We start from the raw sequence: 72,089 nt of genomic DNA, 5'->3' as shown, positions 1-72,089 counted from the left end.
ATAGAAAACAATGTGAAAAATGTTATTCTTTCAGCAATTTGCTTGGAGGTTTCAAAATTTCAAAAGCCCCAAACCACGCCAAAAAAAAAAAGGCAACAAAACTCACCTTAGGCTAAAATAACCAAACCCAGGCGCTAATATAACAGCTACCATAGTCTGGCCCCCCATCCCTAGTGCTTTGGATGTGGGGATCTGTTTCTCTAAATAGAGCTGAAAAACTTTTCTACCCAAAACTACTACAGAAATTCTGCACATAGACCACTTTCAAAACATTTTAAGATTAAAGGCACCATGCTCTGGGCAAGTCTCCTTGGATTTTCTCTGTATTATTATTTGGAAATGTTTTTCTCCTCAGCATAGATAGAAAGCTGTAGAAATGGAATGGTGTTTTTCAAGTACTCTGCAACACGCACATTCACCTCAGACATCACGCCTCAGTTGTGATTCTCCATGGGAAATCCCTTTTCATTGTACCATATTGCACAGTTAATGTCTACATTTTCTTTACTCCTGGATTCTTTTGAGCTTGATGTTTTTCCTGGTCCACCAAAATTTGAGCAAGTTATTAATATTATGCCTGCTTTAGGTATCCATTAATGAATATTGTTTAAAGAATTCCATGTTTAGGCATCAGCACATCTTCATTTGCCTTACACAATGCTTTGCAATGACCTATGTGGTTCAGAACCTAATGGTAAGTCTCAGGCACAGAAGGACACTGGGCTTAAGGAGAGACAAGAGTCTGTAATTTAAGCCCTGGCAGCTGACACCACCTTACATGCTAAAGTACTTTACAGTGATGCATCGAGCAGATCCAAGAATCTGGCCCTGTAAAAACAATCATTTTGAGAGCCAGAAGATGACATCTGCAATTGTTTCTTCATCTCAAAGACAGAGAGACGTTCTGCTTTCCCAGTACTTTGTGTTTTTATGAAAGCCATCGGCATTAGATACATCAAACTGTATTCACTACAAGCACTCCTGGATATTTGCTTATTTCCCCAGCTTCCAGTCTGATTTGCTGGAGAAGGTCTGCCGGCCCAGCCTGTTCAATAGCCATCCCCGTGAGTCATAACACAGCAGCTCCAGATGGAAGACAGGGCGAACATCTCCCTCCAGAGTTATCACCAACTCAGTTCCCATCAATCAACCAGCAGCTGGGACTGAAGAGACATTCACTGCTTTGCCTGGCTCACTCATGCCAAAGACTCAGCATGTTAGAGCTGTGCTTTCTCTTACATCCAGTCCTTGGGAGAGAAAAAGCCTGAAGACTCATAGATTTCCCATGTGGCTGCTCAGCCTACCACCTTCAACCATCATGTCAAACTGTGAGCAAAAGAGATTTTGTCTTAACACTTTGATTTGGTGGTTTTAATTCAGGGAATTAAGCTTCCTGGCTTACAGGTGAGATCTTGTCAGTCTCGCCTCCTTTCAAGAGACAGTGGGGCATTACATGTACTATTCCAAGGGCGCAGGAGCAAGTGATTGGCAAGCCAAAGGCACATCTGGGTTAACATGTGGGAAGCATGCACACTGGGTAAATGTGACTGCTCATGTCCATTCTGCAGTTAGTAGAAGTCGTAGGAGTTGGCTGGTAACTGTGGTAATGGTGGGAATCCAGTTTTTGCTCTGTAGTAGCAGACGTGGCAGGAGGTGGCTGTTGCTTGAGCCAAGACAGAAATGGAGAATGAACAGTTGGAGCACTCCCGCAGCAGAGTTTTGGCACGAGGCTTCACACAAAAGCTGCCTCTTGCCAGGGTGACCTGCTGCGCAGTGCTCTCAGCCATCACCTGCATGTGGGGAAGGCTGCAGAAGCTAATACCTTGGGGTATACAGAAGAAATAAAACTGTGTGGTAAACAAATACATGGGTAGTATCTTCTGATCTGTTACAAGTACAAGCTGCAAACACCAGAGAGTATTTCTCTGACAAGAATTACCTGGGCTGGCCTAGATTTCCCATGAGTTAATAGCCCCTCATTCCCAAACAAGGATGTTTGCTTTTACAGGAGATGATGAGCCTGCCTTAAGGGGGAACTGCACGTCTGCAGGTCTGACTGCTATTTTCAGAAAGGACATTCAGTGCCTCGAATTTGCCCCTCCATGCTGTAAGCAGGCCTAAAACTCTGAAGTCTCCTTTTGAGGCATTTAAAAAAAGAAAATTAACCTAGTATTTTCTGGTCCTGGATTCAATAACAAGAGGGAGCTAAAACAGATCTACATCACAAAATTTAGGGTTCATTTTAGGGGACATTTCTATTTCATAAAAATTTAATCAAAGACATGTTTCTGAATCTTACCTTTGGCTAATTATGCAAAGGTGTAATTTTCCTGGGCTGCCTAGACAAAGTGGGCAGGATAACTTTGCATTATTTTAAATGTATTCATCTGTTAAAAATTTGACTCAAATAGTGTTGGCATTTTGTGTCTGAGGCATAAAGGAATGGTGAGCAGATAAAAAGAAAATCATACACTGCAGGATAGAGAAGAGGAAAAAAGTCAGCCCAAGAGGGACAAAAACAGTAAAGAAAGAAATTCAGCTGGGAAATGAAATCGTACTATATACAAATTACATATGGAAAGAGAGAGAGAAGGAAATCTACTTCTGTAGGCTGGCCTTTTGTGAGTATCACTTTTATGCCTAGCTTCTGTATAGGTAGTACACTTTGCTTTTGCAGAAAACCTGCATTAGGAACAGAAAGCTTGAATCACCTATAGGGAAAAAGAGAAAGGCCATAGGGCTAAATCATAGGACTCAAAGATTTGAAATATTGAGCTAAAGGTACAAAGCCAAAAAATACAGTGACTAATTCATGAATTCTACATAGTTTTTCCATTCAACATAAGGTATTGTTCACTGTCTCTAGTCCTGGGAGATATTTTATTCACCTGGAAAATTGCCTTCAGTCTGTCCAAAATAGTATTTTAGTTCTAAGATATGTCATTAAATAGAGGGCATTTGACATTGCTGTAGGGCTTCCCAATTGAAAAAAAAAATGCTTTATCAGATAAGGGAATTTGGCACCATTGTATTGTTACTATCTACTGAAGCTAAATAAAAAATTACACCTTCTTTGCACCTCTTATACTTTGGAGTCTCCAGGGAAATCAGGCAGGTCACAACCAAGTTAAGGTTCCAAATTGTCAATCAGAAGAAAAAGGAGTTTTCAACATTTTAAGTCTGGCAAGTGGATCACTCCCCAGTTTTAGCCAAAGGAGTGAAATAATAAAGAAGCCCAGCTGGACTCTGACTCTTTTTTTGATTTCCCATAGTAGAACTGAACAGAGCTTTTTCAGCCTATTGAAAAGAATCTGTAAGATTTTAGTACGTCCTGTTACACCGCCATCTCCCTTTTTCCCAAACTCATAATCACTGGAAAATTGTGTGCAACTCAGTGATAAAGCAGGCTTATTTGTAGTTTAAAACAATGTGTCTGTTTCCTTACAGCAGTGTTCTGCTCATTCTTAAGCTTTTTTTTCTCTCAACTCACCTATCACAATTCAAAAATGTCATGTTAATGTTTTATAGGCAGACTCCTCCTGGATTCGACTTAGAAACAGCAGCATCCTTGAATAATTTATACCAGTCTGTTTCTGCTCTACTTTTTTCCTGCACTTCAGTAAACTTCCATGAAGGAGGGGGAGAAGGAATCAAGTAAGCAACTACTAGCAAGTGTCAGCTTCTACATCCAGCATTCGTCTTCTATTATTCCCAACCCCCACCACATCAGGAAAGACAGGAAAGGAAATTCTTCTCTCAGAAATGTTAAAGGTTGAATTCAGGTTCAAGACTAGCAAGGCTTTCCACAGTTACAAGGATTACAGCAGGCAAAGTCAAGTTGAGCAAATACCTGCATGTCAATAGCATCTGTGACATCATAACTGAAAGATGATTTAGTGAAATTTGGGGTTAGGAGGCAGTTTGACCATGTCAGGGTCTCAATACAGGGTTTTGCATTGCCTCCGAAACTGTTCTATTACTTAAATCGTTTGTGCCTTTGCTGGAGAAAATTTAAAAGCAAAGCAAAGCAAAATCAAACCAAACACATACAAAATTACATACTCACACACTCACCACTTCAAAAAAAAAAACAATTTAAATGTTACCTCCAAAGACTGTAGGACTGCTGGAGTGTTCATTTTTAATCTGAAACACTGAGCAAGAGAAAAAACAGAGGAGGCACCAGGGTGGGGGTCAGGCTGGAAAACCCCTGTTCTGAAGGAATGAACTTCTTGGTTGCATTTTCCACAAGTATGAAAACTAGAACTATGCTGTTATTTTGTAGCTTCCTATTCATTTCAGTAGAAATGTGGATAATGTAAGCTGCTAGATGCTGAGATGTGGGCCTGCCCCAGCTCTGTCCTGTGCCAAAGAGCCTGGAGACAGAAGTGACTGTTCTACAACTAGATACCTCATCGCTGCAATCACTACTCACAGACTGTGCTGAAGGCTTGCTGATGTCATGCACCACATAAACTTTGAAAAAGCCTTTTGTAAATTTTATTCCAGCACTACTACCTCCTATGCCAACATAAGGAAAGCCAGTCAAACTGCCAAAGGAATTTGTGCCTTTGAGAAAGCTTGATGGCTTTCTTTGAATTAATTTTTCCTAGCCAAAATAAACAAAGGACATCTAAATCCTACTGGACTCACATAATGTCACAAGGAGACCCAGCCATTTAGCCTCATTATCTTGGAAACATCCAAAGGAGGACCCCAGGTATTTAGCTGTCATGTTCTTGACTGCAGTGCTGGTCTTTAGAAAGGAACATTTTATCCCCATAGGCATTCTCACTCTTTGCTTGTCTTTTAATCCTACCTTCACCCAGCTAAGGCAGACAAATTATTTTCAATAGCTTTTACTGTAAATCAAAAGTAAATCTGTGTTTTGTACAGGTCATTCCTCACCCATTTACTGAATCCTGTAGCAGCATCTGCAGTAACACAGGGTAAAAACAGCATTCAGCTGAACACCTGCAGTGTACTGAGCTCCAAGTCACCCGTGATGGGTGTGAAACAATGGCATTTTGAGAGCTAGCTCAAAATGCCACTTAAATTTTCACCTTCCACTTTTGAAAACAAAACACTGAACATGGATGACCAGGTGAGACAGCCTTCACCTAATCAGTTTTTCAAAAGTACAGAGCATATATATCTTCATTGCAGTTATTAAAATTTATCCTAATCTACTTGATATAACTTCATCAGCTAGTGCAGGCTAACAGGGAGGCCAAACAATCACAATATTGCAGAGACTAACTTGGTGATACGTTTTTCCAGCTTTCTCAGTAAGGCTGGTAATAGTTTCTAATTTTCTACAACTATTTGGTAATGGTGCCAAGTTACCTTGTGATATAAAGCTTTCTCTATTATATCCACAGAGAATGAAGTTACACCTTTGCCTGCAGCACGGAAATACCATAGGGAAAACTGTTATTTCTTAATTTCAAAAAGCCTCTTTGAAGTGCCAGAAGGTTTCTAAGCTGCCTTCAGAGCCACAGAAATGTGTTCATGTAGAGAATATGCAACTGTAAATTCTAATTTTAGGACAGAAGTATAATTTTGCTAATTAAATATAAAAGATAATAAAGTAAGGGGTCAGATGTTTGTAGCCTTAAGAATCAGCATCATTATGATTTAGATATCAGTCATAAGTCAATGCTAGATCAATATTTGACACTTGTACTATATTTAAATTATATTGCTCTAAAGTACATTGAGAATTTGCTATTGAGAATACAATTATTCCACAGATCAGGCTAAAGAAGGGTGACCATAATGAACAATTTATAATTGTAAGTTTTTTTTCTGGCAATGATGTTCCAAAACCCATCCTAAAGAAATCTTTTGTAATATCTCATTATAACTCATAATTTAGTTATATGAAGAATTAAGGAAATATAATATGGTTCTTCTCAATACTCTGGAGGTTTTATCTCTGGCCTTAAGAATCATTTCACGTGATAACTGATGGCTGGAGTCACATTTCTTATATCAAGGGTGATTAAGAAAAACAAAAATTATATTAGAGTTTTGGGACCTATTAGAGGATGTGATATGCACTTATCAGACCTCCAGAAGCTGCAAGTATATGAAACCTCTTATCACTGTATGAGGCAGGGATTAGCAAATACCCTTCCTTTATTAGCATGAAAATTGATTAGAGAAAATCACAGCTACATTGTATGGTCCTGAAATGGAGAGGGTGTTTTTGCGAGACAGACATGCAGGTATACAACCATGTACCACTGCAGTGCTAGGATGGGGAGAACTGTTGGATCACCCTGAAGCTGTTTCATCTTACCAGTGACCTACCAAGGGATCTGTGGCATTACTGGGCTATACAGGACTAAAGCTACAAGTTGGATGGGAAATGAGCTTGGCATGGCAGTGCTTTCAACTTTTATCTAATTCAGTCAGTTTTACACTAAAAGTTTCACTTGCCAAATGAAACTAAAACTATCTAGACATTCTAGGCAAGAGTAATGTCTTTGGTTAGGACTTGCTTTTCCTAAGAGGGAAAAAAAAAACCAACAAACTTTAGAAACTTCCAAGTTTAAAGGGTAAAATAAAACATCCATACAAACCTGAAGATTTAAGTGGATGACTGATTCAAAATCAAATTCATTTATTGCTCTGAGCTCTCTGCTTCCTTTTTATCTTTTATTTATTTTCTCTTGAGAAACTATGCTAACTTACCTAGGTCATTATCTACTTCTGCTGATACAGAAAGTCAGTGGCAGTAGGATTGGGTCTTCTGCTACTGCAACCTGAGATCTTGTAAAATCTCTCAGAGATCATGGAAAAGCAGCTGAGCAGGGCACAAGGACTTACCAAAAAAAAGCCTTTCCCTGCACAATTTCTGAGACAAGAACATAGTCTTAGTTGTGTGTGAGCTCCAACACAAACCAATGTTATTTCAGAAATCAGATGTTTCATCCACATCAAAAGTCAGAATGATCCCAATCAGGAACAGCTGTTTTCACATGCCATAGCCAGATGACAGCAGCTACTGAAGGCAGATAGCTGAAGGTAGTTGGGATATCCCTACACATATCCATAGTGTGCAAACAAATGCTTAAAGTTTGTCACCAGTGTTTGCCTTACAGGATTGTAAGGCAGAAGTTTTCTTAAAGGTAATTGACAGTGGTGAAATTTCCTCTCAGTTTTTGTCTACAGTATGTGTGTTTACCTTTTGAGACAAACACCTTAGGAGCCAGACCCTCCTGTAGTCACAGTACAGATAGAAAAATATCTCACCAGCCTTCTCCCCCACCAGCCATGTTTGCAGATTTGTGCTTTACTAACACTTTAGATTAGGGTCACACCCTATACCACTACATTTTCCTACACCAAAAGTCTGTCCATTTTCTAATTCTAGTTGTACACGAAAATGCCAGATCAATATTAAGACCCTCACATAAGGAATTTAGGGAACCATCACATTCTCTTGTGCCCTACCATCCATGAATGTCTCTTTCCATCACCCCTTTCCTAAAGAAACAGGCCTGTGTTTCTCTTTTAGGGAAGGCTGTTGTGAAGTTTGTAAAGCAGCAACTCTCATACCTCATGTCTTCCAAATTTCAGTCCATTATTAATCTGACTATAGCAATGTTATTCATTCATATTTGAGAGTTTCCAAAGATTTGCCTTGAGCCATTTCTCATCATCTCCAAAGGCAGTTTGTCAGCTGCAACAGGAGTCTATGTTATTATTGTAATCCAATGTTCCTGTGCATGGCAGGATAATTAAATAAATCAGGGATGACTTCTGGATTTCTAACTTGTTACTGCATGTCTCTCTTTCCATAACTGATCTGGTATCTGGCAGAGATGATAGTATGGATGAGAGCCAGCTTGCTAAGGAGACAGCCAGTGCTGATGGTAGAAGAAGAGACAGTTATTATCAAAGTGGTGTGATAAAGAGTGTGGCTTCAGGTGACATTGCTGACTTTAGAGGACTGGTGCCTATATGCCTATATTGGGAAGATGAGGTAAAAGGAACAATGAAAAGTACATATTTCCAACTTTTTTTTCTTTTTTTTTTCTTTTTTTTTCTTTTTTTTTCTTTTCTTTTTTTTTCTTTTGTGTGTGTGTGTGTGTGTGTGTGTGTAAATTAATCCGGAGCTAGATTTCTAGAACACGCAAGTTCAGTTTTCATTCTTCTGGCTTCTGAGAGGGCTGTGCAACTAAGATGCTGGAGATGATACAGAGAAGACAGGTATTTCTTATAAGAAGCTGCCTCGGAGGAAAAAACGACCCACCAAATGCTTTGTGTTCTTTTTTGATAATTTTAAACATTTGGCAGAGTAATAGAGCACTTTGGAATATGAGTGGACTTTGCTCTTTGCAAGTGTAAATAAATAGATCATAGCATTAAAACATCCAAGTAAATGTTTTTTTAAATATCAAGAACTGAAAAAAATAGTGAGAGAAAAAAACAATGTTGAAAACCATGAAAATCTTCATGACCAAACCCAGAAATTTTAGTATGCTTAAGCAGAGAGATGTAACTGTTCAGCTAGAGAGAAACAGGAAATAAAAGTTTTTTGATATTGCTGCACACATATATTTGAATTTTCACATATGTAATAAACACATAGGTCCAATCAGTATGCTCAGATAGTTATATCAAAGTAATTAAAGAAAAATAATGCAATGCAATATGCTTTCCTTTAGTAGTGTAAATAGCATAATCAGCTCATTCAGAGCATTAGTTACATGTTTAGTAGCAGGTTTCTGAAATGCTCAATTTCTTTGCTCAGAAATGTTCCCCATTGTCTTTTCTAAAGAAGTGAACAAATGTGAAAGTATGAAAGGCTGCTCCTACCTTTCTCTATCTTTTAAGGTAGTTTTAGGAATAGTCTTTAAGGCACAACTTTTTCTTTTTTTTTTTTCTTTTTTTTTTTTTCTTTCTTTTTTTTTTTCTTTTTTACTTAGAAAAAGGACAGAAAAAACTCTTTATCTCTCAGCATAAAAAAGAGTCTTTTTACTCAGTGGCAATTCTAATCTTCCTGTAATGATATTGGCAAATAAATGGGAGAAGGAGGAAGAAATTAAGATGTTGTATCTGTCTTCTCCATATCTGCCTAATTTTGGAGAATCTATTTTGTTGAAAATAGTGGTGGGATCCAAGGTACAATTTCTATCATAGTTTTCAATTCTAGTGATGCTGAGATCCAGAAATCGGCTAAAATTCATTTCTTGGCTACTGAATGCTTCAAACATACATTTCAATTTTCTCTATATCAAACTAAGGCCAGAGTGAATTCTTCAGCCCAATACAGCTGTGAAGATTAAAATGCCAAAGTACTTTTCAGTGATTTCCCCAGCTTGCTCATACATGCAATTGATTTTTTTTGTTCTTTCACATTAGTCTTTCCTGAGAAGCCTGAGACTAAAAAAATAAATTTCATGGACCTGCTAATAGTAAATGTGGATAGAATTAAGTCTTTTTTCATGGACCCCCATTCAGTATCTTGTTCAAGCATAGACAGCTCTTCTGAGCAAACTTTTCCAGCAGTGGTTGAGGCACACACTGGCCCAGATCTTGTTGGAAAAGAATGAAAGCCACACAGATTTCCATAAAAATATACCACGCACATATACCCCTTTGAGCACAGTGGAGCAGCTCCCACATGCAGCATTTTTATTTGCTCCAAGATCCATACGCTACAACAGCTGACCAGTCACAATGGCTGCAAGGCACTGAGTGGATGTGTTGCTACAGCAATTTTTAAAGTCATGAAACAGAAGCATGTGGGAGATAGAGTGGAAGGAGCAATCACTTGAATAAGTCATGTGCTCCATTTCTATGTGCTGATAATTTGCTGAGTCTGAAGCACCACAAAAAAATGCACTCAACTGATTCAGTTCCTTGTTTGCTGTAAGTTACAAAAATACACAAAGAAAATTTCTGCTCATAGTCAAGTAATTTGGAGAGCAAGTATGGGATACAATGGACAGTAAAAGAAAGCATTATGTGAGACAGAAGGTTCCCCGTTACCCTGTCATATGTTCTTGAGTGCAGATTAAGCGAGAAAAGTTCTCCAATAGAAGTAAAAAAAACCCACCAGGGACTCTCTAATACTTACTTCTCAATTGCATTGTTCCATAACTTTCTGAGGAATGGAGAATTCAAGAAAAATAGAGGTTCTTTCTTTATGGCTGGACATTTTTAAGTTATCATTTGTAAAACCACATACAATGATTTAGTTGTCAAAGAATAACTGAATTACATAAATAAAACATTACATAAAAGACATCTCAGTACAATTTATGTGAAGTGAATTTCACAAGGACCAGTCTATTGTAGAAAATTCAACTTATCTCTTCCTGATCCTTTTATTCTATCTAAACATAGAAATTTATGTCAGTTCAAAAAAATCTATTACTGTTTCTCATAACTGAATCCATTATTTTCCCTCCATGATCCATCAGGTAAAAACAAGTGCAATAGACAGTTCTAGCAGAGCCTTGAACATAAAAGGCCTCAAGAAGAGAATGAGATCTGTTAAACCTATCTTGCTGTGCACTATAACTGGAAATGATAACCTTGAGGTTTAATTTAAAACAAGTCATAGAAAAGACTTCTGACTGTAATTGTTATCTGTCACATAAATAAAATTATTATAAAATTGAAATGGGCCTGAAAAGGTACAATTTTGCTTGTTGCATTGCCTGTAAGCAAATTGAACTCTGTGAAGGTTTATCACTCTGCTGCCTTCTTCCTCCAGTCTTTCTTAATAATGGATCCATTGACTGCAAAAATATGGAAAGAGAGAGCAGAAGACAAGTGAATAATTTTCCCTATTATTTTTATTTCCAGAGATTTACTGATTCTGTTGCATTTAGAGATTTTTGTCTGTTTTGTTCCCCTGCTAGCCCAAGGAAAAAACAAAAATCCAAAACTAGACCTCATATTAGAGTGGCAGTATTTCCCTTATATGGAAGCAGTTTCCAGACAGGCAAAATGAGGGAGTAAGTGCAAGTGCATGGATCAACCCAAAAAGAGAAACCAATGGATCTCAGATCAGCACCTGCTGTTTCCAAGCTTGGCCTCCACTGGATTGTTCATAGTAACAAATGGACTCTACCAGGCACCAAATTTAGTGTAATTAGAGCAAGAGAAAAATGAACAGCCTATTTTCCTGCTTTTTCTTGCTTTTCCATTTGCTATGAAAAGAGAGTACACTGGTCTCAGGACACACAGCAGCACGGTGGTAATGGAGCTCAGGTTTGGAAGACAAAGATTCACCGCACCTTTTCAAACCACGTACATTTTGGGGAGGCCAGACATACACAGGGCTGTCTCAAAGATGAACACAAAATTAATTTACTTGTTGTAGTGCCTATAATGAGACACACCAAAGTGAACCTACCTGCTGCTTTTCAGACAGCACTGCAGGTCTCCCACCCTGGGCCAGCCAGGCAGCTGGCAGACTCAGCCTCCATTAAGCAGCTGTGGTTGTGCATGCGTGCAAAGAGAAAGCCAAGATAGAGAGGCAGGATGCAACAGCAGGGAAAGGTGCCTGCCAGCAGCAGCCCAGTGTGCCAGGCTGCATCACCTTGAGGCCATCACATGCAGGTGCCTGCTCCTCACACGGCTCAGCAGGATGCGGTTCACTTGCAACTTCTGCTCCTTTCAGCCTAAGGTGGCTCCTGAGACCACACTGGGTAGAGGGAGCTTGAAACAGCTGGTTGCAGTTTGCAGCATGTGGATTATTACACACCCTCCTCAGCAACGGGTCTCATCTCTGCCAGATTCCTTCACAGCAGCAAACATAGAGAACCCTGCCAAGGGTGCTTCAGAGGAGAAATAAAGTTTTGGGGCACTGATTCATCATCTCGAGGAGCCTCTCCTTCCTTTGACTATAGAAAAAATTAAGGTGACAAAGACAATTTAGCTGGATAAATAGACTTTCTACTCCAAAAATGTTGGGTTAGGAATATATTCACTGTACAGGTGGGATTTCTTCAGAATTACTAGTGTCACCTCAGTGGAGTTCTGCAATATCCTGTTGACTTCTGACCCAAGGGCAGAGGCCAGCACAGAGCAGCTTGGACTAGTTGGTGTAATTTGAAATTCCAAAAACTTTCCTATTTCCCTGCTGTCAATTTTTTTTTTTTTTTCCTGGCAGCACTCCTGTGAAATGTATACATCTGTACTGATCTTTAATCAACAGTTTTGGTTTGGTTTTTTTTTTTCATTGGGCAAACTCAACTTTTATTTGCAACATTCTTAATGCCATAAGTCTGAAAAATCATGTTAGAAATACTGCTTGAACAGTGAGATCCCATGTTTGACACAGAGATCTTTCCACATAACAGCATTCCTATTATTATTACATAAACCCACTCTGTGGGATTTGTTAACCTCATACTGTAACAGTGTTCAACACCGCTCCTAGCTAGAGGAGAGATGCATGGATTGATGGAAGATTAATAATCAGAAATAATATCTTGTTGAGGCCATGAGCCAGAAGGTAGCACAAGTCTCAAAACAAGCATGGACGGAGAACAGCAGGAGACTTTGCCTGGGAATCTCCCAGATCCTTCCATGCCAATTCTTATCAGATGGGTTTGGCAAAACCATTTAACCTCTTCTTTCAGAGTGGATGATTACTTTCCAAAATCACGTGGATGCTATGACAGCTAATTAATTATAGCTGTATTATGCTTTACAAATTTAATTAGTATAAAAGAGGGTTAGTAGAGAGAAACACTGAACAGAAAATTAGGTTGAACATAGACACAGTGCTGGAAAGCCACTGCAGTGAGTTAGAGGAGAAAAATGATAAATAAGGAAAGGGCTTCTGAATAATGAGTACTTCAGATGTGTGTATGAAAGAAACGAGCAGTGTGCTGCCTTCCAAAGGCAGAGGAGGGGGAAAGGAAATTAAAAATTAGAAGCAAGGCAAACAAACAAGATTAAAAGATTTGAAATATAAAATGAAGATAATAATATGGAAAAGATGTAATAAAAGTCACCCAGATCCAGTAATGGATCTTTGTGATATCAGAGGAAAATTGTAGCACACTTGTATTGAACTCACACGATGTTAACACAATATAGCTCGTAATTCTTTAATTATGTTGTTAAATAATTAACTGATGAATCGTAAGTAAATAATTAAAACTTGGTTCTGTAAGCCTCACAACTGAGAATATAAAGCTGTCCCAATGATACCAGATTTTAGCAGTACCGATATTGTAGTTAGAGAAGGGGCAAAAAAAACTTAACTTCTATAGCTATATAGACTGCTAGAAGTGCATGGGCTCCATTTCTCCATGGAACAAAATAAAATGGATCATCTATTACTTAAATCTCTTGTATTAAAATTGAATCTGAAGAAGATAGAAGGACTGCTAGTTACTCTGCAAAATACCTAGACTTCCCCTGTTCAAGGGGGTTAGTAATTTGGGGAAGCAGGATTGAAAAGGCTGTCAGTCTAAAACACTGAGTTTTGAGTTAATATTAAAATATCTTTTCCTCCAGTATCCCTAAAATTAAGAACCATAAAAGAAATCCTCACAGTTCAATGGACAATAACTCAGTGGACATTAACTCATAGATATTTAACAATCTTAAGAAGAAACAATTTCAAGAACATAATAATAATAATTTTGTTTATTCTTGTAAAAGAAGTACAGTAGACAAAATATAAAAAGATCAGCCTGTGTATCCACAAAACAAAATAATCCTTTTCTCCCATGAATATCTGTTTATTTTCAGATATAGCAAAAGCACACGTACTTCAATTCTAAGCAAGGCAATTAATTTGGATTCTGCCAAATCAGAACCATCAGAGTCACAGGATTGTTTTTATTATTTTTCACAATTAAAGGACTCTGGAAGCACAGATCCCGCTGTGTAGAGCCATCATGTTCCTTCATGAGAACAAATTGATAGGAATGAAAAAATCTAACAGTAAATAATTATTCAATAAAGAAATTACAAAAACCTACAATAGTTACTTAGCTAGACTAATTTCATTTGTTTGTTCTTGCAACATGTCATTTTAAAATAAATAGAAGACTCTTTATCTTTTAGAAACACCCACCCTCCAGCTTCCTGATGCTTTGTCTTACAAAACATTTGCCAGCAGCAAAAATTTTAAGAGTCTTTGAAGATCAGGGAGGGGATTAAATGTACCAGGATCTTTCAGCACCCCCAAATAACCCCCACACCTGGGGTTAGGCTGACTCCACAGCCTCCATTAGCCATGTTGCCTAGGACTTGTCCTTCAGGAGCATCCTGAGGGTTCATGTCCCCTGGCCTGGGCCTAGGCAAAGGAATACCCTCGGAAGTAGTCCTCTAGCTGCTCATTGAGGGCCTCAAAAGTGGGCCGCTCATCAGCTTCCGTGTTCCAGCACTGCAGCATCATCTCGTAGAGTGGTGTTGGGCACTTCTCCGGCCGAGGAAGTCTGTACCCATCGTCCAGCAGCTGGATCACCTGGTGTCCCGGCATACCTGCAAGCCAAAATGAGCTCATCAAGCTACTCAGGATCTGTTGGATCTCATGGATGCCATGCGTTCCTCTCTTCAGCACAGAATCACCATAGAATGGTTTGGTTTGGAAAGAACATTGAAAATCACTGAGTTCAAAACCCCTGCCATGAACAGGGTTGCCTTCCACTAGACGAGGTTGCTCAAAGCCCCTTCCAGCCTGACCTAGAACAATTCCAGGGACAGGGCCTTATCTCTTACTGTTTACCAGCAAGTAAAAACCACCTCCAACATTTCCCAACCACCTCACCCTGACTGTGCCAGCTGCAAGGCATCACAAATAGGTTTGCCTGGGTGTGAGGCTTTTCCTCTACCATTAGGGTTTGTCAAAACTTTTCTGACATCTAATTAGCTTAAATAGTTCCTAAACACCTCTAGTCTCAGTGACTACAAAATCTCCAAAGAAAACCTGACCAGCTGCTGAACTTCCCTCACATTTAGAAATCTTTTCCTAAAGTCAGCCCTAGGTTTCCTCAAGGGCAGCTGGACAATGGTATCCTCCCTGCCCCATCACCACCAGTCATGGAAAAGAAACCATTGCCCTATCTTTGCTATACCTTTGTATACTAAGACTATTGTCCTGTTCCCTTCCAATTTTTTAGTCTTTAAACTAAATCTTGAATTGCGTAAACTTCTTTTCCCTAGATCTCTAAAAATTGTTTCCTCTGCATATTATCCACTGCCACCACAAATCAACATAAGCTCTTCTAACTGATTACTGAGGACAAACTCCTGAAAGTAATACCAAGTAAGGAAATAGCCATGGCAAAACAACATTTTCTGCTTTCAAGATACAGATAAATTATGCCTTTGCAAAGGGGTAATAGTGAATGGATTTTCAGACAATATCCAGAGCCACAGTGTTACATATCTTTTATATTAAAATGATTTATTTATGTGTGTGTATGTTTCTATATGCACACATCTATAGTTTATATAAGACTTCAGGATATTTTGCCTTGCTTTTATTTCTTCAGAACAATTTTGCAGGAGGTGAGGGTGGGAATCAAAAAGCAAAATCAATTTTTCCTTTTACAGAAAATATCAGTTTGGGACCCTGTGAAATGTAGTTTATAGCAAACACACCAGCCCTCAGGCCTGTACAGACACAACATAACGTTTTTTTCCTTTAGTCTTTCCCTCGTGTTCTACTCACCAGCACAAAATGAGTCACAGTCAATCATCTCACTGATATCTTGTGTTATTGGAGCCACAGTTCTTTGAGCATTTCTCACAATACTAGAAATAGTGCCTGCTCTCAGATTACTATATCTACTTTTGAGGTTCATGACATTTTCTTTTTTAATTATTTAATTCTTGTGATCCTTTCCTTTATGAAGACTTTTCACTGCAACAATCTGATTTATTTTTCAGACACCTTCTTCCTGAAGTGCTTGTGAAGCACTTCACACATAATCTATTCTTCCATAAGATATACTAAAAAAAAAAAAAAATTAAAAGGTTGGGGAATAAAAAACTCTTCCTTTATTTCTTCCCTTTTTTCACATTCCAAGAATTGGCATATTTGTTCTGATGATGCAGGAAAATAGCCAGCTGGCTTAGGTGCCTGTGCAGTACAGGTTGATTCCACCAAGAAAAAGCTTGGATGTGAGTTAACTGCCCCAAATCTGCCAGGGGGCCTGGGGAAGTCAGAAAGTCTGACCCACCAAATGGACCTCATCTGAACAACCTTCTTTCTCTCTTTGAAGTCTTAACCCTTTACCATGCCTGTAGTACAGGCATTCAAACTTCTTTTTTTTTGTGTCATTCTGAAATCAAGAAAAAATTAGACATTATTCTTTAGGTAAAAGTACTTACCTTGATAAGGCATTTCCCCATAGGTGATTATTTCAAACAGAAGTATCCCAAATGACCAGACATCTGATTTAATGCTGAATCTGTTGTAGCGGATTGCCTCTGGGGCTGTCCATTTCACTGGGAGTTTTGTTTCAGTCCTAGGTTCATAGACTTTATCATTTTCTACCTATCATGGGTAAAACAAAGCAAGCCTGGTTTCACATCTGCTTCAGCAAAGCACTTAAGCATCTGACTAAGATCATCACATGCTTAATCTTATTATCTTTTAACCAAACTCCTTTTTTTCATGTAAGTACCCATTTTCTGAAGTCTATCATTGGATTCAGCCTTGCAGTTGAAAAATGTGGAGGCTTCATCAAAGGCCTTTCTAAAGCATTTATAATTTCAAGCAAGCACACAGCATTGGAGTGGCTCCTGATTAATTATGACTTGCTACTGTGAATTCTGGACCTGGCATGCAAGATTTCAAAAGTCTGTCAGGAGTGGCAGTGTAGGCATCCTGCTGAGACTAGAGAACAAATGTCTCCATGTCTGGTCTACAGTGAAGAGAGAAGGCAAGAAGAACAAGAGTTAATGGATTTTGGAACCTTTCTTCCACGATTTATTGTGGTGCTGAAGGGCCATTTACTTTGACAACAGTCACTTAAGCAGGTTTTGGGGGAAGAAAGAATAAACTCTGACAGATTCAAATTAATATATTCATTTCCAGTGAGCTAATTAATGTAAAGTGTAGGTGAAAGACACAAAAAAAATGAGTTGCAAATTTGTAGAATCATGTCCTTAAAGGTTATCTCACAGACATCTAAATTTTGTGAACATTTCTTCTCTCTGTAATTCCTACATGTATTTTAGTGTACACAAGTTACACCTGACCCTTGGTCAAGTTTTTCACATGTTTCCCAGCTGCAGTGCTCAATAGTTTTGAAAATACTGGTTGTTATTGATTTGTATCTCTATACTTACACAGCTGGCATCTTGACCATAACACTCATCTTTAGAAACAAGAAATTATTTTATTACACTAAATAACACTTGTAAAAATAAAGATTTCATTTCTCACACTTAATCCTTACTATGTGACCATGTTAGTGTTTAGGCTTAGGAGACAAAATATTCCTAAGAAAGTCTGCCCAAATAACTCTATGACTGAGTATTTAAGTAAAGTTCAGTTTTAACAAGAAATGTCAACAGCTGTAAATTATTACCCTCTCTAGTGAGGACAGAAGAGAAATATCCATTATGAGCATTGTTCATTTTAAAAGATACATTTTTTATGTTAAAGAAATTTTAATATGAACTTATGCATATTTAGAAGAATCAAAATTAAATTACAAGAATTTTCAAAGTCCCTTGATGTCTTTGTTAAACCATTATTCTACACTTCAGTATGTAATAAATCTAACTCTGTTATGAACTTCAATTTCTGCCGCTTGAATGGAAAAACAGTATGAAAAGCAGAAGACTTTTTTCTCTGTTTTTCCATCTCAGTGCAAGAACATAAATAAATGATAAGACCCAAACAAACACAGACTCAGAAATTATGAATTTCATATTGAAATCCATAAAATATGGCAAAATAAATCTTTTCAACACTGATTAAATCATTTTCAGAGGTAGGAAATCACATTTCTAAACCACAACTCTTTCATAGGGAGACTGTGGTCAGTGATACTTGGCATTCTCTGCCTTCAAGGACTAGAGAAAAAAAAAAACCAAAATGGTGCAATGGCAAAGAATTTGCCACTGCATCAGATTCAAAGCTCTGAGAGTTCCCTTTATGAACTCAGCTGTTAGCTGTGGAGAGGAAAAAGGTCCTTTTGTGATTACTACCTGCAATCACAAGCATCATGGAAGCATCATGGGGAAGTGAACAAGGAGAGAATACATGTGAACACATTTTTATATGCCTTCCCTTACAGGACCAGGTGTATAATCTTTCCATCATTCCTCTCCATGTTGCAGACACTATAGATAAAGCTTGTCCAGCAAAGGGTATTGCTTGCCAGGATCCTTCCTGGGTGGCCGGATGGGAAGCAGACACCAAGATTCTTTAGACTGACACAAAGGCACATCACAACTTCTAACTTTGTATGGGATAATGCAGGTAGAAGATACAAGTGAACATATTACATACAAGTCCTTTTCTCCCTGGGCTTGCCTTTGTCTGAATCCATCAATTCAGGCCTACATTTCATTCTTGAGTTGGCTTCTTCCACCTTGTTCTCCAGAGTTAAAAACAGGGAAAACTAACACTCTCACAACCTACCTTAAAAACTCTTGCAAGTCCGAAGTCTGCCACTTTGTAAACATTGTGCTCACCAACAAGAACATTCCTGGCTGCCAGATCCCGATGGATATAGTTCTGAGATTCAAGGTATGCCATCCCAGAAGCCACCTGAGCAGCCATGTCTACTTGATGTGTCAGGGAGATTTGAGAGCCTCCATCTTCTGTTTAAAAAGGAGATGACAAGAACAACATAAGAGCAAGAACAAGGTGCTGATTTCAGACATGAATTACTGAAAAACTGACTGGTTCAAAAAGCCAACACAAATCAACCAAATCATGCAATACAATAAAGTGTATTTGGCCCAGCCAAATGATAGGAATTAGTGAATGACATTACTTATTTCCCAATAACTTATTTCTCAAAAACAATGCCTGTCCCATCTCCTCTAAAAGAGTAGATACTAAATGCAGGAGTTAATCTAGGCCAGGAAGGAGCTGCTGACACAATCCAAAGAGAAAATCTTTCATGTACTGATAGTATAACATAGTATGCACCTTTCTGACAGGTTCATAAAACTGTTCTAAACTGTGAGTAAGAGTTAATGTCAGTACCCAGTGGCTGTACCCAGAGCTGACTGAAGATGGAAAAGCACAGAATTATCCTTGTTCCCTGTTCTCTGGTGATTCTGACTAGGAAAAATACCATCTGCTGTCAAGTATAACTCATATTCACTTTCCAGTCCACTTGACTGCTTCACGCTGTTATCTCTGTTGTTGCTGCTCAGCAGTAGGACTCCATGAGTTGCTTTCAAGCTGCCTGCTTCTCCAGTAGAACTTTTTGAAGCAATGTGCATGTCATACCCATGACACTAAGATAAGCAAATTCCAGAAATTGAGGTTTGGCAAAGATCATTATTCAAACAATGCAGTAGAAGAACTTGGAGCTAAGCAACTTGCCTCCACAAATGAAAGAAGGTCTTAGGCCGTGAAAAACTGCAGACAAAAATTTTAAGACAGGTAACAAAAAAAAAAAAAAAAAAAAAAAAAAAAAAAAAAAAAAAAAAAAAATTCTTTGGGATATAACACATTAGAGTACAAATTCAGGGCCTGTAATAGATGCATTGTATAAATTCACATATAAAGTTGTATGTGAAAAACTATACATTGAAATTAAAAACCTGGAGTCTTGGAGACAGTCCTAGGGCATCTCCTCCAAAATTCCAGTTTTCTTTGGTTTAGAGGTGCCACCACGACATTTGCAACATAAACAGTGGAGATAAGGTTAAGATGACCCATTAATCAAGGGGTGGGCCACATTTTTGCAGCTACTCAAGAATCTGATATCGATCTCAATGGAAATCTAGCAGTTGACTTCGTCAAGTGCCCCAAAAGAAGATTCAGTGACTCTTTTGGACTTCTTTTCAATTCTTCACGAAATCCTTTCAAAATATCCCTCTGGGAGTGAAGAACATTGAGGCACTTGTGCACTGCCTCTGGGCAGAAAAACCGTATAAAATCCCTGCCCTGAGACTCCGAATTTGTGGGAAATACCTGAGAGAACCCTTGTTGCTGCCTGGTTGTCCACCCAGCATTCGATCGATGTTGTCCTGATTTATCGTGGCATTTCGAAATTGATTTTTGAAATTGCTAAATAAATCTTTGGATTTTGAATTGGCTCTTGATCATTTATAACAGGGCCCTTGTGGCATTTTGGGGAGAGCTAACTCAGGGCAAAGAATTTAAACCAGGAAATAATCAGTGGCAAACGAAATCAGTGTTACATTCAAGGACCACTGTCACCCAATCCCAAATGCTGTAGCACTGAAGCACAGCTTTCTGCCTCTGTAGCTTCTAATACTCAAAACCATTTCAACTTTCTGTTTCAGAACCTTAATATCAAAAAGCTGAATCCTTGCTGCTAGGCTTACTGGCAGTTCTTTGTCATATGTTTGGTGACTTTTACCTACTGCCTCTGTGTTAGAGAAATAAAAATTTGTAGCTGGCAGTTTTCGCTCACTTATTTTTAATTGATTTGCATTGATAGTGTGTCTCAGCATTGTTTTAAATAGATTCCTCCAGTTCTGGCATTTTATTTGATGTAACCTTGTGATCCCACCTTATGAAGAGTTGTTGGGGGTTAGGTTTGTTCCTTCTTTCTCTAAAGAATTTTTTCCCCACAAGTTACCAAGGAGACCAAATGTTAGATACTTGAGAGTACTTAACCGAAACAAAGAGGTGGACAAAGGTAGAAGGAAGAGATAAGGCAAGTAAAAGACAAAGCTTGAGGCAGCTGTGTGCTTTTCTTTTTCCGGCTTCGGGGAGAAAGAGAACGGCTGTTGCTGGCTAGAGGAGTTTCACTGTAGCCAAAAGGATCCAGTCCTGGGAAATCTACTATCACCAGTTCGGCCTGAATCCTGAGTTTTCCCTGCCACCTGAGGGAGCTGGTCCAAGCCCTGCCTCTCCTTCGGCTTCTTCGGCGCTGCTCCTCTTGCTATAGTGTGACCCTGCAGCCCCTGCGCTGCCGGGACATCCTGCCCCTGCCTGCCGGGACACCCTGCCATCCCAGCTACCAGCCCGGGACTTTTCCACTGTTTCAGCTTGGTGCTCTGAGGATCCTGCAAGGACACCAAAACCAAACTGCCCTGGGTTTTGTGAAACAAAGCCCTCAAGGTTCTTAGTACTGTTGTCGTTTGTCATTAATGCTATAGTTATTGGGGGGGGGGGGGGGGGGGGAGGTTTTTTTGTGTTTTTTTGCTTTGTATTACATACTAGTAAAGAACTGCTATTCCTATTTCCCAAATCTTTGCCAAAGAGCCTCTGATTGTAATTTTACCTAGCAAATACCTGTCTTCCCAAACCAAGACAAGAGTGTAAAATGTCATTGTTTATTAATCTATTCTGCAATCCCTAGGCCTTGAATTTCATGCTCATGTGGATGCTCTGACATAATTAGGAAAATAAATTTAAAAATAAATTAACAAATTAAATTTGTCCTGTATGTGTCTTACTCTACATCCTTTCTGAGGCTAAACTCATTGTCATGGTAAATCAGCACCAAGATTATTTACTTCTACTGTTGACTCAGAATGTCTTGTCCTCTCCTACACATGTGTTTCACACTGCCTGGACTTTTAAAAGAGAGAGGGACAAAAATCAGGCTGTGTGAAAATCCACTCGGTCCACAAAATAATATAACACTCCGAAGATTTTCAGTTCTGATAACTGGCAGGTATCAACATTTATTATTCATCTTGCTGGACACAGATATAAATCCACAAACGACGATCATATTGTATTTAATCAGAAAATAACTAAATGTTTTCAAACACCTTGCATTAGTACTTGGGTTTTGGAAGTTAGCCTCTGTCAGTCAGCTTCAAATATACCCTTTCACATGACTTCAGCTGCATGTGCTGTGACCGACCTGCTGGTGAGAGCAGACAAGGATACCAACAAAGCTGAGCACGGGTTTGTCACTGCTCTGCTGATGCTCCAGGACAGCCTGACTTAAGCTTTCTCCAAGAGGCAAAATAAGGCAATGCCACAGGAAAAAAGCGTGACTCATCAGCCTCGTGTTTAATGAGCTGCCTCAGTACAGGAGTTAGAACTGCTAAATCCTCCCTGTTTTATTCACTGCAAGGCACTCAGGTGCACATACTTAAGGACAAGGATGAGATCCACCTCTAATTCTTGAATGGCAGCTGAAAGACCATTTCTTTCATTAGGGCCTGTTTGGAATACCAGACTGGGATGACGTACTGCCTTTAGCCTGGGGGCTGAGGGAGGGGAAGAGGCCACTCTTGCCCTGGCTGCTGCAGTATTTCTTGGATGATCTCTCTCTGTAAGCTGGTTCTGCACTGCAGCTGTTCTGGAGCTAAGGAAGGAAAAGCTTTAATGAGGAGCCTCCGCTGACCAGGAGCTACAACTTGTGCACAAAGACAGAGGATGAAATCACAGGTCTCTTTGTGATCTGAAGTGTAAATCATGTATGTCTGTATCATAAAGATTTCTGACTACACCTCCAAAATTCCCGGCTGGGCCAGACAGAGCAGAGAAGTTCAAGCACAACTTCTCCGTACAAGGTATCCCAGGACCTCACCACCCTCATAGTGAAGAATTTTTAAGAATTACCTAGTGTAAACCTACCATCTTTCAGTTTAAAGCCATTCCCCCTTGTCCTATCACTACCTGACCTTGTAAAAAGTTATTCTCCAGCTCTCTTGTAGGCTCCCTTTAGGTACGGAAGACTTCTCTAAGTAGATAGATAGATAGATAGATAGATACATAGATACATAGATAGATAGATAGATGTAGATATGTTTATATAACTTCATCACTCAAAATCAGGCACTGCTGCTGAATTTATAAAATTTTCCCATGGATTATTCTTAACTGATAAAGAAAATATAGCACCTCCATGTCCTTTTTTACTAATATTTTTTGACAAAACCCTCAACCTCATATGAAAAATTTATTAGAGAAAATATTAAAGAAGTCTTGGGGTCTCCACCCTGTTCCAAGCAATCTATAACAATCGCTCATATAGAAAAGACAGGGAAATATTCTCATTGACAGATATCTGACAATAAGAGAAAAATAAATAAGCAGCACTTTCTCCAGTGAGGGCATTGCTTCCACAATAATTCACCCAACTTCAAGACTGCATAACTGCCAGAACAAGCCCCAGGTCCATCAGAATTGATAAAAGCACTCATATATTTATGACAATTTCATTCACTTCCAATAACAAAGAAAAGTTTTCAGGTGCATTTTTCTCATACTGGTGGCAGCTCAATAACGCTGTATAGCAGTGTTCATCAAGAACTCTCCCAAAGTACATTTACAGTGTGCACAGGCAATTCACATGTCCATCATTATTAAGTAGCTGTCATTATCGAGAAATATGATAGTAACTGTGAATAAAATATTAGGGACTTTTAAAGCTGGAAAAGCATACCATGCAGTTCTAGGAGGGGAATAGGAACAAAGAATATCTCTGGACTTTCCTCCGCTCTAGTTTGTCCTATTTTTACCCATAGTGCACACAGAGAAAGAAGCCTTCTGGAAATATTTTCCTGTTTCCTGCAGAGGTTGAGTTGCAAGAAAACCTACCAGGAGCTGTGCACTCCAGATGATATAGTTCACTTCCAGTCACAGAGCTCTATACAAGCTTCAAATCTCTTTCCTTATTAGTCTCACTGACAGCAATTACTTTTCTCTGACCACAATACCTATCTCTGGATCTATGCATCCAACTCTTAGTTCTGGGCACCTCTCTGTGCATCGGCCATCAGACAAGGAGGGATACCACTAGGCTGGGTTTCAACTGGACTTTTTTATGTATATCTTGATGTCTGCCTGGAAACCAGCTGACTTTCCACAGCCTCTGATGAAGAGCTGCAGGAGTGAGCACTTAAGCAAGGAGCAGGATGCTGTGCATATGCTGGCAACTGATCCACACACAGGCTGCAGCACTGATGTGCTCTGGACATGTTTACACTATGCACACTAACAGGCCAATCTTCACCTCTGCAATAGATGTGACTCATCCTGGCTTTCTCAGAGCGATTTCTCCAGTGCAATATATGTTTCCATGCACAGCAATCATTTCCTGATGTGCATTTCTCTTTCAATCAGATAAGCTGCAATCTGCACACAAAGGCACCAAAGATGAGAATTTAAACGAAATTTGTGCCTTGCTACCTCTGGCCAGCAAACGCCTACAAAACTGTGGATGATCTGGCCCAAGATCATGGCAGACACACTCTGGGCAGTGCCTGGTAGGGCTGTCTCTGTGTCAGAGATTTCTATAGCTGTAATTGTGCGTGGACAGACCCTCGTTTAAAAATGGTTCCACAGAGAAGATGGGGGAAGGCACGTGTCATGGTAAGTGCTGTCTGTGGTATTAGGCAGGGCTTTGCTTTATGGGCTGGAAACAGAGAAGAAATTCAGCATGACAACCGTGGCAAACATTTTGTCTTCAAGAAGTCATTACAGCTTTTAAGACATTTAGCATCTCACAGACATCTGCTAAACTGAAAATGGGTAACAACACTAGAATCAAGCATTTCCCAATAACAGGAGTGAACTTAAAAGTGCCATCATTATGCTAGTCTGTTCCAGGCTGTACAATTTTATTTTTAATTATTATTTGCCTTCAAAAGAGCACTTTGAAGTGTTGCTGAGATAAAAGCCCTGATGAGATAGGCAAGGGACAAACTTTTAGTGAAAATCTATCCCTGACTAGTAATAGTTTTCAAAGCTGTTAAGTACATTTTGTGGAAGTGCCTCTATTTCATGTCAAATCTGATGACCTATCCTTCTGGCTACTTATGTTTTTATTCCTTTGTGTATGTTCCCATCTACACATAGAACTGGATGAAAAAATATGGGCCATTATAAGGCAAGAATCAGACTGAATGTGATTCTTTCCTACTTCTCAAATATTTTGGCACGTCAAACATTCGTAAACATTTCTTTCCACTTTTCTCACCCCCAAACATGACAAATAATGCAGCTTTTACATTAAACCAGGGTGTTGTACTTCTATCTTTTATATTAGTGCATCTACTAAACCGCAGCACCCTTAAAATGAGTTTAGAGTCATTTGCTTACTTTTAAGGTATTCTAGAAGACTTCCATGTCTCATCAGCTCAGTAATAATATAAATTGGGTCCTCCAAAGTGCAGACAGCATAAAGCTGTATAAGCTTTGGATGTCTCAAGTTCTTCATTATTTGTGCTTCCCTCAGAAAGTCTTTTGGATCCATTGAACCTGAAACAACAGCATATAACAAAACATAAGCTGAGGTTATTAAAGGGCTTTCTACAAGCCTGGCAGTCTAAAGGGAGTAACTGATATTGTTTTCTGTCTCTGAAAGTACATTAGCATCTCAAATCTTCACAGTTCCCACAGAAAACAGACAGTGCAGCTGAAACAATCAATGAGTGAAATATGCCAGTTGCGTAGGGGCAGAGAACATATGTGTCTCAGCCACCAGAAATACAAAGGCTAAAATCAACCACCCCCAGGCCTCCCTCAAACAGGAGATAAAAGTGAGGCTAGAACGTTAAGGGATACATTTTAAATACACAAGTGGTTAATGAAAGGACCAGAAACCGTGGTGAGGGTGTCTAGGTAATGAACGTAAAATTTCTGAAAGAAAACAAGTGCTGCAATAAAAATTTGTTGAACTATATTTTCAGCTTCACTAATCAAAGCCTGAAAGCACTGAAATCAGTTTAGCATATGCAAGAGAAGATGTGTGCATTTTATTTGTACAAAAACAAATAGCTATTTCTAATGATCATGCAATAGCAACTTTATCAGAAATACCAATGTATGCACAGATGTAACATTCATTTTACAATCCCTGAAATATCAAAGTGTCTTAACAACAAATGATGCCAACTTTTTAAGTGTTACATAAGATCATAACATCTCTAGTTCTATTCACATATATAGTGAACCAATGCAGAAACTATGTCAAAAAAGCAATCAAAAATGGCACAGGAAGCTAAAGTCATGACAAATGTAGGATTAAAGCTCAAATGTCCTGAGTAGGGGATTAATTAGGAAAACATGCACAAATAAAGAAGCAAAACTTTCTAGACAAATGATCCAGTAGTGATCAGATATTGTCAGATGTTTGAGGAAGTTGGTGAATAATATCTCCTTCAAAAAGAAATGTGAAATTATTCAACTACTCAAATGTCTCCTTCCTCCCAAATCAATATACTTTAATTAAGAAAATATTACATGTAAGATTGGGGAGGAAAATATCTAGTTATCCAAATTCTTCTGCTTTATGTTGTATGTAAAATAAACTCGGCTTACTCCGTAAGCAGACAATTTGAGAAGCCAAGGCTTCAAGAGGAAGAGTCCTCATGTTTTTTTCTTTTAGTATTAGGTAACCTATAAGGTTCATTTGGGAGTTTGAATCTGTTCCAAACATGGGTGTTTAAATTAAGTGAAATTCTTGGAGGATGTTAAATGGCTCAGCAATAAAATTCCAATGGAAAATCTGTTCTACAAAAAGACTTACGGAAATCAGCCTGTTCACCCAACACATACCTTGAATGCCACCTCCTGAAAAATGTCCCAGCCTATTTCCCAAAACATAGTAATGGTGTGTGATTTCATATCCTCACATCAATACAGGAGGAATGATTCAGAAATGCTCCTGATATAGACTTTATGAAAAAAGAGCCACTTGACATTGCTACTTGGGAGAGAAAAGATTACATTACAAGGAACAGGTACTCCTCACTTCCGCTTCCTCATACTTCCCTTGGCAACCCCATATCTTGCCCAATTTGGCAAAAATTTATAGGATGTCATTAGGAGGAATGATTAAACTTTATGGATTTCCATGCCATCAATAAATGGCAAGCAACCAATAATACATCTCAACAGGTACAAGCTATACTCATTTTCTTCAGTCACCGTCAGAGGAAAGTGAGGGCCTGCACAAAGAGTAAATGATGACACCTGGTCTGGATAAAGCAGAGATTATGACACAGAAAAAACCCAAAATATCTGCAAAGCTTACTCTGTGTCCTTTTCTTGTTTAGAACAGCACAATCTTTACAGATTTACTTGAACTTTCCACCAATTCTAGATTTAAAAAAAAAAAAAAAAAAATAAAAAAAAAATAAAAAAAAAAATTAAAAGTCTAAGGTTGTCTGCATAGGGTTTGGACTCACTTTGATATTGATTTACAATTTTGCCCCATTTGCTTACTTGCTTCAAGACATATGCATTGTCATAAAAATGAACTTCAAATCTACAGAGAAGCTGCTTGGTGTGAAGCATTCTGCCTCCAAAAGGAAATGCATCAGCGTGACTAATGATTTAGCATCAGTGCCAAAATTTGACAAGTTGATCCTAAAAAGGATAAACTACTTGCTCACTTAGGGTCTACCAAATCATGGACCCTCTATGGATCATTATACAGGATTTCTTCACACCATAGAATTTGACAGTCTGATTTGTTCCCACCATCAAAGTTTGCCTACAAGGAATTTCTCAGTTTAATCATGCTATAAACTTCTTCCAACAAACTGAAACCAAACAACATGTTTTTCACATATGACAACTTTCAATAAATTGATCAAGAAGGAAGTATTCCAGTAGTTGAATAGCTGCAAATCCTTTTCTACACTGTAAAAGCAAATAACAGTGACAATAATGATAACAAACCAGAAACAGATCAATAAGTATTTCCTGCATATTTTGTAGAGCATATGTAACCTTCAGTTTTACTTAGTTTATAGCTTTAAATAGTACAAGTAGCAGACAGCACCCCAACCCCCCACAGCCCTGTAGATCTTACATTGTACTTAATAATAAGATTGCATACCAACTGAAAACAAATTAAAAGTGTCTTTACGAGTGTTCTGCCTAAGATTAGGTTTAAGCAACTGAATAAGCAAATTAAAATCTGCCTCTAAAAGCAACTAAACATGCTTGTTATAAATTAGTTGGATAAAGCCTGTCACAATAGTGGCAAAAAATTTACAGTACATCCCTTTGTGGAAGGACGCACATGCCACATGGAGTTTCAAATAACTGAAGGGGGTTTAGCTTCTAGTTGAATATGTGTGTTTTTAATGAAATATACATTTCCACCTGTAAGCAGTAAACACAGGAGAAAGAGCAGGTTACTGGAAGTAGAAACCACTTGGTCACAAAATTAGTTAAATTAGTTAACATAAGCATTTATTGAAACAGGTAGAGGCTTCTTTTGTGTAAGATACCAGTTCGGGAGTAGATTTATCAGGACCTGAAGAAAATATGGTCTTGATAATCTGTTTTTTGAATGAAAAATATTTTTCTAAGTCACAAAATCATTCTTAAGAACAAAACGTTGGAATCTCTGCCTTTGAGATGTTCTATGTTGTGCTGCTTTTCCAGGAAGCACCTCTAACTTAAGCCTACTTAAAACAGATATATCAGTTCTGATTAACTTCTCTTTGAAAATGTTTTGTTCTAGATCTGAAGAAGATTCATATTCTAAGATAAACACTGATAATGTGGAAATGAGTTAGAGAGGAAGGTCAGTTATTAGCCAGATTCCACTGGCCTAAATGTAAATGGCCCTTCGAAAAACCCATCACAAGACCCTTTGTTTGCAACTTTTCAATAAACTTTCCCAAATTTCTACAAAGTGCCCTTGTACCCCAGAGGAACCTAGTCCTCTAAGTAAAGTTTATAGAAAATTAATTTATGTGGAGACTGCATTAATCATATAAATATGATCTTCTGAAGAAGTTTATGAGTAATAAATAAATAACATTTAAAAACTAAGTATTTGGCAGTACAAGAGACTAAAATAGTGTATTCACATTAACAGATGAATAATATATGTTTCTGGATGTTCTCAAGCTGCTTTGTGACCATATAGAAGTAAACTTACAAGTCAGTGTAAGGCCGCATACTGAATAAAATGGAATAAAAAACCCTATTTTTTTCCGGGAAATTGGGGTACTTCCCTGAGTGCAAAGCTTTTTATACTGCATATGTATTAAAGAGATGACAAATTAAAGAACTGAAAATGTTATTAAAAACTCCACTGACGCTACCAACCCAGACAGTATTTTGGGAAGCCTCCTGAAAAAGAAAATCATGCTTGGACAGTTTCCATGCAGAGAGAAGCTCAGGAGATGCTTTACAACGTGCTAATGATAAATGTATCCGTCAACTTCAACAGGCATAAAGAACTTTATCAGATACAATTAATTGGTGATGATAGATGTCTGCTTCACATGCTGACAGCTGGAGAAGCAAGCTAGCCCAGACAATAGGTTCTAGAAAATCCATCACACTCAACATAGGACAAAGTGCAAATGTCAGCTGCAGTGATTTCTACTTAAATAGAAGAAAAGCCAGTGTCTCAATGAGGAAATAAAAACAGAAATGTGAAATGACATGTTCAGGGACCTGCATCAATAGTGTTGTGCAGAGCCAAAACCAGAAATAGCAACCACTGGTTTCTAGACTGTTTTCCTACCTACTGATCCCTGCACCTCTTTGAAAACTGTGGGTCAACAGCTCAAAAGTCAGAGATGTTCCTTAAGACAAAGATGTTCCTAAGTTTTGTTTTTTTATTCACACATCCATAGCTATGGTTGTGGCTGGTAAAATCTCACAGATGTCTCCAAAGCAGAGACAAGTGAACCAGTGAAGAAATAAGAGAATTATCTGAATGAAAGTATCATATTATTATTGCTTTTTGTTTATAGTTACACTGATCAACAGATTGTAAAGGGAATAAAGAGGTAACGGGCAAGACATTGACAATGATATTTGAGAGAAAAGAGTGGAATGATCTCAGGGAATTGAGTTGATATAGTTGTGCTGGAAGGACAAAGTGTGGATTATGTGCAAATTGTTGACTTTGGTTTTGTGATTATCGTGTTTTGCTTTTAGTGTGGAGAATTCTTATTTTTGAAGGTAGTGATGTTTATGAATAGGGAATATGCCACCCATACTGGAGCAGTCTGCTCCTGGAGGACTGTATCCCATGGAAGAGACCCTGCTGGAGCAGTTTGTGAAGAACTGTAGCCCAGAGGTAGAACTCGAACTGGGGAAGATTGTGGAGGACTGTCCTGTGGGAGGGACTCCTTGCTAGAGCAGGGGAAGAATGTGAGGAGTCCTTCCTCTGATGCAGAAGAGCATCAGAGACAACATATGATGCATTAACCACAACCCTCATTCCCTGCTAAGCTGCACCACAGTGAAGGAGGAGGTAGAGAGTTTGGAAGTGAAGTTCAGCCCAGGAAGAAGGTGACAGGGAGGAAGATGTTTTAAGATTTTTGGATTCCTGGAGTCCAGACTTTACAATCAGTATAAAGAAATGTGCTTTAATAGCATGTTATTTTTCTCATTGTAATGTGCATTTTTAATCTAGAATACATTTTATCTGATATGTGAGTGCTTATTTTTCCTGTCTATTATTAAAAAATCCTGATATAGCTGAGATGCCAGATACCTAAAAAGAGGGAAAATGTTACTAGTATTCTGCACATCAATGTTTCTGGAAGAAATAGTTGTGAAATTTTGAATTTGTATAAAATATTTGAAAAATTGGCTCTTGCACCAAATTGGAATGGAAACAGACTTCTGAATACATTAATCATTCACAAGTCAGGAATCACACATTTGCATCAAAGGAGAACTAACTTTGGGGAAAACTCATTACTGCCATCTTACCAGAATTCTGGGAGATTAATTTTTCCTATATATAGAAAGGTCATAGAATCATAGAATCATTAAGGTTGGAAAAGATCTTATTACAAGAAGACATAGCAAGTGTTAAAGAAAAGACATCAGGTGAATTCGAATGTGAAAGTAGGTGCATATTCTTACAGTGCCTTCATCTTAGGACTAGAGGACTCCTCATTATTGTGTAGTCAAGAACAAGCTGTGTTTTGATTAAATATAAATGCTAATCTCAGCAGAGGGATGATGTGTAATGGCATACAACAGCAAAGTATTCCCACTATATGTGGTCCAGAACAGATGTACAATGCAAAATAATACTCAACAGAAAAACCCAAAGTAACAGAAATACTTTCTGGCCTTCAGGCCTATAAATCCATGACATTCTGATTGCATTATGCTCTTCTCTATTGTTCACTGTGTGATTATCCTTGATCAACCTGCTCCTGCTTGGTAATAAAAGCATTGTTCCATTTCACAATTTCTCTGGTGGTAAAGCCTTTTAGCAGAACCCTTTCCATCTCAGCCCCTTATATTTGCCAGATCACTTTGAGTTTAACACACTCCTCTGTTTTTCTGAGCACTTGCTTGTCCAGAGAGTCTACACTGTAAAACAGCTTAGTGAAAAATCTGCAGTTTAAAATACACCCCCTCCTGCCCCAGTGTAAAGACAAGTGATTTAGATCTTGGATCCAAGCAACAGGAGAGGCTCATTTTACAGTGTGTTATACTTGAAGCCTGAAACATTGCTTTTGTGACTATTGGAAGCTTCAGTCATTAACACAATGTATTTCTTGATTACTCATTAACCATTATGTTTTCCATTAATTTATCAACTTTAGGTTATGGTGAATAAAATTACCAACCCTACCTTCTGAAATTCTATTAGTACCAAGGTAAACATTTATTACTCAGATTAGGGTGAAGGTATGGTGGTTTGTCTTTAATTAGTGAAATGTTATTCCTCATGAGTAACAATGAGAACAAGCTATGGAAAACCAATGTGCTGATTACTGTAAGGCACTACAAATGCCTTCCACTATACAGTGAAAAAGACTGTATAGAAGAGGATAATTCCTTGGAGAAGTAATACTACAAGGTTAAATGCTTACATTTGTGACTATTTGAACTGTTTTTGTAGAATGAGATCGTTCGCAAAGTACAGTGATAAGAGATTCAGCATTAACTACATAATTTATCAAGATGGCTTTGGGAATCAAAGTCTTCATTCTGAGCAACACTATGTGCAATACACAGCTTCCTTATCACAGTGTTAGGTCACAAACTCTCTGCTATACAAGCACTGCATCCAGGTGGGGTTTCTGTCTGCCCTAACTCAATACAATCCACCATGCAATCAGTGAAACTACTGCTGTTGACCCTAGCAAGAGTCAGACTAGAGTGGAAAAAACTGAGATAGAAAAAGTATTGATTAATTGAGCCCTTTTTCCCAGGGGAACTATGATACTACAAAAAGAATCACAGTTGAAGGAGTTTCTTCCATTACACTGTGTTAGTCTATACGTGATAACAAGTTTGCAGTGAGTCCTATGTTTATTGCAGTGAAAAAGAGACTTCAAGCTGGTTTCTGTTTGCTGAGTTACTAGGGAAATGCACCTGTTCACTGAAAGAAAGTATTGTCTTGCATATGAATTACAGATGGTCTGTAGTCTGAGCAGTTTTTATATTTTCAGTTAAGCAGAGGGGGAAAAAAAAAAAAGATACTTATTTTCTTTCAGTTCTTATGGCCCAAAACACAAAAGATATCCTGATACAAGAGAGCCTTAAAACATATGCCTCCCTGTTCAGGAGACCACTGAAGCAGTACTCAAGCATATTGATGTTATTCTGAATCAAAGGTCTGAATCTGTTCTGCTTCCTGAATCAGGTTCATTAGTGCCCAACACAAGCTTTTTCAATTAACCACAGCTCATGTTGTTATCTCTTTTAAAAAAAACCCATGTATATCATCCAGGCTGCCTCTCTTATCTATGTGGTTCTTGCCATCTGCTGGCAGATATTTTATGTTGTCAATTGAAAATGCACAAATTACTTGAAGTTAATGAAACATAATTAAGAAAAATGCTAAAAGCCGAATTAGTCACAATCTTATATTACATGCAAATAGTGGGTATAAATGTTATGTATCAAAAAATTTGAAAAATTTTATTCAAGCAATACTAGGATTAAAGCACTCCTTAAGTACAAATTTAGGATAGTAAATATTCTATATTACCAAAGAAATCACTGTAATATAAAACCTAATCACTAGAAAAATCCTACAGAAGACAAACTGCTAGTAAATCAGTTACTTCACCTACAGATTATTCAATCTACAGTTACTCATTTCCATAAGAACAATACCTTAAAAATAGGTACAACCTTTGTCGCGGTTGCCTTTTTATGTGACACAGATGTTGAATTAAGTCAGCTCATCTAGAAACAGAAAACGATATAAAATTCTATTTCAAAATGCCCAAGACTATCTGGACCTAGAGCTTTACTAATCCTTGTGTCTAGGTGTGTGGATTTTAAGAATAACTGCATATACAGATAGGCTCTCTTTGCTGTAGCATTTGAACAGTAAAGGTGCACTCTTGCTAATATTTCATGTTATTAACAGTTAGGAATAATTCACATACCTGGTTTCAATGTTTTGATTGCCACGGGAGTGGTATTATTCCACAGTCCTTCCCATACTTCACCAAACTGACCAGATCCTAATTTTTTCACCAATTTCAGAGATCGTCGGTCTATCTCCCACTGATCAACAGTTTTGTAAGACAAATCAAAAGTAGCAGGAGTTTGTATCTGTTAAAAGAAAATAAATAATACAATAATTGAGACTTGTAACATTTTTTCAACAACATATACAAATCATTGTTAACTATGTCATGTAAAGCTGGAACAGTCATAAATAATGTTTCCTTAGAGTACACACATGCAATGAAGTGAGCCAACAACATAAAATACAACCCTCATACTGGGTGCTCTTTTTTAGAAATAAGAAATATGCTAAAGAAATATCCTGCCATTAAAAGCAAAAAATTAGAAATCGTCCCTCTAGCAAGCTTTTTGAACAGTGAGGTATTGTTTGCTAGAACCTTGTGGTTTTGTCTCAGTAATTACTTATGGACAGCTAGAGTTATGAAGCTGGAGATTTCATCTCCATATATATTTTTAAAAAGGTATTCATGAATCATGATTTGGCATATTCAACCCCCCCTCCCCCCCTATACTTGATGATTTTTTTCAAAATTGCATGGTACTTTATTACAAATTTGTCAACCTCAAGAATGAAACTGCAGCACTACCCGGGACTTCCTGAAAACAAGTAGATCATTAACATTCTGAAGTGGTAGAAGCAGATATGGGGTCAACATTTCCTGACAAATATCTGATGAGTTAGCTCACAAAAAATACTTTGCACAGTGTAGCATCCACTCCTTACCTTTAGGCATGGCTGTCTGAGCAACATGCAGAGGCCATCACTGTTCTTGCTATAATAGTTAACCAAATTATTCAGAGTATTGAAAGTTTTCCTTTTGGTTAGAAAAAAGCTTCCATCCATCTTTTTGATCCTGTAGTGCTTCACAGATGTACCATCAAAAACTAAAAAGATTTAAATCTATTAAATGTCCAGGAATTATTGCAGTGGCACAATATCATTTATACCCAAACCATTATAATGTTCCTAAATATATTTATGAAGATCTTAAAATAAATTATTTGCATTCCAAATATGACAACTATAAAAAGCCCTTTTCAAACCAAAGCCCATTGTTCAGATAGCTTAATGCATCTTGTCTATTAGTTAGTTTTCAGCTATTCAGATTTGGAGATTCTCCACCATACGAACTGATGTAAAAATATATAAACATATCTTCTGTGAGGCAGCTCATGTTTCCCATCTTTGAAGACACCAAAACCAGCCAAAAGCATCTAATTGACAGCAATCATTTAGTCAGTTTTAATATTTCCTTTATCCTCCTTTATTTTAGTGTTAACATTCCAAATAGCACCTGCTGGGCTGGCAGGCATTTTAAAAGAAACAGATATACCCTCCACATAGCCACGGTTCCCTGAAAAGGACTCATTCTCCAAGAGATTTTTTGAATTTTGTGCATGTTTGGAATATGTAAAAATCAGGTAAATAATGCTCTGTTTCCGGTAGTTGATTAATTCCTTTTCAGTGGAATGCTTTTTATACTAATCTGTTGTGTCTTAATCAATAAGACTATTCCTCACCTCCTGTAAGTTGCTTATCTGCATATCCTGACAGCCAAAGTACCCCTCCCTGTGACCACTGCAGCACTCTTTAGATCTGTCAGAAAAAAGGCTGGGCCACTGCATGCTGCAGCTAGACATGGACCAGCACAGGATCAGAGAGAAACAAAAAAATGTATCTAAATCACACATATACACACTAAAAAACAAAAACAAACAAACAAAACAAACCCCAAAAACCAACAAAAAACCAAAAGAAAAACAAACAAACAAAAAAAACCACACACAAAAAAAAACAACCACCACAAACTTTGGAGACCGCTACTTTGGAGAACTTTACAAACGAATATCGGTAGAAGCAATAGCAGGCTCCGAATCATCAGAGAGGGCAGTTCAGAAGAGCTGAAAAGGTATTTAGTCACTTATGTAGGTGTAATTTACAAGATACTCCATTATTTAGACATGACTGTCCATATTCAATGGGCAGTAGAGGGTTTATATTACATACAGAAGGGTAACTGATGTAGCTCCAAAGAAGTCCACAGCTGTTACCTCTAATATTAACAGTGTTCCAAAATAAACCTAGAAGACAGATTTTTTATACCGTATCATTGCATTTTGGCAATAATTTTGGTTATAATAACAGAAGAATATATGGTTACATATTGTACATCGAAAAAATATAGAATTGGTCGCATGAAATTAGCAAAGCTGAAAGGAAGAATAATTTCTCTCACTATCTGAGTGATGAAATCAAAGAGGAAATCTCTCCTTCCTTAAGTACTATCATGGATGATCAAATATTTTTGCACTGTATTGTGCAATTGTCATCCAAGACCACCAGAGAGCAGACAGGAGCTTTTCAAAATACTCCACCTCAGGTAGTATTTTTAAGAATCTGGGAACTTAAAATTCTGCATGAGGACAGAAATGAGAATATTTGTAAAAAAAAATCCATATTACATTGCGCTTTTCAAATTATATTTATTTTGGAATTAACACCCATAATTACTACTTTTTAACTGTAAAATTTATTAATGTTTTTGTGAGGTGTCATTTGGAAATGAAGCTGCAGCAAAGTGAAGAAAAGAATAATTCAGTAACAACAGACTGAAAATGTAATCATTTTCCAAAGTTCACAGGAAAATTACTCCAAACAAATTAATTAGTCTTCATTATGCATTGATCAAAAGGCCAACAGGATGACTATTTGTATATCACAAATAATAGTAGTTTGACTGCCTGATTTATTTGTTAGCAGTAGTATAACTATTAGTTATGAAGTAGCTAACATTAATAATGCATGAGCCAGTTTGAAGAACATGCTCTAATATCTTAAATGAACCTTTTACAAAGCCTTATGATTGACAGCATCCAGGTCAGGTGGTGATTTGTGTGGAGAGGCTGGAGAAAATTTCTGCACTGATACCGTCTCATCTTGTAATAAGTAGCTTAGTGCCATATTTGACAGAGGGTTGTTTATTTGTATTTTAGGGCTGAGTTTGGCTGTACACAGTCAAAGTCCCGCAGCACACACTTGGTGTTCTGCAGCATGGTGTGGCTTTCTTGACAAAATTATCACTCAGGAAAGAACTATCCATAACCCCTTCTAGTCACCTCTACATCCATGACAGACTGCTAACCAGGACAGGATTGTAACTTCAGTTTCACACAGCTTGATAGTAGCTGGATTTGAAGACTGCAGAGGTTTTCTCCTCAACTTGCCCTTTCCAAAAGAATTACCTCCCCATTAGATTTTTACATGGTTTCAGTCTAGCAGAAGCATTATCCTCTCCCAGCTATCCATCTTCACATGACTGAGTTAAGCAGAAGTAGATTTTGCCACCTGAAGAATGTGAATAAAATATTAACTACTTCTTCCCCAGGACACAAAAATTTGTGGTGGCATCAGCAGAGTCAACACCTTCACCAAATGAATCATGGAGACACTAATGTTCCATTACTGCCAAAAATGCTGTGTCCCAACACAGCTCCTGGGAACAGTCCTCCCCCAGCACTCGCCATGCAGTGCTGCCACCAGCACCTCTGCTCTGCCTCCAGGCCCAGAGTGGATGTGGGAGGAGGGTGACTCATGAGATCACCCTCACCAGCACAGAACGGGTGCAGAGACAGACCGAAAATCATCCTCTTAGTATGGCCACGATTTTGCCAGTTCTATGAGTCTGCTGCCTTAAACAACTACCTGTTTTTCCTGTGCTGGAACCCAAGAGAAAATCACACAATATTCTTTCAGGAGCATGATAAAAATAGCTGAAGAAAACACAAACCATTTACATTGTTATTTAATGCAATAAGTCTTTCAGATACCATTATTCAGTGACGGGCTAAGTACAGAGCCTCCTGCTATCATTGGCAATGACACTCAATTAAGCTGAGCACATCTAAATTATGGCTTTTAATTAAAAAGAGGCAACATCTAAGATGGCACCAACATGTTTAAAATTTAATGCATTTCACACCAGATGCTGGAGTCATCAACATAAAAATCTGTCGACAACATGTGCATTTTTCAAATGGGAAAACCTATTTTTAAAATGTCAAACACTCTAAATTTATAATAACACATGTCAGTGGCCTATCTGGCTTGATGAGCTTTCTATTTCACTATTCACAGATGATAAAAACCTTTCTGAACATGAAGTTTTGTTTTTAATCTAAATAGTTATTTATTATCCAAGTCTTACAAACTGAGAGTTTTCCCAACAAGGCAAGTTAGAATTAAAAAGTGTAATTTTCATGAAAGATTGAATTTTTTAAAATTTTTTTCTTACTAAGGAGATCATTTGTCTCCTTAATTAACATTAAATCTTTTATATATCTCATTACCCATATGAGTATGAAATCAAGCGTGAAAGTCATAAAATCAGTTTATGGGTTCTTGGGTAAAAATCTCTCTTCCTTTTCAACTTGTTTTTTACCTAAATGACATGCTGGACAGAGAATTGAAATATTTTCTTAAAGACCTTAATTCTTAAAGCCAGGTTTCCACTCTTCAAGCCATCATCACCTATTCTGCAATGAAACCAAACTAGCAATAAAAGCCAGAGCAAAACCAATCAGACCTAGAGAAATGGGACTTTCTAGGTCTCAGTTTCTGGACTAAAAAAATGGAAACAGAAATTAGAGACTTATTCCAAAATATTAGGTGGTGACTTTTCCCCTGTTAATGTATCAGCTACCATGGAGATAGAAGCTGTCCTTCTGCCTCAGCTTTAGTGTCTCATAATTCCTACTGGTGGCACAAACAGGAAAGATGCAGGAAAATTCTTCTCTGTAGCACCTGGTGAACTGAACAATCTTCTTGCCTACTAATGCTTCCCACAGTACAAACCATTTCATTGTTTGCTTTAGAATTCACTAGGTTTCCAAGAAATAGACAGTAAGTAATGAGATTATGGACATAAAACATCTAGACCACGATGTTGGTCTAGACTATTAGGTTGGAAGCAAAAGAGCTTGCACAATACAAACAGATGCCATTCAGCTAAGCCGATTCAGTAAGCAGCAAATAATATTAAGCTCTTTGGGATGAAGTAGCATGTTAAGGATAAATTATGTTCCACTCTGGGAAGCTGCTAAAAGATATAGCAGCACTGGGAAATGATGCCATCAATAGTATCTACAGATTGCTTCAGAGTTTATCCTCTTTCTTTGCCTGAAAGAGCACAAATGTTTAATAAATCTGAGATGATACATATATTCATGCATACATTTTCAGAGGACAACCCAAGTTTGTGCATGAAGGAGAGCTGCCTCCTGCTGCTGGAGCCTTGTGTCTCTTAATTTTCTTTTCTTCAGTGCCACTCTTACCTTCCTTAATCAAACAAACTAGCATGAAATAAATCCACACTGTTGGTTTCATATCTTGCTGTTATCAGTCATCATCAAATCTCCTGTTCCTAAATAAGCTTATAGAAAAGTGTAAAAAATGTCTACCACAAGCTTTCATAATTAAATCAAATATACTAGATCAGATGGAATAAATTTTCCATCCAAAATTTGTAGTGAAAAAAAAACCAGCAGCATCAAAGGGTGATCTTATACTATTACAAATGCTGGCCTAATATTTATTTTTCTTCTCTTGGATTTTTCCCTGGAGTATCTCATAGTTTACCTAAGATAATTCTACTTTCCTGTTAGAGAAGTGGTTAAGATGCGGGATAAAAATTTAGTATTTTAAATCTTTTCTAAAAGGCTATAGTTGGAGAATAATAAAAAGAATTTGCATTTTCACCCCCAAATGCACAAGCGAAAGATTTTTCATTGATTTTTAGTAATGTGCCAGGTATTGAAGTGCCATCATTAAGAAGATAATACAGGCTTGTCTTTCCTTCCCTGCATAACACCACCCTGTTATTAGTTTAGCCCAGTCCTTGGATGAAATCAGTTCACTGATGAAGAACACTTGAAGGAAGCTGAAACCATGCAACACAGCAATAAGTTGGCACATGGTGAGAAAACATTTTGAAAGGTCTGTGGCTGTAATACACTCCTTGGATGAAAGCGTGCACACACAAAGGGGTCAGTTCTGTCACACCTCGGGAACAGTCTGATTCCTTGCTAAAGGTAGTTTTCCTTTAAGCACTTCATGGCAAGGACCAATTTCCTTGAGTGAAAACTGTAGAGTAAACTCCCAGTACTGTAAACATCACATTTATTTCAATAAACTTCCCTGTATTTCACTCCACATTTCTTTGTCTTGGCAATAAAAAGAATTCCTCACATTATCACAAGACATTGAAGGTACATACCTCTACTTATAATTGGGAAAATGAAACCAACAGTGTGTCAGAATTTCATCAAACTGTGTTTCTGTGTAATGTTCAGAAGGTGAATGACTCATAATCATCCAGGCAAAAGAGGAGTCAATATGAAAGAATTTGGTTATGAACAAGGTGCCTCTCATTTTACTGATACAATTCTGCAGATGACTAGTCATGGTCGATTCACAAACACCAAAAACCTTTCCTGGCTCTGGAAATAATATAGGTAGAAAACATTAGGAAGTTTGGGTGTATATCCCTATTGTCTCAAGGACAACACTATACTTCTGACTCACAGTTGTTTGACAAGTTTGATGGGAAATGTTCACAGAAAACAACCAATGAACTATCACATTTACTATCTAAAATGGCAAATATCTACAGCATGAAAAAGCATGATTTACTTAGATGCAAGTGGATAAAATTTAAGTGTCCTAATTTGATAATCATTCAGATTCAAATAAAGGGCTTACATTTCAAAATGCATCATCATCATCAAACTAATTTTTTACTGATGTTTACATTGAAATTTTCAATGAAACATCACTGATTCTAAAGTACAGCTTTGAAGACCTTCCTATGATTTTATCCCTGAAAGCAAATAAATATAAACCTAAGTTTGAGCTCTAACAGAAATCTCCTTTTCCTAAATTGCAGATATCTGTCAACATGCTTTTATTTTTATCTTTGTTTTGTGTATTAATCAGAGAAGTAGTATACAATTGTAATGTAATTTTTTTATACTTTGGTCATGAAAATACTATCTATTTTAAGGCAGCTAGAACACTGGAACTACTAAGCATAAAAAAGGTAATTTCTGTTCTGAGCATATTGATAAACAAAGTCTATAAAATATAAACTCTAATTACTTTTTCCAAGTTTTCTTTATATATCTCCTGGGGAATAAACCCCATTATTATGAACTTAATTTCATTTTCATGCCCACAGTTTATTGTTCTCAAAGATGAAAAAGCCCAGATCACCCAAGAAATTTTTAAAACATTGCTTCAGATGAAAAACTAGGATATACCTGAGAGTGAGTATTCGCCTTTTAGACTTTCGCTTTCTCGGATTAGGAAGGCTCCTTCCTGGTTTCCAGGGTACAACAGTTGTCTCTCGGCATCTGCTCGTTTGATTGGGCCAAAGAACCATCTGAACAAATAAAAACCATTAATTTTACCACTCATTGAAACATTCCAGGAAGATAGTTAAGCTTTTATAAATATGCTGCGCATTTACTAGGAGATAATCTGTGCTATGTTAATTAAATGTCAATTGTATGGGGGGAAAAAAGCCAGTGAGAACTGTAGAACAAATTTATTGCTAGAAAACATTGCTTACACATTTGAGTGAAATCTCGATCTTACTGCTGATGAAAAAAAAGTCTTACTGCTTTCAAGGCAACAAGCATTCAGAAGTGACAGACTATTCTTGACCCAGAAAAAAATCACAAAGAAAATTTGCCAAGGCTACAAGGGCAGAAATCGATGTGAAGTCCATTGATGCCACTTGAACGATGTAGAGGTGCAGGTATGTGCTAACAACCCATCTTAAAAGCCAAAAGATCTCTGAAACTGCAGAAGGGCTCTCAGATTAAATCACCCTGCTTCCCCATTCCACTGCCATGTCAATACCTCAAACGAGTTACTGACAGTTTTTCAGCTTTGCTGCTTTTTGACAAACTAAAGCAGTGTATCCCTCAAGTCACTACAAACATCTCAACACCTGTGTTCTGTGAAACTCTACTCCAATCCATGCCTTTTAAAACATTTTTCCTCCCTCAGTAAACCCTGTGGTTCACAAAGGCTTGTAAAGCAATAATTTAATTTGCTCCTCTGAACATAAAATTTAGATTTCTTGCTGCTTTGTGCTGAGTTTAAATTAAACAGAAATAAGACAGAGATAAGTCAGCATTTTCAACTGGGATGGTGTTCAGCTTCCTTCCAACAAACCTGCAAAGCTCTTTCCAAGATTAGTTCCACCTCTTATTTAAAGCAAATGATGTTAAATAGGTATCAGAAATATGCCGTATGCTCATAGGAGAATTCCTTTTAAATTAATCATAGCTAAAACTATTATGAAAATTTGAAATATAAATAAATGCACCACAAGTAAGTTTCCTACTTGATTTTTCAGTTACTAGTGAAATGTACAGACAGAGTCATCAACAAACAATTTTAGTATCTGCAAGGCTTGTAGTCATCAAGAGGAATGGAGGAAATAAATGAGAACATTGGGTGATACCTTAGCTGATCAAGGATGAGACTGATAAATGGGTTTGTATTAACAAAGAGGAAATAAAAAGAGGTAAATACGGACAGCACTAATCCACGCTGAATAGGCTTTATTAAGAAAAAAAAATTAAAGACAGATTTTCCAGAACATATTCCTGTCTGCTGAGTTGAAGAAGATTTGGGTTAAATAGGTCTTGATACATATTTGGCAAGCAAAGTAATCTCACTAGAAAGCTGGAATATGTTATTAGTAATTTTAATTAGTTAAATGTGTTCATTAATTCAACTAATTAATTTAATTTATTCATTCATTAGATTGTAGAAAACTAAGTAATCAATAAATCTTCAAATCCTTGACTAAGGTTCTTGTCAAAGAAATGACAGTGCAAGTTCAACTGTATTCAAGTCCCAAAGAAAATCTGTCTGCCCTAAAAGCTGAATTAAAATATTTTTGAAATTTCTAAATATACCTGCTCTGAAATCTAAAAAACTATACGAGACAAGAAAATTTTAATATTTTAAAATTTTAAAATTTTAAAATTTTAATATTTTTCCCCCTGAAGTATTTCCCCCTGAAGTAATTGTCCAAAGTGACTGATCCTCATAAGAGTGTATAATAGGTGTTTTATTTTTTGTTTCCTTTGTTCTTGGGTAACAAGAACAGGACCTTTTCAAAAGAATTTAATTTTGTACCAAACCCAAAAGAGTTCCCAATGCATCTTTAGCAAGACTGGATTTTATGATAGTCAAAATATAGTCTTTATGTGATTCAACATTTGAATATACACTGTTAGTAACTCGGATTTCTAAAGCTGAAAACTAGAGCAGTAATACAATCTATGCAATTAGAGGAAACCGTTGCTTTATTTTGGAAATATAAATTAATATACTGATACTGTTACTCTGTGTATGTAAAACCATGCCTACAATATAAACCATGATCTGGGAAAATAATATGCACATAAGTGCATCGCATTTAGGCATAAGTATCTGCTTCTTTGATTTCAAAACATTTCAACTTATATGCTTATTTTTATTAGGCTGGAAAAACTTCACTCAAATCAATATGAAATTACCATTAAAGGTTACATGTATAATATGTAGGTTCTGACTCCAGATAAGCTTAGCAGTTCAAAAGATCCTAACTTGCAAAATAACATAATTAGAGCAACAGTATTAGAGGAGGTAAGTGTAACTGAAGCAATTATTACGGAGGGTGAAAAGTGGACACATTTGTGTATTACCTCATTTGCCTGGCTTTATATGATCTGATTAAAATGTTTCAGAAAAAATACAGGGAAAATTACTTTTAACAGCACTTGAATATTTGATTCTTAGTTCAAAGCCATTTGGTTTGCAATAATAATTATACAGTACCAAAAGTAATACTGAATGTGAAAAAAACCAATCTCTTAACTTCAAAGCAAATAATTTAATTTGTTATTCACTTTTTTTTTAAACTAAAGCACATCTGAATTTAAAATACTATTTTCAGTGTAATGGAAGTTAAAATTCCTTCTAAAAACATGAAGAGCTTATTTAGATTTCTAGCAATTGAACTTATGCTTCAAAAGGCTAAATATTTTACTTCATCCAAAAGTGTGTATCTTAGAGGGAAAAGCACTCTAAAATGTAATAATGAATCAAAGTAATTGCTCACCACAAGATATTGCTCTGCAGGATAGGAAGGTCAGACCAAAACAACACCCAATCCTTAGTAAATCTATTCAGGTTTTATAGCTCAAAGAGAGATGGAAGTTTAAAACAGAACACTTGGAAAACAAGAACTAAACCTGAAGCACTATCCATTGAGCAAGTTAAGTAACTTCTCTGACTTCAATGCAGTGTGTTGGCACTAGACAGTCCAGGAGAAGTTTAAATTAGCGATTTTTACACATTATCAATCTGGACTTCAGCTCAAAGCCACTTTGGGTCATGACTGTTGATGCTGGATCAGTAGATTACCAGGTACGGCACAAATGAGTGCATTCAGAATTGGGCACAATTTTCCATTTCTAGCAGGAGCTGTCTGGCTAGCACAGCAATAATGCTCTTCTGTCAGCAAGACCCAGGAACATGCTTTCTTGGCCAACACCACATGCAACCCCCCAAGTCTCACTTAAGTGTAGGATAGCAGATCTGGTTTTTGGGGATTGTTTCTAGCAGCTTCCTCTGAATCCCTTGTTTACACCATCATTCACAGCTATCAGGAATATGTTCATTAAAAATTCCAGGGTATTTCCAGGTCATTTTGGCCACCACATATAGGATGACCTTGGAGCCAGAAAACATGACCTTCGTATAGGTCCATAACAAACATGGTCCTCACTTGTGGCAGATGATGCTCAATACTGGAATACCAGTGAGATTTGTTGTGGTTATTGAGAGCATAGTAATCACATCTGTTTTGGCTATCAGTTCCACTAGCACGTTTATCATCATCATATCACATCATAGCTCATAGCAGGTTTTGTTCCCTGACTGTGACAGCATCACTGCTGAGACCTCTAAAGACCTTCTTTCAACAAAGGAAATCTTCATCTCTCTGAATACTGGTGGTTATGCTTGAAGGGCAATTTTTTTAAGAAACAGAGATCACATCACCTTGGACTCATTCCTGCCTACCTATTCAGCCCAGATTGAGCTAAAATGGACTCATGAGTTCAAGGTAAGTTGGCAGTGCCATCTGGCTCCATCACTGCCCTCCCTGAAAAGCCTTCTGTCCTCCAGGGTGCAATGAGCTGCTGATCTCCTTCTAAATGTCAAAGCCTCATTTACATTCAACCTCTCTTCTTGATCTCTCCTAAATCCCTAACATGCTAAGTCCTGACTCTAACACAAGGTGTGTGCTGAGCCTTAGCCAAAGCACCCCACTCATGGGCCAGATGAAATATTTCTTTGGACATGTCACTGGTAGGGCAGCTCCTTTCCAACTGTATTCCAACAGAAACTCTAAATTTACATTTAAGGATGCTGTGAGCATCCCCCTTTGGGACATGGGTAAGATGCTCACGACCAAGCTAAACACGAACCCTGAAATAACATCTGCAATCTTTAACTTTCTTAGAAATCTCAGCAGATCCCTCAATGTTCTTTTGTTATTCCCATTGAAAACCAGCAGAGAAAATTATGTGAAAGTTTTCCACCCATCTCCTTTAAGGCTTACCAATTTCCCACTCTCATGCTCTACCATTATTTAGATTTAAAATGTACAGGAGAAAATTCAGAATTGACTCTACAATGTCATATCTGAAGCCATTGAATTTCCTTTAATAAGTAGTTGTAGCTGGGATATGGGAGGATTATTTCAGTTTTTCATTCAAGTTGCAGGACACTGCAGGTAAGATAAGGCTAAAAGCAAAGGTCTGTGACATACTCATAATTTTGTTAATGTTCAGTTAAAAGCAAAAATCCTGAGGGCTGAGTCAGCAGTAAAGTACAACCACATATAGAAGCTGTGATCAGTACAACAGGAATGAAGAGGGAGGAAAGGGGACCAAAAAATGCCGAAAACTAACTAACAGAACGAGTAACAGCAAATCAGTTACGTAACATTTATTTTCAAAAATTACTGAAGATGTTAAAATGAACAGCATAATCCTATCATGGATCAGCACTTTGCAGCATAAGGGCATCTTGCTTCTCACTTTTCATAAGTGTTTACAACTGGGATTTACTTTCTCATTTTAGGGTAAGCCTCATGAGACTGCTAACTGTCAACAGCTGAGAACGTTTGCTGAGATTCCTGTAGTTCTCAACCAGAAGTCTCCATTAGGGAACAAATGGTGCTGGCAAAAAGGTTATCTGGCCCTCCAGAAGATTAACTCAAGTGTGTTAACTGTGTCTCTGGTACTAGGCTGAGGAGAACAGGTTTCTTTGACTGAGAAAAGCAAAGAATTACTGCATTTAGAGCAAAACTCTTGGTGAGGACAAAAACCCCCCAGATACTATCTATACTGAAACCACTTACATCCCAGTTTCTCCTGGAATGAAGAAAACTTGTATAAGAGCTAAAACAACTACAGAGAAGCTCCAAAAGCATAGGAAGTTTACATTTTAAATGCCTCAGAATCTACTGTCATAGAAAGCTGTAACTACACACTCAAGTACTTCAAAGTTAGGGCATGACAATATTAATATTGCTTTCATGGCATCCACTCAGCCATTTTCAGAAGATCCACTGTGATACCATCTTTAATTACACGGTCATATCCAGTGCTCCCTACAGTGTTAAAATGAATGCTGCTCACTAAATAGTTACCCCCTATTTTGTTTTGTCATTGCATAGAGTTCATTTACTGTTTTAAACAATTTACATTGTTTAGCATCTGCTCTCAATGACATTTACAAAATTACATGAATGGTTTCTTTCCTTGTTTTCTTTTCTATTACAGTGTTCACGACTGTAATATCCAAATGCTTTATAAATGTTCATTAAATTCTTTTTGTGGCTCTTTTCCTTGTAATATACTTTCTGAGTGGAGAAACAGCCCAGAAAGGGACTAGGGCAATATGAAAATACTATTAGTATTTTCTACTAATTTTGGATGTCCCACTTGAAAAGTCCAGGGCCTGCCTGTCAGGGAATTTAACATTCTGCAGTATGTAGTAGTTTATTTGGGCAGCAATAGGCACTAACTTCTGTGCCACAGCAGAGAGATGCATGGAAACCTAAAGAGACAGAGAAAGAGACAGAGAGATCCTTCAGAGTCTTATTCAATTACTTTCATCATATGAGCACCCTGTGACCACTGCTCTTACTCAGCACAGGGAAACCTGAACAGCCTTGTGTGCACCACTCCTCACTGCTGTCATCCACGCAGGACAAAGAAGGTTGCTGAACCAGCTTTTAATCCATGCCAGGTTTGCAGTCTGCTGTGGGTAAAGAATAGTGCAGGAAACAGGGGCAGAAGTTTACCAAGGGAGCCACCAGCAAGTCCTCTCTATGCTGACAGGAAGACCCCAAGCACTTTGGGGTTTTCCCAAAATATTAATAATAGAGAATGCAACTTTCAAACTTTAATGAATATGTTCAGTTAGTACATATAAAATCTAGTTGTATTTTCAAAGCCTTGGTTATTTGAAGCAAAGTTTTCTTAGACAGCAAAAAAGTATAAACTTTAGTGCAGCAATCTTCCCTACTAAATATCAAGCCCTTTCTCCAACACACATGAAGAAAAGATTTCTTGTATTGTTCTGAGCCACATTTTTTGCTTTCAGGCAGAGAAAGAGGCAGCCTGTGCCTCACCTGTACCTGGTATCAATCCTGGAAAATTCACACCCAATCAGGTAAAGTCTGGAAAAATCAAAAAGCAGGTAAAGGAAGTCTTCTGATAGAAAATATTGGGTTGTTTTAATTATAAGACTAATGAAGAGTTGATTTTTCAAAAAATTTCATCATTGCATAGATGAAAGCCTTCCAGATATAACATAATTAAGAAAAAAATGTGGCTCAGAATGTGCCAATTTACAAATGATGAGGTGTGTGCATGGAGAGAGTGGGAGATGAGCACTGGCTGCATCAATTTTTCCCTGCATAGTCTACAATGAACTTGAAGACAGTTTTCAGGGAAAAAAACAAAGCAAAACAAACAAACAAACAAACAAACAAAAACTAATACCCCCCTCCTCCCAAAACAAAACAACAACAAAACAAATAAAACCCCAAAACATGCAAGATAAAACCAACCAAAACCAGAAAAGTCTTTAGTCTGGCCATGAAGATGAACACTTGCCAGGAAGAGTCCTTTCAAGAGCATTTTCAAAAACACAAACCTTCCCACAAATGGCATAAGAATCTACACAGTGAAAAGTCAGGGTTTTCTCCAGGGCTTGCAGACTTCAATTGGGCAGAATCCAGAAAACCTTAGATTGGGTTTCAGGCAGAGCCTTTCCTCCTTACTTCTTTCTACAGGCGTGTCTGGGATCATTTTTAATTCTGTCTGTCTCTCACTGTCATTTATTATCAGATACTGAAGGGTACATGGAAGGACAAAATTTAAAAGGAAGGAATTTAAAGCTAATGGTAAAGGAAGTCATAGGACATTGCAGGAGAAAGGGAGACGACAGTAAAAATTCAAAGCTGAGAGGACCACAGCATATTAGCAAGTGGATGGATTGAGAGAAGAAAGTCAGAGTTAGTAGGCAATGGTGAGGAAAGAAAGACAAAGCTCAGGACTGCATTCAGTGCCCAAGGGCTATAACCTGCTGCTGAGCTACTGCACTGCTCAGCAAATGCTGGTTTTCATCTTACCCTGCTCTCACAGGGAGCCTGGCCTTTGGCAGCCATTTCAGTCCTACCTGGGAAAACAATTTTACAGAATATCTCTTGAAACAATTTCACAGACTAACTCTCACTGTGAGGATTGCTCTATACAGATCTTTTCTCTTTCGCTTTCTTAGTTCATCACACCACTCATTTTTGTACTTGCCAAAAGAACACTTTAACATTAGTTTTCATCACATATATTTATTGTCTAGAAGTCATTGTTTTACACCTCATTCACCAAAGTACCATCAGCAAAAAGTGAGTCAGGGGAAGTTGTTAAAAAGCGTTTAGGTAACAACACCCTTCTCTGTCTACCTAAGTAAATCATCTGAGATCTTAACACACTGCATAGAGTACCTGACTTGGACTTGAAATAAAAAAAAGTTAAACTGTTCATGTATAGTGACTCAGCACAGTTCTAACTACTTATTTACCACAATTAGAATCTAATTCCCTCCAAGTGAAACCAGAAATTCAGGTTTTCAGGAATGGTTATGTCAGGCATCACACTTAACCTTTGGCAACTACAATGAATTTGCTCCATACGGGAAGAACTGAGTCATGTATATATTGCTCAGAACCCTGTTGTTGAATAACTTACCACAAACTAAAATGAAGTCTATCGTGTGTGCATTGTGTGTGGGACTTGGAGCTTCTGAGTCTTTTCTCAGTGGGTGGAATAAGTTTGTTTTCCTTTCCACACAGAAAAGCATGGAACATGTGAATAGATGTGTATAAAATAGTTGTGTAAAGAAAAGGCTCATTTCTACACTATGTAAGCAGTAGACATCTATCAAAGCAACAGAGCAACACTAGTTTATGTTGTTACAAGTCTGTCTGTATGTTTGAAAGTGACTGTCTGTAGCAACACGCTCTAAGTTTCGCTGCATTTTCCACATTTTGAGATCAACACTACGATTTTTCTTTGAATAACCATTACAGTGTGAAATACAGTTTTGGAAAATAACATCCCATTTTGCTCTTGGCTTTTGGATAACGTTTTCCTAGTGTTCTTGTCAGCAGATATAGCTGACTGGTTGGTGTTTTTCCAGAAACACTAAATTTATGTTAGACTTGAGAGAGTTTTATTGGTGAGATGGCAGAATATAAGAGGAGATATGAGAAGCAGCATAGAAGGAAAAAGGGAAAGAGAATTAAATTATACTTCTCCATCTATTTTCTAAACAAAATTTTATAGTAAATTTGGGAAAGTACTCAATTTGAATAATTTTAAAATTTAAAGGGTTTTTTTGTTTATATTTTCAAATGGAAGTCCCAACAAGATACAACACTTTTTTTTCTTTTAATTTTATTCAGAAGTGATTACATTAGCTGAACAAGCAATACTGTTCACATTATTTCAGGGCATATTTTGATTTCATACAAAGCTAAAATGAAGGACTCTTGAGAAACCTGTCTGCTTCTTTCTTCCAGAAGAAAGGAGACATTTTTCCTTTCCCTTATCCCTTATACTCCCTTGTACTTATATATATACACCCTTATATTCTCTTGTACTTATTTGATAACGAATATGCTCACTAAAATACAAATGATATGTTCATCCACATAAAAGGACACCTTTAGCTAAGACAAGGCAATTTAAACCTATGTTTCTAACATATTATAGCAACTATCTTGCTGGAGTTTACAATGTGCATAGATGCTTAAATACCATAATACGGAAAACATAGCACTTTAATAAACAGAGGTAATATTTTGGGGACTGAATGTCTATAAGCCTCCCACCAAAATTAGGCATTAGTTTTGCTACCATTGTTTTGTATAGCAAGATTGGAATTTGGAGGTTATTGCCAGAAAAAAAGTCTTTATACTTCTAGACTGAAGGAGCAGATTCACCACACTTTCATTGTGTCATGTCTTTAAAAGCAGATGGTTTCAATTTTCTAATCACTGACAATTTGACTGTAACACTGAACAGTAGTTTACTCCACACAATCTCAGTGGCTGCAAATGTAGAACTCCCACCTACCCTGGCAGACTTATGTGTATCTCAGACCCAAAAGAAGCCCCAGGTTCCATTAACAAATTACTGGGGCAGAGATTAAGAAACTGCAGAAGATTACTTTCTCATGTCACGAGGGCAACAGATGTGTCAAAAAGGACTCTGAGCCCCTAAAGTCTGTTTGGGTCCAAGAAATATCTTTGGTTTCTCTTATGCCATTGTTTTCAGCATAATAAATAATGAGTTGTGCCCTAAATAAAGGACCCTAAGTAAAGGGCTACACAGGCTTTTAAAGTAAAGTAACTGTGTGGGATTGTTTAGATAAGGGAAAATTCAACAGTGAGTAAGTTGATTTAAGCCCACCACATTGCCAGGCATTTCCTCTTCCAGTCTAAAAAAAAAAAAATTACTGTCTTGTAAACATAAACTCCAAGGTTACTTGTACATTAGTCTAAAAATCTGTGACACATCGTGTGTAAACCTTTCCTGCAAGGACACCATGGGCCATGACCGTACTGTCACCTGATTGTGTTGTAAGGGATTACAAATAATACTACATTCATTTCTCAGTAGTTGATAATAGCAGCTGACCATGCTGCAAAAATGGAAATTTATTTGCTCTGAGTCTGCTGCAGGATGCCAAACCATTGCACCTTTGGTTACTCTTGTACACAGTAATGACTGGAAGTGACTGTTTCTCCTGTAGGAATAGTATTACAAGGCAAAGTATAATTTAGCATAGCTCACCCAATAATGGGTTCACCACACAATAGGAACCAAATCACAACCTGATAGGATTAATTTGTGGAAATATCCATAAATACATCTCATTTTTTGAGTCTCTGCTTCGCTATTGTGTAATTAGTTTTAACTTTTGTATTCATTCTCCACAATATTAGTCATTTCTCTGAAATAATACAGTTTATGCTGTATTATTTAATCTGCTCTGAAGTTCTTTTATATGAGAAAACAAAGAGTATGTGAAACTGATATGATATTGCTTTATGTGATGTTTTAGTTACACAAGTCCCATTTAAGAGACTGAAGTCAATTGTCAAGTTTGTTCTCGGTTGTGGTTTTGCATCTGAATAAGGGTTCCAATGCATTTAAAATTTGTACTGAAACAACGACTTGCATTTGGAGTCAAAGAAAGGCTACCACTGTCTTTAACATCCATTGCTTTAGGATTTGGTGTGTGAAATACAGCCCTAGAATCACCTCTTAAAAAAAAAAAAAAAAACAAACTTAAAAATACATACTTGAGACCCTATTTCTACTGCATAGAGTCTTTCAAATAGCACTGTAAAATCTTGCAACAATGTTAGTAGTACCTGTATACTTTTGTACTTCTATACTGATATAATATACTGTAAAAGTAGCAATAACTCTGCTCTTCATAACCAAGGAACAAAGTGTAAATCTTGAGGTAGCACTAATGTTAACAAGTAAAGACAACACAAACAACATGAATTGATTTAACACCATGGGAAACTCAAATAGACAAGAAAATTTTCAGTCATACATTCACTTAACGTCCTGAACCCCCAGGTTTACATCCTTAACATCTGCATAGTCTGAGTTTGCCTGTCATTTCCTGATAGCTCATCAGCTAGTGTGACTGAGTTTATTTCTGGTTATTGTCGTTGTTAACATTAACTTGTCAGGTTTGGTGTCCATGTGTTTGTTTCACTCCCTTTCCTTGTTGGCAAGGTCCTCAGATAATCCTGAAAAAGAGATATTCCCATACTCCACATACTCTTCTCTGTCAGTGCAGCTGAGCAGCTCCTCCTCATCACCACCACCCTCCTCGTGTGCCCCTCAGGTTAGTCTGCATGTCCTGCTGTATGTCTCCCTTCACAACACACCCTTAGAGGAGCAAAGACTCCTTCCATATTCCCTTACAGAGACTTCCACTAAATGAAAAGATCAGTAATTTCCAAAGGAAAACTGGGGTTGGTGAGATCTCAACATTTTTGAAATTCATGGTACATATTCATTCCCACATGTGAGTCTTAGATTTCTTTTCTTCTCTTCTTTCACAGTGAGGCTTAAAAAACTGTGTTGCAAAAATTTTAATGCTATAAATACAGGGAAAAATGTTAATTAAGCTAGAAATATAGCTAATTTAGTGAGAGAAAGCTAAGGAAAAACTCTTACTGACATTACTGCAGATAAATTTATAATGTAAAGTATTATTGAGTACTCTGCACAGAAGTAGTGGAATGTCAACTAGTGCAATCTTTAAGAAGCTATCACTTATCACTTAAATCACTGCTTTGTTTTTCCAGTTTTTATTGATTAAGGTTAGTGTACCAGCATTATAAAAAAAAAAGTATGCATTTCTATGTCATTTAAGTGATAGAGAAAAAGAATACTTTTTCATGACCAATATTTTGTTTGATCTTCTGAAAAACTATTTATAGGTGATTTCTAGGCCTGTCTGGAGAACTGAAAACTGCAAAGATATAAATTTCCATTCTAACATCTTATAGCACTCATGATTTTCTTTACACAGATATTAGTTGAAAACCTGAATGTTAAGATTTAAGAAAATTCTGATGAAGGATGAACTTCTTATGTAAAGAACTTTAATCTCTTATTTTTAAAGTTTTAACACAAGAATGGCCTTCAAATGTATCCTATATAGCATTGTTTAAAAATAACTGAAAATTGACTTTTCCTCTTACACAAATATGTACTAATATTTTGTCCTTTATTAATATCATCCAATAAATTATACTCTTTCTCTGCTATGCATACCTTGATATCATAGCTTGAGAAAGAAAAAAACATTTTACTACAGAAAAGCATCTGAGCCTGACGAATCATTTTCTCTACTAACCTCTTTTTTAATTAAAGTGCAGGTAAATTTTGTGTCATCTAAACTATGCCACTGGAAGTCTGCTGAGTATCAAACTCTTTGCAATGTCTGCTATAGCCTCATGTTGGAACATAATGTCTTTAGGATAACAACTGGACATATCCTGGGTTTCGCATTGCATCTTTGGTAGGGAGCAAAATTAATTGATGGATAAATCTGTGAGGGTAAAATCATAGATGCCTGCAGCCCGGGTTGACTTACAGGCATTAGTGGAGATGGGGCAGATAAGTGAGATCGGTAAAGGACCCAGTCCCTGAATGTCACAGGGACCCGTGCCGGGCTACCATTTCCTTTTGTGCCTATTTATCTTCAGCATGTCTTTTCTTTGTGTTACTCATGACTAAGCAATCAACAATCTAGAAAAAAAAAAAAAAAAAAAAAAAGAGCCAAACACTTTTTTTGAAATATAAAACTTTCTTCAGAGATGAGTGGGGTTTTTGTGGGGTTGTTTTTTTGTCCTAGTAGCTTGGTCTTTGCCCACCAACAGAAATAAAGAATTGTGCAGTGTCAACACCTATGGTTTTGCTAAGCAGACTTGACAATAGGTCCGTAATTAGACGTGGCAGTGATGTACCCTTGACTTTGCTTATTCAACAGTTCCAGCCCGCAGTGAAGTACAAAGGTAAGAGACCAAAGAAAGTAGATGGGCTTGTGCACTTTTCATAAAATCCTTTCTGAAAGCAACAGGGCTAGAGGGAGCCATTGGTTTTACCTTGTAGGGTATCTCTTATGTTTTTATGTCTTAATCTCTTCAGTACAAGTAGAATCTTACATAAAGAAAGTCTTCTATAACCAACAGTGCTTTTCACATTGTGACAAAATAATTCTTCACAGAGATACCTGACCTAGTTTGTATAAAATGAGTCCAGCTTTAGGACTTCTTAGCCTGGCTGAACTGTTGGTTACAATTTCTCAGTTCTAAACCTGCTCAGAGATCACTGCACAGCTCTGTATTGTCCTGGGCAGAGAGCCATCAAAGACAGCTATTGGGGAAACATTGTACAATACCTGGAGAATGTTTTTGCCAACAACATTAACCAAACACAACTAATCTATGCTAGCATGCACAATGCTTATTCCAACTGAGTCAGAAAAAATCCCACCAAACAGGACTGGTGACATGACCAGTATGCGTCTTTTTTTTTTTGCTTTTTTTTTTCCCCCTCTAAAAGACACTGTAAAGACCATCAAGCCTCAGGGAAGGCTAACTGGTTGTGTTTGCAGGATGTGTTTTAAGGACATTTTCTTTGGTGTTCACGTGATTCATTGCCATATTCTTCATAATACGGTAATGAAAACTAGTAGCTAATGATTAAAATATAATACACTAATTTCAAATAAAGACAAGGTAGGATGAAATTTCCCAATTTTTCAGAATTTGAATAGACAAAGTCATATATATTTAGAAAACAACATTGCCAGAAAATAGGGGGCCTTAATTAGACAAGTCTTCATGAACTGCTCATCTACAATGCCATAACTTCTTCCACTTTTCTGAGCAGAGACACACGTTCTGGACGTGGATATGCACATGGATGCAAAAACAGTACTGGCACTTGAAAAAATTTGTCATTTTACAGCTTGATAAACCATTTCCTTTTGTGTTCAGTATAGTCTTTGAATATTTAAGAAATAAGCAGAAATTATGTCGAAGTTTGATATGTGCTTGAAGACAGCACTGGAATGCTTAACCATCATTAAAGAAGTTAAATTAATTATTTAATGGTCTTCTTGCAGAATTCCATTGTTTAAATTTAAGAAAGGCACTTCCAAGTCAAAAAATATAAAAAATATGACCTAGCTTTGTAATACACACCTCATCTCACACGGCTGCATTGCATGATCTTAAAAGTATCAGTCTAACAAAATTTCTCTATGTTGTGTGTGTGTACACATGTATGCACACACACAAAAAAACCCATAGATAGAGTATATCAATTGAAAGAAAAGATGGAATTTCACATATAGGCTTTTCAATGTTCTATACGAAATACTTATTTTGGTGATAGAGACCTTTTCTACCAAAAAATATATATAAGAATGACTTTTGTACTTAGCAGGTTCCAAGAATGCGCAACCAAGCTACCACTACTTTGTGTAGTCATGTTAACAATGAACAATTTTTACAAGTTTGTTTCAGTACAAGGGTTAGTGGTGATTATGGTGGTGTCCTCTGGAGTTTGTACTGTGACAGAATAAGGAACTATGAGAGCAAGAGAGAGGGAGCACACAGAAATCACAGTGAATCCACTGTGAAACATTCCGTTTTCTAAAGTCTTCAGTAGAATCTAAGGTTTCACATTTAAAAAGCCACTGGATATTTTGACTGTAACTACCACTGTGAAAAATGACCCACATGAACCAATGGAACCCCGAAAGCCTCATTTTGCAGGCAATCTAAAACAAATCAGCCCAGTGAAGCTTTATTTTTCACATATAGTAACTGAGATTCAGTCAATGTGTGAAATAGTTAAAGCTGAGTCAGGTAAGAGAAGGTGAAGGGATTATGGAGATTGACAAAAATAACCTACAAGACACTTCTGCTTCCAGAAGTTGTTTAAAAAGCTCACTGTGGAATTGACTGGTGAGGTTGCATTGATTAGCTCTGGGGCTCAGTTTCCACCAGTTGGGAAATACCTACCTAAGATATAAGAGATAAGAAATATTTTCGAAATTGACAAAAGTTAAAGTAATTGCTATGATCTTCTTTGACCTAATCTACTAGGAATTTGTATGGATTTGCTTCCCTCAGCACAGCAGTGCTGTATCAATAATGCTGGCATGAACCCATGAAACGAATGATGGCCAATGGCACCCTGGCCTGTATCAGCAATAGTATGACCAGCAGGACCAGGGCAGTGATTTTCCCTCTGTAATTGGCACTGGTGAGTCCTGTGTTCTGTTTCTCTCATTACAAGAAGGACACTGAGGTACTGGAGCATGTCCAGAGAAGGGCAATGGAGATGAGGAAGTGTCCGGAGCACAAGGAGGAGGAGCAGCTGAGAGAGCAGGGGTTGTTTAGTCTAGAGAAAAAAGAGTTCAGGGGTGATCTCATTGCTCTCTCTCACTACCTGGAAGGAGGTTGTTGTGAGGTGGGGTGAGTCTCTTCCACAAACAAATGACAGGAAGAGAGGAAAAGTTGTGCCAAGGAAGGGGATTGGTTATTTTAAAAAAAATCTTCATGAAAAGGATTTTCAAGCACTGGAACCAGCTTCCTGGGGAAATGGTGGAATCACCATGCCTGGAAGTGTTCAAAAGTCATGCAGATGTGGTTCTTGGGGCCAGTGGCAAACACAGTGGTGCTGGGTTAATGGTCAGACTTGATTATCTTAGAGGTATTTTTCAACCTCAGTGATCCTATGATTTTATGGCTGTAAGTTGTCTTTCAATAAACAGCCAACAGATCCATCAGGATGGCAGGCAAGAGCCCCCTCTAAACACATTCTATGTTTCCTCTACCAAAACCAGAATTCACGTCACTTCAGCAGTGAGGTGTTTTATTTTTGCTTCATTAAAATTAACTGTAGAGCTGGGCTATATTTTCATCCAGAACAATTTGCACTATGTCATTTTCTTGTTTAGTTTAAACAACTGGCAGTAATAAAACAAGAGCAGGTGAATGTGTTACTATGGTTCCTGTTTGTAGTGCAGAATAACAGACACAGAAAAAGAGCACAGAGACAGGAAGGTCACACTCTTTGCCAAGAAGATCTATCTTTTAATTCAGATTTTGGTATTTGTCAAGTTGTTCTTTCTGATCATCCTTTGTTGGATGTGCAAATTAAATTATGTGATTCTATCCCCATTTTTTTTTTTGTTTTCCTTTTTCTAAGTGTTATATGTCTAAACACAGAAAGAAGAGCATTCCAAATTCATGGGATGCAGCAAATACAACCTCATTCAAACTACCTCAGAAATGATAAATCTGTCTGGCTCGTGGTTTTGACTGCTGCTGCTGGCACAGAGAGAAGAAAAGCACCAAGTGCTCTTACAATTGCTAATTTATCATTAGCATAGTTTGTGTCTGCTTTTGGTCAGATATTATTTAAAATAATGTTTTCCTGATACCAGATTTATTTCCTGATGAAGAGAAAGTTTATTATGCGACTATGGTTTGCCAGATTAATGCTTCCACTCCCCAACTGCCTTGTCCCACCTACCCCAGGTGGGGCCAGGAGAACTCACCTGTCTCCAGAGACATTAAACACAATTCCTTCACGATCTCTCCACCTGACAGGTTGTTTTTGGTATAAGAAGTACTGCAGGCACCAGAAGAGCTCAGCAATGAGACGATGCTTTTACTGGTAAATATAAAAATGAAGGGCCTTGTTTCCTCCATCTGTCCAAAACAGACTGCATTGTAGCAGGTGTGCACTTCTTGGATGCATTTCCTTTTGTACAGCACATGTTTGGACTGAAACGTTGCAGCAGACAGAACTCAAGTCATGGATTTACCTCTTTTTCCCCCTATTCACACAGATTGTTGCTAATTTCATACAAGTCATCCACCTACAAAGAGATCACTCAAGCCAAAGGAAGGAAGCAAAATGACCTTTTTTTCTTAACAAGAAATCATGCACAAATAAGAAGTCTTTGACTTCTCATACAATTTAGTTCTATTATATAATATACTAGCAAAATATAATATTAAAATTCCCCCTTCAGTTGTATCATACAACTTCTACCAATAACTTTTGGTCTGAGAAGAGCAACACAGTAAAGAAATCTCATTCTTTCTCAGTTCTGATAGACAAGGATACCTGAAAATTGCCTTTGTTATGAATAGTGTTTATTTTCTGGTTTTCCCAGATGAGGTATTGCAAATCCTTTCTGCCCTTTCCCCTAGATATTGATCCACCTTATCAGGTCTACCTCAGTCACATTGGACAGTCAGAGACATCCCAGAAGAAAAATTGTTATCTAAAGAAGTTTCTCACTTTCCTTCTTGCTTTACTTCATTCTCTTTCTTACCAAGGAAAAGTAAAAAAAAGCATGCCTTTCTCCCTGATAAAAATTCACAGACACTTCAACAAGGGAACAACTGGTCTGCTGCAGCACTTGCTGAGAACAAGCAATGACCCAGCATTATTCTCTGCCAACTGACAACACAGATCCAGATGGGCTATCTGATCTCTAACTGTCTCTATAATAAAAATCATGTCAATATGTTGAAAAAAGAGGGCTGGATACATTTGCTTGTTAATACTCTTGAAGGTCACAGGCAAAACTGAAATGATAAGCAAAAGAAATTTCACTACTCTGCAAGCAGCTCTCCAAGCATCTATTGGCTAACCTTATGAAATGGCCCTGTCATCTTTCACTATAGAACCTTTTACGACCCTCTATCCTTTTTTTCAGTGACTTTATGGAGTAGCCATGCATGCATATTAATGCAATTTTTAAAATAGTTTCTACGCAAACATGCTGAAATCAGCTGCTAAAGAATGTGATCAGTCTGGTTTTCTTCCCAAGCTTCCTAATAGTTACACCGTGAATTAAGTCCGTTTCTCAGAACAGAAGAGGCAATGTTTCTTTGTCTAATAAGATGGAGATGCAATCCAGAAATAAAATTCCTGTTGTCTCCACAGATGTACAGAAGCTGGCTGGTGCTACAAAATGTGCATTCAATTAAGTCAAAAACTGTTGATCAACCGTGCCTGGCAAATATTGCAAGTATAAAAAACACACTACAAATATATGGTAAATGTTCATTTTGGCAGGTGAACACGAGATTGTGAGTCTTCCATTTTTTGTCAGTTCTGTGCTGGGACCATAAAGGATTGCCATACAGGATGCATTAGAAACTTTGTGTATTTCCACAAATGTCCATATCATGGCCCTGAAAAATAGGCCAACGCCAAAGGGAATTAAAACCAAAATAGAGAGAGAGAAGATAAAATTAGGTTGGGGTAGAGAGAATGATTCAATCTTTGAATTTTAATTATAGAGACACTAGAACAACCTTTTTTCTAATGGCAATCTTTAGGGAAAACAAAGGGTAGTTCTTTACACCATCATTACTCTCGTTCTTACTGTTTCACTAGGATAACAGAGGTGTAAACTACAGAGTTTGGATGAAGGGGAAATCTTGGAGGAAATTGTAGCAACGGATCCTCCAACCTGATACAAGGCAATAAAAATACTCACTGTGAGGATGAACAGCTTAACAGGAAATGCCCAACAAAGCAAAGAAGTCTAGCTTTATTTTGGCCATGTTTGAGTTGGGATGACTCTTCAAATGTCCTGCAGAGGTTCTTTCTAACCTCAATTAGTCTACTGTTGTATGTGTGTGGGCTGAGAGCAGACAGGCTTGCAAATATATGAAGATCACCAAAGCCAAGTGACTTAGAAAGAAATCGGACAAAAGACAACCTGTTTAAGCCAAAGCTCATTTTGGAGAAAGTACTTCATCTGAGAGCTGGAAGAACTCTCCCTTTTTATCTCTCCAGTGTTCTAACAATCCGTAGAGAAAAATGTTTTCTTTTAACTTAGTATTTACTATAAAGGGAGAAAGGTATTTTAAAAAATTGATAAAAATTGATTCAGTAACAAACCAGAGGTTACACAACAATTCACTTTGGCAAACCTAACTTTGCATTTGAAGCTCTAGATATAGAAAGATAAGGACATTAGGAGCTGAGTTGTTGTATAACGGAGAAAAATTACTTTCAAAGTATTAACAGCATGAAGAAATCTGATGATATCTAAGAAAACGAGCTCTTGAAAGAGAGCAAAGGCCAAGCTGAGCTAAATTAGAGCCTACCACTGTCTATCTAGTAATGCAGAAAATGTCTTCCCTGCAGATTAATTTCCCCAGTTGAAAGAACTTTTTTGAACATAACCATGGAAAATGTTGTCTGCCTGAATACAGAAATAGAAACCGCTGGTCAAACTCTGGAAATTAAGGTCTTCAGGTTAGAGATTAATCTTGGACTTGCCCTAAAATGCCTCTAGCAAAAATCCTGCAGCTGATAAAAGACTGGCATAATCATATCTGAGGCAATTTTCCTAGCCTGTGCAGTATAGTGGGCAGATCAGGTTGAAGATGATGTTTCAGGTCCAAATGAGATTTAAGTAACAGGCGGCATCAACATCTCTCTAAAGTCAATATTCATTCTGAGACTAATAACGTCGTTTATGGGATTTCTTTACACAGTAATAATTTTTGCCAAAATATACCTTTGGAACTGCAGTCAGACCTGTTTCAGCAAACGTTGCCTCTGACTTCAACACACAGAAGTAACTGTGCAACCCAAGCTGATTCAGACCATACTCATCATCACTAGGGAGCCAAGTAACAGGTTCTGTGTGATTCCTGATCAATTTCAGAATATTTCATAAGATGTGGCATGCTTTGAAGGGGCAGAAGAAGATGGGATGGATAATTAAACTCTGTGAAAGTTTAACGACTTCATCAGTACTCTATTGTTATATCCACTTTTGCCCTTTGCAGTACTTGCTGCAGTTAATTTTGTCCTGAGAGCAGAGATTTGCCTCCAGAGAAGATGCACATAGTCTAGAAGAAACCATTAGAAACTTATCTGTTAGGGACTCACCCATCATTTGGAAGAAGATGAAAAGGTGTAAAGGTAGCTTGCTTTAACTGATTAACTGGTAACTTGGCAGCTGGTTAAGCTGAATAGGACAGGGGTCATGTATTTCTCCTCTCTGAGTATCATCTGACACACACTTACTCTTATACAAATAAAAATAATGAACCATCACAGCAGTAACCAACTTGATCTTCCCAGATGGTTTTTAAACAACTCACTAGTGTATATCACAGAAGGAAATTATTTAAAACAAAATAAAACCCCTCCACACTCTGCCTTTGGTAATATACATTTCTGTGACCACTGTGTCTTTTCCTTGCACATGCCAACTAGTGCTACGATCTCTGGGACCACTGGAGGTTGAGTGTGGCAGGGAGAAAGAAGAAGAAACAAGAGAAAAGGCTGTGACCTCCTGCCCCAAACCCATTTAACAAAACAGAAAAGAGTCTCATTTCACACAACGTGGGTTACTCACGGCTCAGCTTCGATGCTCTGGTCAGCAGCTATGTAGTTGGCAGGGATGTAGCCTGTGAGCTTGCGGCCAGGACAGACTGACCCCTCTGGCAGGAGGAGCTTGGCATACCACCATCCCTCATGGGATGCATTCAGCACTTGCAGCTTCTCCCCAGCTTGGAAGCTCAAGTCATCCTCAGTGCGAGCGTCGTAGTCAAACAGAGCCACAAAGTTGCAAATGTTTGCTAGATGCTGGCCGGGCAGTGGAGGTAAAGGTTTCTCTTTTATCTTACCCTGTAAGTCCTTCTGTCCTGCTTGGAGGTCTGGTTTTACCACAGCGAGGTTGGCAAAGACCTGGCCTCCTTTGTCTTCCTGCTCACCGTCTCTCCCAAAGAATAAGCAGGGGAGGTAAGGCTCCAAACAGGGACAGTGCTTCCGGCAGAAGTTTCCCATCCTGATTCTTTGTTGCTTCCTCTGCCTCTGCTTTTCTTTTGCTTTTCCTGGTTGCAAGACCCTTAGACCAATTTTTGCACCATCCACATCTTAGCTTTTTGTGGACTTCTCCTGCTTCTCCTGTGGCACAAAATGAAACAACTCCTGGCAAGCTGGAAGCTCCTCTCTGGGTCCCACAGAGAGCTCATTACAGACAGCTCCTAATCAGGGAGTGAAACCTAAGAATTCAAGTGCCAACACATGTGTGGAGGGAATTTTTCACTTCCTCTTCAGAACAGGAAAGCAACACAACAGCTGTGCTGGGCTGAGCTCTGAGAACAACAGCAAAGTGTGGAGCCTCCTCTGTTACAGCAAAACAATAAAGCCAGAACATGTAAATAAGGGAGGCTTTTCCATTCCTTCTGCTCGGGATGGGTGTTTTCTTATCTCAGATGTGGTCTGGTCATATGATCAGTGGTGAATGTCTATCTTGGCAATGATTAACCAAACTGACCTGCCTGCTTCCTCAGCAGTCTGACGTGGACAGCTTGAATGAATATTTCTTTTTGTTTCCTGGTTTGTACTGGATTTGGTTCACAGTCTTTGCTTGCCTGAGACTGGCAGACGCCCTCATTGAGAGTGCACCTGTGGCTCCTGCCCTCACTCACACCCGGGCACATTTCCCACCAAGTACCAGCCCCACAAACCAACCCTCTGGCTTTTTTTATTTTTACTTTTTTATTCAGCTGGGATGGGCACTTTTTACAAGGAAAACCAAATATGGCTTACAGCAATAAAGTAATATATTTTAAGGCATTCCTTATTCTGCACTTTAAGGAAACCAAGGCACTAGCCAAAAAGCATTTCTCTAGGTGGCTGGCTAATTAAATCAACCCTATATAAAAATAATGGCTGTTTGTCCAGTCACCATGTAACCAATGACACAGCACTGACCAGTATATTCCCATTTCTAATACATCTCTAGCCCAGCATACAGACCAAGCATGTGTGCCTGGATACTGCTGTGGCCAAGTAGGCTGAAGGGTTCACTGCCATATGGCAGCAGGGCAACCCAAGCTTGGTAACTCCTGGAAATCACCTCAGCCACAACCACAGAATGGCTGGAGCAGGAAGCACAGAAGATACAGCACTAGCCTGTCTGAACACAGTGGTGGCATTTCAGTAAGAGACAAACTCTTACAGTTCAGAGTCTATTTATTGAGATCATTTAAAACTCACACACAGACCTATAACGTCCTGATGATTAAAAAACCTGAGTCCCTTTTTTTTTTTTTTTGTCAGAAATTTGATGCTGTTTTCCCAAGTTACATCTCTCAGTTCTATTTAGAGTTGCTGACTTCTGTGGTTTTACTTTACTAGAAAGAAAACAACTAAATAACAGAAACCAAAGTCACTTGCTTTCATCATGTCTCTCATTCATTTAAACAAGGAAACCAGTGGCAGAGGCAGAAGGCTACTGATGAACTAGGGACTGTGGGATGACTAAAAGATTCCTCCATTGAAAGTGATAATGTTAATATCAGGTGCATCTCCACTGAAGAGGAATGGGGAACTGCTTACACACACTTCTGCAATGCTGCAAAAGAAATTAAATAAAGGAGGAAGTATCATACACATCAAATCATCACTAAACCTCATCTTCTTTATGGTGTGATGAAAAAAGGTATGCAGATTTTGCAGATTATGATAATCTTACTTAGTTTCTGAAGCACCACTGGAGATGATTTTTCACAGCAATTATTACCACATAATAATAAGAACACAGATATCCAAGAGATATTTACTTTTCCTTGGTGTAGATAACACTGTCCAAATGAAAGAAAAACCTGTATTGATAAAGAAACTACTTACATTAGTCTTGTTTAAAGAATTATCTACATTTACTGAAAGCAGAGAGTATTAGAAACTACTACTAAGTAATCTGGAAAATTTCAGTTTACATATTTGATTGACTTTTCCTGTAATGGTTTTTGGTTCAGGCAATTTGGACATTAGCTTTGCTGGCAAAGCTTTGCAAACTGCCCAGAATAGTTTCATCATGACAACAAAGCCATTTGCATCATCCAGAATCAAGTTGTACAATGCACAACCATTTTCAGGATCAAGTCCCACCTTTACACACAGGAACAAATATACAAACACATTAGAAATCACACTGCATCCACTGAGACCAGATAAGTATTTATAACTGTAGCTACAACAGGGCTTAAGCCTACAAATAGTTATGTATATGATTACCTTATCTCAAAATGCTCCAGGCATTAAATTCATCTTCTCCCTCAATTTGTGTCCCTGCTTGGCTTTAGTAGAACAGAAAGACTTTTTCTGGAAGTGATCAATAACCATAAATCAGATTCTTTTCTTTTTTTTCATCCTGATCTTCAGGACCAGTACTATGTATTAGCCAAGCAGACTTTAACAAATAGCCATTAAATTCATTAATCAGATTTAAAAGATTTCTCAAAAAGAGAGAAGATTGGAGTTGCTGAGAACCACTAAGCAGATTTCCTATCCCATGTGGGACAGGACAGTAAGTGAGCTGTGGTGGCCACACCGCAGCAGCTTCTGCAAGGGTCTTTGTTGCCATGCTGGTGATTTTATTGAGGATTCACTGCATTTCTGAAAATAAAGAAGTACTCCTAATGGTTTAGAGACTATATAATTTTATCACAGGCAAGAAAGGAAAATTAGCATGTAATAAAAATGTTCTTGCTGGTTTTACAGAAAAAAATAAAATCTGATAAATCCCATAATCCTGATTTTCATATTCACAGTTTGGAACAAATGAGGGTAATCATGTATAATCAGGGGCTTTTCAATATAAACTGTTGTCCAAGTCCTCTGCATTTGTATTACAAATAATTTAATACAATAATCTTTGTATTACTTATTCCTTGGCTTAACTTATTTCTTTTGTCTTGCATACCACTGTATTTTCCTTTTTTTGCAAAAGAAGGCCAAACACTTCTGCATTGCTTTTTGGCCTTCTGTATCTTTATTTAATTTGTTTTGGAGTCTGAATATCAGAGCAGACATTGTGCAAAAAAATAAGCTACTTGAAATAAAGTGGCTGTAAAAGACTTAATCAGAGATACTGATTAATTTTATTGGCAAAAGTGCTTTAAGAAGGATACAAAGAACTCACCTCATTCTTGCAGCCAGTGCTAGCTAGCAAGAAAGATGAATTTAGTATAACCAGCATGGCACATTTACAGTATGAATACTGAAATTTAATATTCTGGTCCCTATATTATAAAAAATGCCAAACACTAATATTGCAAGTAATTTCTTAAAATATGCAACACCTTGAAAAAAAGATTGATCATTTAAAAGCTGTATCTGACAAGACTACATAAACTTAAACTTTAGAAAAGAGAGCAAATCTATTCAATCAAGCAGTACTTTCTCCCTTCAAGGTAGGTAATTTCCCATTGCTTTTAATGTATATTTCCTTATTCCATAAAGAAAAGAGTGCACACTGATGCTATAGGTTTGAGGACGACAGATATCTGAAGTTACTTTCTATATTCTATATATTGCCTATAAAGTCCAGTGTAAGTAAGACTCTTGCAAGGAGTCTTACTCCAGCTTAAAGGATTAATTTGAAGTCCTCTAAATCCATTAAATCAAATTCTAATTAACTTAGAGTCAATATCCCTTAGGCCTTATTCTACAAAACAATCATGTTTAAACATGGTGGTGAAACATATTTCTCTTAGTTGACTGAATGGACAGAAGAATAATGTGTTAACATTACATCTTTTAGTAAACTTGGTACAAGACTAATCTGCAACACTGACATTAATTGAAGTGATCTTAGATTCAGGTCCTGTTCTGCATGAATTAAGGTATCAGACTAAGTTGTATAAAATAAGTACAGATAAGATTTGAATCCACAACATTTCAAAAGCCTTGTTTTGATGTAAGTTCTATTTGTGTTCCATGCCTTCAAAAATTATTTTGTATGAGTTCTCATTACACATATTTCCTACAATGATTGGTTTGTATGTGCTCTGTATGGAACTATTGGCATAATGACATAAAATTTGAGAGTTTCAGAAAAAATGAACCCTCCTTCAACACACAAATTGCTGGTTCATATTTCAGAGACAAGGAGTGAACATCACTGAGACTCAGTTTCACACACGACGTATCATCAGTACTGCAAACTATTTCCCTACATCATGCAGAGAAGAATTGCAGTCTGAACAGTGCTCTACTGGGGTAAAAAAAAAATTATTCCTAGGCAATATCCATCAACAGTATTGTTATGAAATATGAGTCAGTTTAAATTAGAAATTGAAAAGGAGAGTGGCTTTTCTTAATGAGACCACAACAGAAACATTTTCCTTCATAATGGCATTGAATTCTGTAAAAAGAAAATACTTCATGTAGGGAAATGAGAAATTAAGGTGTAAAATACAAGAATTGTAATCAAATAATCTATGATGCCTGTAGCATCACTTTCCATACTGTATAATCTTTTTAAAGCCAGAAGCTATACTGCTGCATTTAATGTGTTAGTTTAAATATTTGACATTATTACCTTGCTTAAAAAAAAAAATTCATAATGCATTATGACAAAGCAAGTCAGACCTTTCAGCAAAGTAAAATATTCAAATAATGTGATCTTTAAAGAAGTTAGCAGAAAATCAAAAGCATATTGCTTTGAATCTGTTCCTGGGGAATAATTTAAATGACTAACCAGTTTAAAGTTGTGTAGTTTTTTTTAAGGTAACAAACTAAAATAAAGCACAGTGATTTTTTTTATTACAGCTGTCTTTTCAGCTATATTTCTTTCCATTTGCACATTAAAATGGAACACTTTACTACCACTTTGTAGCTTTTTTTTATATTCCTTTTAATCAGCACTTCCACTTTGTTTCTCTAATTTGCAAATTGCCATTTTTTTTCAGTGAAAATAAATTATGTGTATAATTTTGCCCTTGACAAAATTGTTTACTCTTATTGATTAATCACTTTCCTGGTTTTGTCTATTATCTTATACCATAAATCCACAAAGATGTAGAGTTATACTTGATTCTGCATTTTCCAACTTGAAATCTTTTTGCATTTGTAATGAGAAAACTCTGGCTATTTATTTCCATAAGGCTGATCCAGTAATCCATCTCTACCCTAGAAAACATTAAACGTATACTTTCAAGTGCTTTGGTGATGAGGGTTGCTTATTTATTAGCCGAATTTGGGCCTGAAACACACTACATCTGACAACAAATTAACAGAGAGGAATAATGTTCTGTCAAGGCTTGACAGAATAGAGACTTCCTCTATTTGTTCAAACAAACAGATCCCACTCTGCTCAAACTTAATGTGAGTTTTGCCATTATCTGCAATGGGACCAGACCTCAACCATTATTTTTCATTTCACTGTACATTATTCTAAGTGATATACAGTCCACAGTGTTAAAAATTGTAACTTAATTTGCTTTCTATGAAGCAGCCTCTGAATAAAATCAAAGAGCTATAGCTCTCTAAGGCATGAAAAATACTTCTAATCAAATTTATCTCTGTGTGGGAAGAAATATGGCAAGTGGATGACAAAGAATTATCAGCAAACATGACTTTGCCATTCTTTTAAGCAAATGTATTCCAAATCTGACCCTGTTATGAGTAGTTTTTAAATTTAGAATGTGTATATATTTATGAAGATTTTATGATGGGTCAAGACCATTTCACACATAACTCTATCAAACTCTGCATACTATGACATAGATGACTTGTGAACATGATTTACCATTTTTATCTTAAGTTGGAATTGCATCAAAAGAAGCAGAGAAGTCCAAAAAGAAATGGATGTAAAGGAGCAGTGTATCAAAGTATTGTACTTATTGTTTCACCTGTGGTGAAAGTGCTCAGGGTTTTTTTCCAAAAATTAAACCAGCACTCTCTCCTGACCTTCACTCTACCTCAAAAAGGCAGCATCTCACAGAGAGCTGAAATTTACTATTAGAATATATTGATATACCATAAAAAGGAACACGTCATATTGATTACTTTAGATCACTGAAATGTGACATGCAAAACCAGTAGAAAAACTAGCGGTTAATTTCAGAATAGAACAGAACAGAGCAGAACAGAACAGTTCAGCTGGAGGTGACCTGTAATAATCATCTGCCTGACCACTTCAAGACTGGACAAAAGTTAAAGAATGTTTTAAAGGACATTGCCCAAACACTTCTTAAACACTGACATGCTTGGAGTGCCAACTACCTCTCTAGGAAGACATTCCAGCATTTGACCACCCTCTCAGTAAAGAAATGCTTCCTAACATCCAGCTGGAACCTCCCCTGGTGCAACTTTGAACCATTTCTACACACCCTGTTACCGGAACTCAGGGACAAGACATCAGCAGCTCCCTCTCTACTACATCTTACTTTTATTCTTCCTGCTAGATCATATTTAAACAAACTCATTTCCATGAATTGTGCATGCATTAGCATTTTATATAGCTAAAATCTCTCTATAGGGAAAGGACTAGTTCTGTAATCAGTTTCTATGACTTATATGAATCCTGTGCATGGTCAACCCACCTTCTTGACTAGGTGAGTCTCTCTCCTTGTATGTTTTCTAAATAGTTTTCTACTTCCTGTTTTCCTTCTGCTGTATCTGCCTTTCACAGTGAAATGCCATATAAAGAACATTACCCAAAAGTCTTTATAAACCAGAGGGAAAGGAATTGAAAGTGCCTCACAGCAACCTCAGTGCACCTACATATTTTCCCCATGAAAAGGAAAGGATAGGCAAAAAGAAAGCTATAAAGCTGGGGTATACTTCAAAATTATGTTAATAAGTAGCAGCTAGGGTATGTGTTGAACTCTGGAAACTATAATCTTAAACACCATAGTGCAGCCATGGCCAAGGGCACAACTGATTTAAAGAACATTATCTTCCCAACCCATCTTCAAATACATAGGTACAATCTGAGGGTCAACAAATATCAATACTTAAATGACCAATTTCTATATTTGATCCAGCATAAAAGATTTTAAAGTCACATTTCTCTTACTATGAAGAAGTGACAAGATATTCACTGGTTAAACAGAAAGTAGGATTACCTTTTTACCCCTAGTTCAGGTATCATTATTTTTTAATCAGTTTTTGACTTATATTTAGAAAAGTTTATTGTAAAAGTAAAAATGTGGTATATGAAGTTATTTCTTTACTGTGTTTCAGCATCTATCTGACCTCTTTCTATGTGTTCAAAATCCAAAGTTTCACAAACAGATGCAGCTTGTCTTGCAAATATGTATCTTCTTACTCTTCTTCTTTTCCTTTTATTTCAGTATTCTTTTCTCTCTCTAGAGATGTAGAAAATTTCTGTATAGTTTCCTACCTCCTCTTTTCTTTCTGCTGCGTGTCTTTCACAGCTGCACAATGAGATGCTGTACAAAGCATTTACCCGACATGCAAGACATGATCTTTGTAAACACAGGGAAAGGTGATAGGAAGCCAGCATCTTTGCTGATACTCACTTTCAGTAAGGACTTCTGATACAGAATTTTGTTGTTGTAGACAAAACATTTCACCTTCTTTCTCTGAAATATTTTCCCAAATTCACATTCCTTTGTCTTTGCTTCCACAGCTTTAAACCTCATCAGAATTGTCTCTCTCCCTGTCAAGAACATGACGGTAGCTAAGTGCAGACAGGCAGTTTTCCTAAAAAGAGAAGAAGTTGCTCTGACCTGCTTCACTGACATACAAAGAAACAGAGTACATATATTTAAACAGTTATATCAGGATGATGGACTCTTCTTGATGCTTACTATACATTCCTCTTCATCACCTCCTTCTTATCAAAATGTAGTATACTTTTTTTTTTATCCTTCTATCAGACCACTACTAGACACCCTCTAGAGGCAGAAGCAGAACAGTAAACATCAAATACAATTACTATTCAAAATAAGCTCTTATATTTCAGATTTATAAGCATTAATATAAGCTTTTTGTTATTGCAGCCCCAAGGAGTATCACTCTCATCATAATCAGCAGTGAACACATACAGAAAAAAATATGTATTGAATAGAAGATCAAATGCTCCTTAAGAAAGAGGATTTATAGTTAAAGAAGGAAAAAATTGATCTCTAGTCATCATAGCAATAGGGTAAAATTTGATCTTGAAAATCTTAACATAGTAACGATTGTAATTAATTTAGTAACTATGTTAGTCTTAAAGCACAGATTTCTGTTTTATGTTACAGTGGGTTACATTTTTTCTGTACTCAGTCCTAGTAAAACCAAAACTAGAGCAACATGCCCAGTTTTTGATCCTGTATTCCAGAAAATTTGATAATGACCAATTTGAAAATGGAGCAATGAATGAATATCATCCAGATTGAGAACCAAGATAAGCAGGCTCAAAACCACTCAGCCTTTAAGGAACCTAAACAATTAAACAAAAGGATTCTGTGGGAAAACATAGAAGCAGCCTTCAAATAGATGGAAGTCTGGTGCATAATGATGTGTTTCTCACATCTACTAGGATAGGAACAGGACACAACACAAGAAAAAAAGATGCATTAGAGCAACAGAGACTTCATTTTTAAATGAAGGGAGGGAGAAAACTCTGTGGTTTGCATGTAAGGACTATTAAACACTGGAAGAAATTGCCCCAGTGGTTCTTTCAAGGGGGTACTTTTAAAGAAGTAGACAATTGACTTTTAAGGATGTTTGCAGTTGGATTGATCCTGTCCCAGGGCAGAAGATGGCTGTTGTTAAGTCTTTCCTAGTTCTGTTATCTTCAAGTTTGCAGTGTTATAGTTGTGGCATTTCCCACCAGCTGTTCAATAGCCCTGTTCTTTTGTGCAGATTGGGTATTGGAATACACTAGATTTTTTTTTTTTTTTTTAATGCAATAACCAGCAAATGTCAGGCTTGAAATGTAAGCCTGTAAACTACTTGGACAACTCAGAAATCTTCAGAATGTCTGAATTAGACATTTCCTGTTTAACTTAAGAAGAAATTGATGCCATAAGCAATTTAAATTATCTGATCTTGAATACACCACGAATGAATGGGAAATGAGGACTGAGAACTGAGCAGTCCCCTGTATTTTATGCTTAACATTTTAAGCATAAAATAACAGTAGGTAAAAAAATAACAAGAAAAGAAAAAACAAACAGGAAAAATAAGGCAGTGTCCCAGAGATCACAGAAATTGCACTCTTCTCTCACTATTAAATACAAAAAGGTTACTTTGGAAGTATTGTTTCCCCAAAAGTCTGTATTTCTAGTGCAATTTCTTTTGACTAAACATAACATTCATCCAGGTCAAAAAGAAAAATCTTTCCAAGTACCTTTAAACAACTATGCAGAGTTTTAAAATATATATTCACTAAGGGTCCAGCAATCAGTCTTGGTTATTAATCATTCTGACAAAAAAAAATTGATTTTCATTTCCTTCTTTCATGTTGTGTGGGAACAGCCTAAGGTAGATTACAAGATCTGAGAGAGATGATAAGGACAGTAAGAAGGCTTTTGAGAGACTCTGAGCACCTCATGGATTACTGTCTGTTTAACCGTTTGATGAACTATTGGGTTTAGTTTTGGGAATCTTGTCTCTTTAGTATCCTGAATCTCAATTCTGTGCTGGCGAGTTAGAATGTAGGGAATATAGTACTGAGGTGCCAGATATAATCAGATGTTCTAATCCCAGCAGGACACCATAAATCTTATGTGTGTAATTCCACTAGAAAGTGGATGCATCAATATTTTGTACCATATAAAAAGGCACCGAAACAACTCAATAAACAGTAAAACTTCTGAAATCACTGGAATTTAATCGAATCTTAAATCCTAATCAATACTTAAGCATATTCATCAAGCTTCTCTACATACTAACAAGGTATCCTGTGTGCCACAGAGGGAGGCCTTGAAGATTATATAGTACTTTGTTCAACTTTTAAAAGTCTACTAAAGAATCCTAGAGACTGCTTATCAGAGAAAATATATTCTTGACAGATTTCACTGTTTTGCAGAGATACACCTTACCCTTAAAATAAATTAGTGTTGCTAGACCTATGTCTCCTAAAGTATCACTCTGTAGTAAGTCATAGCCCTACTTCTGTATATCCTGAGCTTATTCTGGTGATGGTTCCTAAACAAATGTTTCCTTCTTAGTGTCTTAAACCTAAAATCAAGGACTCAAACCAAACAATCTTGTTTAAATGCATGAAGAATCCCATTGAAATATCATAGGATGCTTCAGGGTGGGGACGCCAGGCTATAAGGCGCTCTTATACCTGTGCACTGAACAGCTTCATGGGTTAAAAGCTAAACCAGGTGCAAACCTGAGGCTCATCTCTTAGCAGGATGTTAAAAAAATATATATTAAAAAAAACCCAAATCCCAACACTTTTTGGTTTGACAAATGTTACTCCAAAAGTATTTTCATTTGGTTTTAAAACCAACAGAGAAAAATCTAGAATATTCTGACCTTACTTCTGCGTAAGAAAGTGTTCCTTGTCTAAAATGAAAAAGAT

The 72,089-nt window shown here is 37.3% G+C and overlaps 1 protein-coding gene across 1 annotated transcript; it reads right to left on the bottom strand.

Annotated features, from left to right (window-relative positions):
• Positions 1-13,615: 13,615 nt before the first annotated feature.
• On the bottom strand, positions 13,616-61,956 carry FRK (fyn related Src family tyrosine kinase). Its single transcript, XM_066179368.1, has 8 exons — positions 61,161-61,956; positions 40,817-40,938; positions 34,227-34,387; positions 33,418-33,586; positions 25,169-25,327; positions 18,593-18,774; positions 16,327-16,492; positions 13,616-14,472 (listed from the first exon to the last, which is right to left on the bottom strand). Exons 1-8 carry the CDS (start codon positions 61,589-61,591, stop codon positions 14,285-14,287), a joined length of 1,578 nt encoding a protein of 525 aa, XP_066035465.1. The 5' UTR covers positions 61,592-61,956; the 3' UTR covers positions 13,616-14,284.
• Positions 61,957-72,089: the final 10,133 nt, after the last annotated feature.

Source organism: Chamaea fasciata, unplaced genomic scaffold (genome assembly GCF_029207755.1).
Source record: "Chamaea fasciata isolate MVZ Bird 193981 ecotype frontalis unplaced genomic scaffold, bChaFas1.0.hap1 SCAF_3, whole genome shotgun sequence".
NCBI lineage: Eukaryota > Metazoa > Chordata > Aves > Passeriformes > Sylviidae > Chamaea > Chamaea fasciata.
Note: the sequence above shows the minus strand (reverse complement) of the source record. Positions and strands in the feature narration are given on the sequence as shown.

Excerpts from the sequence above, each read along its gene's own strand:
- FRK (XM_066179368.1), bottom strand. The coding sequence starts at position 61,591 with ATGGGAAACTTCTGCCGGAAGCACTGTCCCTGTTTGGAGCCTTACCTC. Across the intron at positions 33,587-34,226 it reads TCAGACAGCCATGCCTAAAG|ATACAAACTCCTGCTACTTT; the intron begins GTAAGGAGTGGA and ends TTCTTTTAACAG. Across the intron at positions 14,473-16,326 it reads TGGGGAAATGCCTTATCAAG|GTATGCCGGGACACCAGGTG; the intron begins GTAAGTACTTTT and ends TTTGGCTTGCAG.